At 37.4% G+C, this 72,089-nt stretch overlaps 1 protein-coding gene across 5 annotated transcripts; it reads right to left on the bottom strand.

Annotated features, from left to right (window-relative positions):
• Nucleotides 1–20,044: 20,044 nt before the first annotated feature.
• Nucleotides 20,045–63,791, bottom strand: GPBP1 (GC-rich promoter binding protein 1; the record flags this gene model as incomplete). 5 transcript variants are annotated; one of them, XM_080704841.1, is made up of 11 exons in its annotated part: nucleotides 20,045–20,203; nucleotides 22,916–23,018; nucleotides 30,597–30,784; nucleotides 31,508–31,675; nucleotides 35,173–35,310; nucleotides 36,528–36,712; nucleotides 43,309–43,368; nucleotides 44,354–44,420; nucleotides 49,392–49,615; nucleotides 49,741–49,861; nucleotides 63,729–63,791. In XM_080704841.1, the coding sequence occupies 11 exons, from the start codon at nucleotides 63,789–63,791 to the stop codon at nucleotides 20,045–20,047; spliced, it is 1,476 nt and encodes a 491-aa protein (XP_080560967.1). The 5 variants fall into 5 exon arrangements, with proteins under 5 accessions (XP_080560967.1, XP_080560968.1, XP_080560969.1 ...); XM_080704842.1 differs by lacking the exon at nucleotides 43,309–43,368; XM_080704843.1 differs by lacking the exon at nucleotides 43,309–43,368 and having other exon boundaries at nucleotides 31,508–31,630.
• Between the last annotated feature and the right edge of the window lie 8,298 nt (nucleotides 63,792–72,089).

Below are 72,089 nucleotides of genomic sequence, written 5' to 3'. Positions count from 1 at the left end.
TTCGCTCTTCCTCTCATTGTGAAACAAACCACAGAAAAGTAGATTGAATATATATATATATATATATATATATATATATATATATATATATATTCATTTTGGGCATCCTTTAATAAAAATTAATTTTTAGAAATGCAAAAAGTAAGTTGGGTGTGGTGATGCACACTTGTAATCTTAGTACTTGGTAGGCTGAGACAGAAGGATTGCAGGTTTGCAGCCAGTCTCAACTATTTAGTGAGGACATTTGCAACTGAGTGAGACCCTGTTTCAAAATAAAGAATAAAAATAGGGCTGGGGGGGTGTAGCTTGGGAAAAAAATGTCTCTGAGTTCAATCACTAGTAGCACACACACAAAAAAAAAATGCCAAAAGTACCTATTCAAAGAGAAGTATTTGAGAATTTGTTTGTTTTGAAAATAAGCAAATTTTCAAGTATGGAGAATATGCCCAGTTACACAGAGAATCCAAGGCTTATCTTTCCTGGATTCAGTAGATGTTTCTTGAGGCAGGATCACATTTTTATTATTTTTATTATTTGTTTCTTTATTTATTTTTGTGGTACTAGGGATTGAATCCAAGGGCATTCTACCTCTGGGGTATACCCCAGATTTTTTTTTTAATAGGGTTTCACCTTAATTCTTGAGGGCCTTGCTAAGTGGCTATGTCTGGCCTTGAGTCTGGAATCCTCCTGTCTCAGCCTCCCAAGTATTGGGATTACAGGACTGTACCACTGTGCCCAGTTAGGGCCATATTCTTATATCTTGGGTCTCCTTGTTCATAAGCACTACATTTTTATAGTAATTGCTCAAAATTTAATTACTTCATTTTAATATGAATTACTTTGGACAGGGAAGAAAGTATACTCTTACTTATAAAAGAGAAAAAGTACTATCTTCACCCTGAAGCACTAAGTCAGGACTGAGAGGGCACAAGAAAACCCTGAAGGGTCAGTGTCTCCACTATACAGAGGAGGGTCAAGCTTGTCAAAGCCACATGAGTGACCCAACCCAGGGCCTCCAGTGGGGCTCCTGGCCCCACTCCATGCACACAGGGCAAGGCAATGTGTGGATAAGGCCATGTATTTCCCCTGGCAGAAATAGAGTCTTCTTGATGAGGCTGAGACACCAGCCATCCAATGGAAGTAGGAGTACTTGGCACTTATGCCCTTGCTGGGTTGTTGGCCTGGCATGGATATGAAAGACTCACCTCTGAGTAGGACACTTCTATGAAAAGAATGGCATGATTCAGGACTCCCAATCCAGATCAGTCAACTCAGAAGACTTGTCAACATGAACCTATCATGGAAGATATTTCATACCTGGTTGGGCACCAAGGAACACATAGGAAGCAGAAATCAGATATGAACCAAGCATGTGAAAAACAAGTCTGCTTTAGCACAAACCTTCACCAGCATCAGAAAGGCACAGTGGAAACACACCCCGCAGCAAGGATAGGGCCAGGGCCTTCTTACGAAGAGCTCCAGAGTTCTTGCACGAGGGAAGCCCTGTGTCTGTGGGAATGACTTCTAGGTCAATGTGGGCCTTCTTCAACACCAGATCACTCCCACGGGATGGAGCCACACAGTGTGAGGAGGCCTTTCAGCCTGGAAAACACCACTGTTTGTGTGGTACTAGGGGGGAAACCGAGAGGCTTTCTACCTCTGGGCTATACTCCCAGACCCATTTTATATTTTATTTGGAAACAGGGTCTCACTAAGTAGCTGAGGCTAGCTTCAAACCTGCGAGATCCTCCTGTCTCCGCCTCCCAAGCGCGGGGATTACAAGCGTGCGCCACCACGCCCATTAAATGTAAATCTTAAGACTATAAACTTTTAGAAGAAAACCTGGGTCATGCCGGGCATGGTGGTGCACGCTTGTAATCCCCGCGCTTGGGAGGCGGAGACAGGAGGATCGCGCTGGTTCGAAGCCAGCCTTGCTGGCTTAAGAGACCCTGTTAAAAAAAAAAAAAAACAAACAGGTCTGGGAGTGTAGCCCAGAGGTAGAAGGGCTTCCAGAAAGAAAGAAAGAAAACCTAAAACCTGGGTCATAACACTTCACAACATTGAAATTGGCAGTAATTTATTGGATATGATTTCAAAGGTACAGGCAACAAAAGAATAAACAAACTTCCTAAAAAATCAAAAAATATTGTACATCCAAAGACAATGTAAACAGAGTTAAAAGTTACTGATAGAATGGGATAAAATATTTCCAAATGCTATATCTGAAGGTATATTAATATTCCAAATAGAGATCCTAAAAATTAGCAACAATAAAAGCAAACAATACAGTTTCAAAATACAATTTAGAAATAGGTAAAAGACTGAAATAACTAATGAATCTCCAAAGATTTTAACCTATAAACACATGAATATATTCTTCTTTGCTTAGTTGTCTGCTTGATAGAAAATCTTGTTTCTCTGGTTCTGGTGTGTATTACCTATTTCTTCTTTGTAGTTAATCTCTCCGAGTATTTTCTCTAGTGCTGGTTTTGAAGACATAAATTCCTTCAGTTTCTGTTTGTCATGGAAGCTTTTTATTTCCCCATCTAATTTGATAGAAAGTTTTGCTGGGTAGGAAATTTTTGGCTGGAAGTTGTTTTCTTTCAGAGTTTGGAATATGTTATTCCAAGCCCTTCTGGCTTTCATAACTTGGTTTGGGAAGTAAGGAGTGATTCTAATTGGTTTGCCTCTGAATGTCACTTGGCCTTTTGTTTTTGTTGCCATTAAGGTTCTCTCCTTGGCTTCCACATTAGTCATTTTGACAATTATGTGGCATGAGGATCCTCTTCTCTGATCCTGTCTAAAGGGAATTCTATAAGTTTCCTGGACCTGTGTATCAACCTCTTGCTCTATGTTTGGAACATTTTCTGCTATTATTTCTTTGAAGAGATTATTGATCCCTTTGGTTTCACCTTCTTTTCCCTCCTCTATTCTGATTATTCTTAGGCTAACTCTCTTAAAATTGGCCCATATTTCTTCAATGTCAGATTCCTGCTGTCTGATTTTTTTTCTAAGTTAGAAATTATGCATTCATTTTTGGAGTAATCATCTTCTAAGAGCGAGATTCTATTCTCCATGTAGTCTACTCAATTGTTTATACTTTGAATTGAGGCCTTTACCTCAATGATTGCTTCCTTTATTTCTTTTAGACTCTCTCTAAATTCTTTTTGAAAGTCCTGTATTATTTCTACAGTTATATTCCTGATTTGATCTTCTGGAGATCCCTGAATTTCTGTGTTATCAGGTTCTGATGATATGGGGTTGAGGGCATTCATTGCTCTATTGTTGTTCCTCTTTCCCATGATTTCAGAATTTTGTGCCTTCCCTGGGTCACAAAGACTTCACTTAGGGTGTTCTGTATCTTGAGTCTGTTGTAATCTCAGCTACCACTACTCCTTTACTGGGTTATATCGCAAAGTCTCATACCCAGGGAGTTAATTGAGGCTGCATAAGACCATGGGGGTGCCGGGCTGGGCGTTTTCCCACAGGGAGCTGTGACTAGGGTGTGGTATCTCTGCCACTGCTACTCCTTCACTGGGTTGAACTGCAAAATATCCAACCCAAGGAGATTATCAAAGCTGTGCAAGTCCCTGGGAGTGCAGTACAGAGATTTCTCCTTTAGAGGGCCACAGTTTCACTCACTGTTATTGTGCACACAGATCTGGATCTGTGGCCGGGCGTGGTGAACTCGCTGTTGCTGCTGGCAATATGGCGCCTCTGCCACACCCTCGGCCGTGAGGCTGGCATATATCTTTTCTGGTTTTGAGTTCCGTTCTGAGTCCCTGGAAGGCGTGATGAGCTTGGCCACTGGGAGTTTTAGGCATTCTTTGCGCTGAAAGAACTGCTGAATTACACCCGAATGATCTGCAGCTGCTCACTTCAGCTCCTTGTTTACCTTTCCTCTCTGGAGCCTGGTGCTGTGACAGAAGATGGCGCCAGCACGGCTTCGCTGCTGCATTGCAGGCTTCATTTCTCACCTCTGCTCGTTCTTCTGGTCTTTTTTTTCTCTGTCCCTTGTGTTTACATTTTTTATTTCTCTGCTGATGGTGTTTTCTGGCTATGTAAAGCGCTGATTTTGAGGTAACAGAGATCCAGTTTTAGCAGGACTCGTAAACGCTGCTTTTCTTGGTTGCCATCTTACCTGAAGTCCCAGGTCTAAACTTCTGAGAATATTTCTAAGGCTCTGATTGGGTGTCCTACTTGTTCCCCTCTTTTGAGAATTTTTTAATACACTTAAATGAGAAAGTTTCAACTTCTAAGGCTACTTTTAGCCAGAGCCACGAGGGCAGCATAAAAGGTTGAATTTATTTCTTCCAGCCATTGAGGCTTTTATCATTTACTGGGCCAAATTTCTGACAGCAGTCCCAGTAGAGAATAGGAACTGCTAATGGCATTTTTTTTTCCTTAGCAATGCAAGTCACATTAGGCAGATACCCTGGGGTCAAAATCAAAAAACCAAAAGACTACCATAAATTTTACTAATAATGCCAATTCTAATTAACTCATGATACAAAATCTAGAGTCCAATTTTTTTACTTGAGATGTGATGCTCCTTGGTCTTTTGTTGTGTATGAGTCTATTAGTTTCTGGGTGCAGCTAGAACAGGGCAGGCTATTTCTTTCAGGATTAGCTTGTTTGGTTTTGCAGATTTACTGTAAGCAGTCTGGTGAGTCCTCTCCGAGGCAGTGGTCTCCAGAGCAGCTGGCTTAAGGCAATTGTGATGAATTCAAGCCTCAGTATTGTGGAGTTTTGCAGTTTTCTGCTTACTTTTTCCAACATCACTGAAGGGGGGATGTAGATGACTGCTTCAGCTTTTCTTTTTGTCTTCTGTCCTGATGATGTGACCCTAACTGCTTTGAGTTAGTAGGGGTGCTGTCAGAGTACTGCAATTTAGAGTTTCAGGGGATGAACGATGGAGGATGTAGAGGACTGTGGAAGAAGGAACTCTTTATATGGTGTTTCATTCTTATAATCATCTGGAGCTAGAAGGATGATAGAGTTTATCTCAGCTCAAAGTTACTTGTGATAGTTCAGTGACTATCTACACAAAAAACTGATAATACATACATACATACAATATCATACAATATCCCAGATATCATAAAATATCATACAATAACCCAGATATTTTTCCATAATGTTTTTCCACAACCCATTATCTTGTGCCATCAAACTGTTAGCATTTTAAATTGGAGGCCAGATATCCAACATATTTGCACAGAATGAGTCACTATATGAAATATTGCAAAAAGCACAAAACCTGAAAGAACCCAACCTTATTTTTTAACTTAGAATTTTCAGCAGTATTTTTAAGTTTTGTTAGATGCAGCATTTTTAACAGCTGCCATTGTAAAATGTACTTAAATTATCAAATTATCTTCCTTTTGGGAGGCTGATTTTAATCTTAGACCCACACTAAGCTTTCAGGTGTATAGGAACAGACTGGTTAGTTGAATTGACTAGGGTTTCATCTAATATCCATCTATACAGGTTGTGTGTGATTTTACCTAGTTAAATTGTGTGGATGATCATTAAAGGGCTTTATGGGTGCAAGTCTTTATTTTAGCCAAACACACTTATATTAGTTATACTTCCCTGTGGGTTTTTTAAGACCAAGTGGTTAGCCCTAATATGGGACAAGCAGATTTTTTTTTTTTTTTTTTTTTGTACAGGGAATTGAACCCAGGGGCATTCTACCTACAAGGTAAGCCCCTAACCCTATTTTTTATTCTTTATTTTTAAACAGGGTCTAAGTTGCCTCTGGCCTCACTAAGTAGCTGAGGCTAGCCACAAACCTGTGGTCCTCCTGTCTCAGCCTCTCAAGTACTAGGATTACAAGCAAGTGCCACCACACCTGGCTGGGCAAGCAGATTTTTATAAAGTTATTTTATTGTTGAGGTCAGTCAGGAATCCTCAGGGTTACTCTAAGAGGCTTTGTGAGGCTTGTTTTCTATTCATTGTGCCACCTGTCAGGATGGGTCATGTTCTTGCTGACCATTTGGCTCTTCTTGATGCCCTGTGGACACTTGCCTTTTCAATGATCCTCCAGGATGAGCGCTGGTGGCTCTAGGTCTCTGGGGTCTTCACAATCTCCCTACTCAGGGGGCGGGAGGAGGGGAGAATCTAGAGAGTATAAGTTCCATCATATTTCTTGGGTTCCACTGACATTGACCTTGGAGGGCCAGGGCCAAAATATTGGCTGTATTTGTCCTTAACCTTTTTCTTTCCTGATTGTTTTATAAACCTCAGTTGTTAAATACCCAAGACCTAAGTTTTTACCAGTTCCATATAATGAATAGGGGTCAATATTATAGTCTATCTATTTCTATTGAATAAGGACTATCAAAATATTGTTTAGATTACTCAGCTGGTAGCCATATGTCTGTAATGTTAACAGACAACAATTACAAAGGCCTGTATGGAAATACGGAAATATAAAACAAAACTATTAGGGACAAAACAAATCTAGTCTCTATAATAGTTTTGACAATATTGGATGATACAAATCTCCTATAAACTTGACTTGCATATATATATATATTATACATATGTATTATTATTAATTTTTTTGGTGGTACTGGGGTTCCTGGAAGCCCTTCTACCTTAGGGCTACACTCCCAGACCTATTTTATATTTTTACTTGGAAACAGGGTCTCTTAAAGCCAGTGCGGCTGGCTTCGAACCTGCACGATCCTCCTGTCTCTGCCTCCCAAGCGCGGGGATTACAAGTGTGCACCACCACGCCCGGCTATATTATACATATGTATTATTAATAACAATTTTTAATCAGAGTGACATGGTTTGGAATACCACATATTTGAGCACCTTTAATTGTCTTTGTTTAAAGATGGGCATAACAAAATATGGAACCTATTGGGGTCTGCTTAACTGCCTGACAGAACTGCCAATGAATTAGCTACATGTAGCGCCAAGCGCATTGACATCTGCACAACCGCCTGACAGAACTTCCGATGAATCAGCTACATGTAGCGTCTAGCACAGGTCTGCACAACCACCTGAACTTCCGATGACTGAATCTGCAACATGTAGAGCCAAACAGATATGGTGGGCGTAACTACTCTCCTTGCCCCCGCTAGCCCAATTTGGTAATGTTGAGCCTTATTGGCTCAAATAATGCTTCTGTGCTCGTGAACCCCTTGTGTATTGGATAATGATTGGCTGCAAGTTATGTGCTTTGCACATGCAAGGGTGACCTTTAGCTTGATAGGTTAGAATAGTTTCCTGTTGGAAATACCCCTTGCGGTTTTTTGCTTTAAATTGGGTTGCCTGAGAGAAATAAAAGAGATCCTGCTTGACTCAACTCCCGGCTAGTGTGTTTCTGTTCCGGCCGTCGGCACTCATTTTCCTTCTAGGCCCCACCGCTGACGGGCTGGACCCGTCAGGAACCAACCTAGATCTCCATTAACAGATGAATGGATTGCAAAGTTATGGGAAATACACACAACAGAATTCTATTCAGCTATAAAGAAAAATAAAATAATAGCATTTGCAAGAAGATGGAAGGAACTAGAGAACATTATGTTAAGTGAGATTAGTCAAGCACAGAAAGAGAAGGGAACATATGTTTTCTCTAATATGTCCAAGCTAGGGAGTAGTGGTAATACCAGAGGGATTCCAGATGATGGAGGGGAAATCTCAGCAAAGCTTGAACAGAAGGATAGGAGAGGAAGAAAGCTGAGGTTGTTCAATGGAGGAGCTACATACGAATATGTGTAATAGCATAAATACAACATGATTAACCTGGACACTCTCTATGGGGGGGAGGAAGGGGAGGGGGAAGGGCATGAAGAACAATGTAAATGTACACCACTCTCAATATATTCCACTTATAAAAATTAAATAAAAAATAAAGATGGGCATAAGATAAAGAATATATAAATATAAATTTAAAAGAACAATTTTGCAACCATTAAAAATCTTTGCTTAGAGGACACCAGCTTGATAAACTGTTTTCTTTCTTTCTTTCATTCTTTTTTTTGTGTGGTACTGGGGTTCTTGGAAACCCTTCTACCTCCGGGCTACACTCCCAGACCTAATTTTTTTATTTTTTTATTTGGAACAGGGTCTCTTAAGCCAGCAAGGCTGGCTCTGAACCAGCGAGATCCTCCTGTCTCCTCCCAAGCATGGGGATTACAAGCATGTGCTACCACGCCTGGCTGTTTTTTTAAGCTTTATATCTTGGAAGATACTTAGAAAACATACTTAATTCATAAATCAGTAATAATCAATACCACAGCTGTGTATATAATAACCTAATTCTTACTATGAAATTTAGAATTTACCATTTGGTAAGACAATTATAATACAGCTATTTCTAGGTTAACAGCATTTAAAAAGTCAAATAGTTCTAGACATTTTGTATGTTTAAACTGAACCTATATATATTTAACATTATAAACCTTTTTATAACATTTAGATAAAGCTCAGATACACAGGATATTTAGCCCTTGGATATATAGATTAGTAATTACAGATACATAGTATATCAAATATACTATAGCAATCTAGAATAATAATTGTTTCATCTGAATTATAAAGTTATGCATTTTTAACAGGTAGTAAAATACACAGACACTTCAACTCTGTTAACTCAATTTTCTTTTTTCTTTTTTTTGGTGGTAATGGGGTTCCTGGAAAACCCTTCTACCTGCAAGATAGACTTCCAGACCTATTTTCATAATTTTTTATTTGGAAACAGGGTCTCTTAAGCCTGAGCGATCCTCCTGTCTGTCTCCCAAGCGTGGGGATTCCAAGTGTGCGCCACCACACCCAGTGTCTCAATTTTCCTCTTAAATGAACTAGTCTTAAAAAAGTAAATACAAGAGATTATCTCAATAAAACATAAAATCTCCCTTTTTTCTTTGAAGGGTAGTTCTGTAGAACTTCACAAAGAACATCTCAATAACTTAAGAAAACCCAATTTTTTTTTTTTTTTTTTTTTTGTGGTACTGGGGTTCCTGGAAGCCGTTCTACCTTCGGGCTACACTCCTAGACCTATTTTATGTTTTTGAAACAGGGTCTCTTACGCCAGCGTGGCTGGCTTCGAACCTGCGTGATCCTCCTGTCTCTGCCTCCCAAGCACAGGGATGACAAGCGTGCGCCACCACACCCGGCAACCCAATTGTTTTAACATAGAAGAAATGCATTAAATGTAACTTTTAGGAAACTGTTTAAAATTTCTTTTAGTTTGAATTTGCCTTATCATATATCAAAAAAATTTTTTCAATCAGTGTCTATAATCTGCGCTGGCTATAAGCAAGTTATTAACATATTACAAAAGAACTCTATGATTTAACTGCAATTCTTTATTAGGCTTTTATTCATTAGGTTTTTCCTTTTATCCATTTGGGCTCTAGTGCTATGATATTTATTAGTATGGTCAGAATGGCTACATCTGATATTATTAAAACATTTTTAGGCCGGGCGTGGTGGCGCACACTTGTAATCCCCGCGCTTGGGAGGCAGAGACAGGAGGATCGCGCAGGTTCGAAGCCAGCCGCGCGCTGGCTTAGGAGACCCTGTTTCCAAATAAAAATGTAAAAATAGGTGTGGGAGTGTAGCCCGGAGATAGAAGGGCTTCCAGTACCACCAAAAAAAAAAAAAAAAAAAAAAAAAAAAACATTTTTAGGATGTTTAGGTAAAAGAATACATAGTTGTTTCCATCAAAGTAATGTATACAAAATTATACATTGATCTGAACCCTGATTTTAGCAACCTTTGTTGTCTTTTAATAAAATCCCCAAAACAAATCTATTCCACAATAGTTTTTGGTGTTGTTGTTTGTTTTTTGTTGGCTTTTTTGTTTGTTTGTTTGTTTTGTTTTTTTGGTGGTACTGGGGTTCTTGGAAACTCTTCTACCTCCGGGCTATACTCCCAGACCTATTTTATATATATTTTTAAATTTGGAAACAGGGTCTCTTAAGCCAGCGTGGCTGGCTCCGAACCAGCACGATCCTCCTGTCTCCGCCTCCCAAGTGCAGGGATTACAAGTGTGTGCTAAATTGTATATATATATAAAAAAATAGTTTTTTTTATATATACAATTTAGAAGCCCATTTGATTGACTAAAATGTTATTTTATTTTTGCAGTGCAGGGGTTGGAACCCAGGGGCATTCTACCTCCGAGCTATGCCCCAGCCCTATTTTTAGTTCTTTATTTTGAAACAGGGTTTTACTGAGTTGCAAAGGGCCTAAGTAGCTGAAGCTGTCTTCAAACCTGGATCCTCCTGTCTCAGCCTCCCAAGTATTGGGATTACAAGCATGCGCCACCACATCTGGCTTAAAATGTTATTTTAGATCTTAAGAAGCCACAAGCATTTTAAAGTATTAATTGCATTTTGTAGTTTATTAGGTTTTTCCTTTTATCCATTTGGGCTCTAGTGGTATGATATTTATTTATAAGTGTGGTCAGAATAGCTACATCTGATATTACTCCAGAAAATCGAGACATCAGATAAACATCATTGGTGTCTTAAAACATGTTTTGTTCTGCCACAGAGAAAACTTTTAAAAGCAATGAACATTGTAACCTTGACTGACCATTTAACTAGGGAAAAGGCATGTGCTCTTATCAGCATTCCCAAGACAAGGGGCTAGCAACTCATTTTAGACGGGTGGTATTATCTTGTTGTTTGTCAGTGTACTGGTTATATATACCCTTTGTTTCTACCTCTGCTGTATCAGCTACCCATTAACTGGTGGTGCTTTAAGACAATAACATTGAGTTTACATCTTGTATATCAAGGCCAGGTCATGAAGTAAAGTAGGGAAACAGGCCCTAATTATTGGGGCTATTATCTCTCAAAGCAGAGCATAAGGCTTTTGCTATCTCTTTTAGCCTTTATGATGTACCAGGCAGTTATTTGTGATCTTAGGGCTTGTGTGTGTGTGTGTGTGTGTGTGTGTGTGTGTGTGTTTAAAACATATATATTTTTAATTGCCTCTACAGTTTTACTATAGGTTAAATCAGAGCAAGATATAAGAAGGAAGTTTGAAGTACATCAGGCTGCTGTTCCAACCCCCCCCCCTTCCTTTTTTTCCACCTGCCTGAGTGCTTGAGCAGCACTCAGGCTCCGACAGCCCCCACATTTTCATTTGGTATCAATACTGGGGCAATATCCCAATACCAATACAGATTTTATATTTCCTTTCAATTTTATGAGTATTCACTCTATCACTGGTAATTTGTGGTACCATGTAAACAGATACATTATGCAAATATACAACCAACAACATCAATAGTTATAACAGAGAATTAACACTTGACCAGTTGCTGAGTATACATAGCAGGAAAACAAAATAAAAAAGATGGACCCAGAAAACCTCTAGCTAGAAAAAACAAAATAAATCAGATAAAACAAAAATGAATCAAGACAGAAGATATATGCACACCAACCCAGAGTTAATTTGTAAAAATACATTAGCTCAAAAGTGAAAACAGCTGTATTTTCTGAAATTTATTAAGCTAAATTTCACTGTGCATCCATATAGGTTCTTGCACATTAGAAAATAGAATTATCTTTTTACACGAAATATTTAAGCTTTAAGCATTTATCTACCCAGAGCACAAGTCAATTTGTTGTAGGAGAGTGCTCCTCACAGCCTAATCTCAAAGACAAAAAGAGAACAGATGTAGGATTGTAGGTCCTTTTTATTGGCAGCTAATGGCACAGGCCAGCAATGGCAATTTCCCACACACTGAGCCCAGAACAAAGATATACCATTCAACATTTTTGTACAGTTGATCACTTAAGTTTAAAGAAAGGAAGGAAAGGGAAGACATGAAATTTATTACACCTAGCAAAAGTGAGATACAAGAGAGCTTGTTACTCAAGGCCTTATCTTTCTCTTATCTGACAGTTGTACCCCCAGCTGGGCTGGTGCTTCCTTGTTTATTTTAGAGAGGACCCCCTGCTATATCCTGTCTTAGTTTACAAAAGAGAGGGACTGGCCCCATTGATTTGCAAGCACTTTCCCCTTTCAGCTTTCTATTTTCCCTTTCACTGATTGTCAGCTACCTGGCAGAAAGATTTCCCCTAAGCCTAATTTTCCCTAATGCTAAGTTTTTTAACTACTAATATTTCCATGGCTCCAACTGTTTTTTTTTTTTTTTTCTCATATCAAGTTTGCTAGCCAGCGGGATGTTCCATGTACCTCTTTTCTCATGTATTAAATTTGGGGTGATAGAGAGTGCTCCTTTTTTATTTTCCTCACCACACCAAGTAAGGCAAAGGTTTAAACCCATCTCCATGGTCAGAAACTGGCCAATAAGAGCTCTCTCAATTTTTAAAATCCAGGTGAATAAAGCAGCTCAGTTTTTTACTAGTGCCCTACACTGTCAGCTTTGGTTATAAGCTATTCATTTATATGTAAACTTGGCTGTTAGGAATAGCATTTGATTGTGGCTTGATTTGGGGGTCCTCCTACCTGATTTCCCTCTTGTGGTTGTATCTGTAGTGAACCCATATAAAACTGCCTCCCATAAGGTTAACTAACACTGCCCAAAAGGGAGCAGGTTTTGTTTTGTTTTGTTTTTACTTTTAACTGTGAACATTCTCCTCCTTTACCCTCCTGCCTGACCAGGCAAGCCCCAGAATGCAGAGGTAATACAATAAATTACCCAAATACAAGATAAACAACTGACCCGGGGAAAAGGTAGAGAGAAAGCACTGTTACCATGGAAACCTGATATGGGAACCTTACTCCAAAAGCTCAAAGACTGAGTCTTGAGCTTTCCTTTTGAACTCCCATTACCTCCTCAAGGGGTGGAAGAGGCAATGTTCTGTCTTCGGCACATTTTACATTCACACAGGTGCTGCCATTTTAACAGGCAATGCAGTCACACACATCCATCACCCACTCACCTGAACCAATTACTGAACTAAATTCCAGTTTTATGTCCCTTCCTATGGACACTACTTGAGAAATTTTTTGCAAGGAGAGGGACGAGTCTCCTCTCCCTTTACCCAGAACAGAGTCCTGGAGCACCTTACCTGATTCAGACGTCTGCAAATGGATATAATGATCTGTTTCTTTTCTGGCCTAAAAATTCGGCAGTTGCGTTCTAGTCAACCAACGTTGGGAGAAGCCTCCCATAGGGAGGCAAAAAGGGCCTCCAGTGTGTTCAGTGAGTCAGCATCTACTATGGGAAAGGTGGACTCCCCAGGCGACACTGACCAAAGGAAGCAAAGTGCCCTGGATCCTGTTCCAGGCCCAGGGTAGCTGCTCCTGACTGGCTCGCCAGAATGTTGCATGACACTCAGGTCTCCCCTTCTTCAGTTTCCTCGATTCCAGAGACAGGTTTATCTTCTTACTGGTAAATGGCTGTTGATAAACTCATAGAACTGAGCCTCAAAGGGTTCACATTATTCCTACACCTTTGGTCTTTCACTTTGGGAAGGGCCCTTCCTGCTACCTTGTTTTGGATGAGTTGAGAGCCCATATCGTTGGTACTTCTGACATGGCTCCATTGACTAGGAAGGTGCCCTGTCTCTCTTGGGTTTCAGGTGCGAATGCATTTATTTTCCTCCATCATGAATGTTTCACTCATCTCTTCCCCTGAAAGAATTTCAGTAGTGTCCTCTTCATTGTGCCTGGTTCTGTTAACCTGTAGACTGGGCCAAATATTAACTTCACCACCTACTGCTTTCTGCTGAGTTATCTGTCTCACCTTACTTTTGAAGAAGAAAAAGTTCTGTCCTTTTCAAAACTGCCTGTTTTACAAGTTTTCTCATTTTCAGTAGTTTATTTATATTGCATTGACAAATTTGTTCTTTTACTGTGATTTGGAAGACAGTATTTTCATCTCTTGTAGATACATTAAGTGGTGAGCCTGGCACGTGGTGCATGCTTGTAATCCCAGTACTTGGGAAGCTGAGATGCAGCAACTTAGGGAGACTAATTATACATTTTAAAAAATCAAGCTGGGGATGTCCCTGGGTTCAATCCCCAGCATCTCCCCCCCAAAAAATTTAAGTGGAGACAGGTACAGTGACACATTCTTGTTGTGTCAGCTATTTGGGAGGCGGAAGCAAGAGAAGGATCACTTAAGCCCATGAGTTCAAGGCCAGCCTGAGCAAGATCCTTTCTCAAAATAATAGTGTTTTATAAGACTGAAAAGGTGTAAAGATCAAATGCCACAATCCAACTTTTCACTTTGGTTTCCAAAGGCCTGTTTTAAGATTTGAAACAAAGCCAGTCATGGTGGCACATGCCTGTAATGCCAGTACTTGTGAGGTTGAGATGGGAGGATCACAGAGGACAGCCTTGGCAGCAGTAGTGAGGCTCTCAGTAACCTAGGAAGGCCATTTTAAAGCATAAATAAATAAATAAGTAAATAAGTAAATAAATACAATTTAAGGCTTTAGGTTGTTTGGAGGTAGAACACCCCTGGTTCCAATCACCAGTACCACAAAAAACCAAAAACAAATAAAAAAAGTTAGCCAAGACTAGTGACATACACTTGTAATTCCAATACTTGGGAGGCCGAGATGGGAGGATTCCATGTCTGTGGCCAGCCTAAGTATCTTAGTGAGACAGCAACACAGCAAAAGCCTGTTTCAAAATAAAAAAATAGAATAAGGATATAGGTTAGAGGTAGGATACCCTTGGGTTCAATCCTCAGTACCAAAAAAAAAAAAAGTCTTAGAACAATTTAAAAGAAAATTACTTACCCCTGCCAGCCAGTTTTATTGGAACTTAAAATACACCCATGTATTGTCTGTAGCTACTTTGGAGATTTAATAGCAGTTGAGTAGTTACAATAGAGATTACATGGTCTTAAGTAGTCTCTCGGCCTTTACACAGTTGGCTAACACTCAAAAGTAATCACACCAAGTGTGGAGGTGCACATTCAATTAAGCCGAAACAGGTGGCAAACAGGTTTGAAGCCAGCCTCAGCAGGGTTGAGGGTTGGGGCTGTAGCTGAAAGGTTTAATGCCCCCAGTTTAATGCCCAGTACCATCACCACCACCAAAAAGAAAGAAAAAATAACCCTGGAGACACCTTGATAGATGGCATGACACCCATCTGTCTGGGAATAGAGTTCCTTATACTCACTTCTTAGTACCCAGATTTTATCTACTCTGACAAAGGCTCACTTTAATAATTCAAATACACACACACACACACACACACACACACACACACACACACACACTGGGATTGAACCCGGGGGCATGCTACTTCTGAGCCACACCCCCCAGCCCATTTTATTCTTTATTTTGAAATAGGGTCTAAGTTGCAAAGGGCCTAAGTAGCTGAGACAGGCCGTGAACCTGTGAGCCTCCTGTCTCAGCCTCCCAAGTACTGAGATGACAAGCATGCACCACCACGCATAGCTTCAACAAAATATTTTTAAAGCTAAACACAGAGAATAAAATACTAACTCCAAACAAAATACCTCCATTTCATACATCAACTTCCTATAGAGATTGGACCTTAGTGTAATACTGAAGGGAAATTACACCTTGGGTTAATTAAATTGCTAGGTTTCTCTTCTCTCTAGCCAATGAGGAAAAACCATTAACAACATGGCATTAAGGCTGGGCATAGTGGCACATGCTTGTAATCCTAGTACTTGGGAGGCTGAAACAGGAATATGCAGGTTTGTGGCCAGCCTGTTACTTAGTGAGACCCTGTTTCAAAAATAAATAACAAAAAGGGGTGGGGGTATAGCTTGGAAGGAGAATGCCCCTGGGTTCAATCCCTAGTACCTTAAAAAAAAAAAAATGAAGCATTAAGACTATGATAAAACAATATGCCCTACAAAGAAAGGGATGCATAAATAGTTGGGGGTATAGGTGTACCTCAGAGGTAGAATGCCCCTGGGCTCAATCCCCAGTACCAAAAAAGGCATTAAGGCAATGACAAAATACACTCAAGAAAGGCACTCTGATATATCCTAGTTGTAACCTCTTACATACAATCTCATTTTCTCAAGATATGTCACTAGACCTAGTGAGTTTAAGGTTATCAAGTGCCCATTAAAAATGGGTAACTGAAGACAAGCAATGATTATTCCCTTCTTGTCAAAGCTCTCAAGCCCATAATCTTTCAGCATTCAAGAAAATGACAGAAGACCTTGAGAGAAATGAAGTGGAAGTAGCCAGTCAAACCAATCTTAACTTATTATAATTCTTACCTGATTTCCACATACAAAAAAAGCGATTTGACTAATGAAAGCAATTGTTTTTAAAGACTTGAAATCACAGAAACCCCTTCATGTAGAGTTCACAAAAATACAACTTTCCGTTAAAGTTCAAGGATTTCATTTCAGAAAACTAGTAAATTTCATCTTAAGGAATAAAATGATCAAGCTTAGTTCATAACTAAGCATTGATGCCAAATAATACAGAGATCAAATTAACTAAGTTTCAATTCACTGAGAACTCAAATGGATGTTCCACACCATTTAGAATACCTAAGACTAATTTTTAAGTGGATACTATATGCTATAGGAGTTCTTACTGAAAAGTATTAGTAGTAAAATGATAGCTACTATTGTTTGTCAATACATTAGAACCATCAAGGGACTTTAAAATATTCTATAAAGCCCAAGCCACTCCCTGATTAATAAAAACAATCTCTGGGAGAGGTAACACAATCATCACTATTTTTGTAAGCTTCCCAGTAATAGCAATATATAAAGTTCTAGAATGATTACTCTATGTGCTCTATTTACAAGTTAAGGACACTGCTTCATTGAACATACTATAATAGTATCCTAACAGACCTAATAATTTGATAGTTACCCTCACTGTTTCAGATTATGTTCCTAAAAAAGCTCTTAAGAATAGGTGAAGTTAAAGGATAAATTTCAGCAAGTGGTTAACTTGCACAAGCTTTGTCTCATAGATAAAACAAAATCAACTTTACAAAACCTTTACATGGGGTAATTACTGACACAGTCCTAAATCTTAAACTATAAATTTTATATTAAAATAATCAGTGTTCTACTTGGAGTTCCATCATTATTGTTCTATGCTAGTATTTGGCCTTGCCTAAGAAAATGCAGCACCAAAAAATAACAATCCAGGCCTCTCTATACGGCACTGAAGACTTTTACGGATTTTGCTATTGCTTGAAATCTCTGTCCATCCCTTCCTCCAAAGTCAGGAAACCTAAACTGCCCAAATGAAAAAGTCACAAAATGCAGCCCTTGTGATTTCTTAAACTTAAAAGCTTTAACAATACACCAATTTCACGTAAACCAGAATAAAAAACCTCATAGAAAAATTTCACGTGTCTTTTTCAGTTTCATTTCCTTAAGCCTAGTATATTTAAAAAAAAACTTTTATAACTTAAGATTATAGAACAGCAAGTAAAATCTGATGTCAGATTAGGAATTTTTTTTATCAAAGAATTTAACATATTCCTAAATAAACTTGAGTATTTATATAACCATATTCGAATTCTAATAAAGGCAGATACAAACACTGGCAAAAGGACTAAAAGTATTTGTTTAGAAACCAGGTCTTTCAACATATTAATAAAAATCTGATGTTATTAAATCAATGTGATTAATTTTGGGTAAAAACTTCTATGTTTATTTCAATTTAAATAGAAATACTTATGGAAATTAAGATTTTTCTAATCCTTACCTTAATACTAAACAAATAAGGTACATTTTTATACTTTAAATCACTACCATAAAAATTTTGCTCATTAATTACAATTTATACCAAAAAGGGAGGAGTAAGAAGTGAGAGGAAGGCTTTACAAAGAAGGGAACACAAACAAAATTTTAAAATATTAATGTTCACTATGTTGGTTATGATGATTTTATGGGTCAAAACAACAAACCTTATGCTTTACATGTTTAAGCCAACTTATACCTCAACAAGTTATTAAAAAAAAAACACAAAACACAAAAAAACTCTGCTACCAAAAAAAAAAAACCTTCAAAAGAGTTTGAAGCAGTAAAAAATTACTTTTTCTTAAGACCACTATGGCCTAATTCCAAGCAATTCTATACTAGATCTACAATTTAACAAGTTTCTGTACTTTTGGGGTCCCATCCCAAAAATATGGTCCAAACTATTTAGTCAGCTATCCATTATTTAGACAGCAAAGTAAAATTATTCAAATTTAAACACTCTTTAAATTACACATGGATGTCTCTACTCTGTTGGTAACTTTAAATTTGTTAATGCTGTCACTTTCTTACGTAGAATAATTATACCACTGCACTTCACCATATTTGTAAACAATAAACCCCCAAACATTCCATATCACAATGCATGAAAGCACAATAAACATTACTCAACTGCTGGTAAATGGGAATTAAGTTAAAAAAACAACAACAATATAAAGAAGAAAATATCAGGGAACAAAAACTACAATCTTTTCTGAAATTAGAAAATACACAGTAAGGCAGATTTTAAACATAAATCATTTTTCTCAGGTCCCTTCTAGTTTTAGCAAACATAGCTTGCATCTGATAGATTTCATTACCTATTAACCAAACAGTGCAATCTAATAGTCCCAAAGATATCCAATGCAACACTGTCAGCTTTGTCAAATATGCTATAGGTTCTCTTGTGGCTAATGCTATATTTAATTTTAGCTGACTCAACTGAATTGTGGCAAATTACATAATAAAAGCCAAATCTCACACATTTAATACTTCAACCACTAACATTCTCGTAAGTTTTACTGGGGTGTGTTGTTTCTATTTTAATTTCCCCATTACGACCAGTCTCAACGTGAATAAACACAGCTTCTTGTACAAGAAGTTAGGGCAAGGTATTGTGTTAGTGTTGTATAGACTTTTAAGAAAACACAATTTCAAAAAATAAAAACTTGGGATTAAATCAATCTGACACAAAACCTCAAACAGTTTTTGCTCTAAGATTATGCTCTTTACAATTAGAACATATGTATACACAGGGTGGGATGGAGGAAGCTCAAAAGTTAATGAGAACAAAGCCAGAAAAATACAAATACAATTATACAGAGCTAAAATACTCTTCCATGTAGCAGTTAAACAGAAATGATTCTAAAATCAATGTGCAAATAAAAATAGCCAACATTCATTCAATAAACTTATGCATTTGATAATGAAAAGACTTAGCCTTCTTTTTCTATCCTCGAAAAGTAATCACCATCTTTAATAAGAAAAATATAACTTTGTTTTAAGAAGTGAATAAAGCATGTAATGTTTGGAGATCAATACTTTGAACACTACAAAGAACAACAATATTCTGAAAATCCAGTTTATTTTCCATGTTGTGGACAGATCCAGTCAGTGTGATCAGTTTTTCTGCATGTGTAATAATTTATCAAAATAAGTTTTCCCACAAGACTCTTTTCCATCAACTGAAAATCTTCATCTGACAACACACCCAAATCTTGAAAATCATCTCTTAAAATTTGGAAGAAAATGTGGCAAGTCTCTCCTGTAACATTTACTGTACTACCAATGGCTAAAGAGCATTTTGTTTTAAAAGGTGACTAGTACAACAGTTGAGTTCAGGAAATTAATGTTTTAGTGCACTTTGCTCCAGTTTTAGCCAACATGCTACATTTTCCTTTTTGCTTTTTTTTTGTTGTTGTTTTGAGGGGGGAAGTGGGGTGGGGAGGCGCACAAAGTGGACGTGAAGATTTCCACTGTACGAAAAAGATGACTCTGCAAGCAAAACAGTGTAAGCTGCCTTTTTTCTTAAGACCTGAACATTTTAAGACAGAAGCTTTGCAAAACATTACACAATTTTTTATTATTAAATGAGAAAATCTCATTTGTTACATCGTCACATTGCTAGTCAGAGAAATGCTGCAGTGATGAAGAAAGTCAATGTTGGATCAACCAAAGTCCTCATTTCTACAACATTCATTTACAAAGAAATAATGTTCAACACAGCCCAACACAACATTCTTGGTTTTCTTCATATTGAAGTCCCCCCAAAAAATCATCTTCTAATGGGGTATTTGACTACATAAATTATAGTTCTTCATTTTTACAATTCACCCCAAACTGCATGAGAGATGTATCACACTAAAACGTCTATAGCTGTTAGGAAATCCTTCACACATCGTCGTCATCTGATGTGTCACTGCTACTTGTCTCTGTGTCATCATTCTCAATAGTGGGTTTGAAAGTGCTGTTTTTCCAGGGTCCAAACTTGAAGTCACAGATCAGGCCATTTTTCAAAATACCATTTTTTCTCAGACCATTCTTCTGTAACTAAGAGGTTAAAGAAAAAAATCTATTAAAAGCACTATACTAAAGTATAGCCACATAAATATGAAATTTTAATTATATTTTACCCTAAAAATTCCAGAAAATAAGCTATTTTAGATGGTTTCAAGTAACTGATATAACTGAACTACAGAAATATTCTCTACAAAAATTAATCAGTTTCTTTTGGAGAACAAATAACATGTATCTACCAAACTACTACAAGTGTAATGTGTAGAGCATAGAAGAAAAAGTATAGATTTTGGACCCAGATAGAATAGATGTGAATAATTCTGTCACATTTGCTAAGGTATTAAGTCATTTCAAATTTTAATTTCCTTTGTGAATTAGCATGTAATCAGCAACCATTAAGCTATAGCTATTATTTTTGTTATTATGACCTAAATCAACATAGCCCACAATCTGCTTTCATATTCTATAGCTGAAAATAAAATAAAATATACTAATTAACAAAGAGTCCTTTTAACCATAGAAATTAAGATATTGAAAAAAATAATTCTCTATTCCTGAAAACAAAAAATCAGAACCAAAGGGTAAGTTGGTAGTAAATAAGAATGGAGTCAAAGATCAGGTGGTTAACTCAAATTAGAAATGAAAATATAAAACCAAATCCAGCTTAAATAATTGATACTAGGGGCATTCTAACTCTGAGCTACACCCTCGGTCCTTTTTATTTTTTGTTTTCAAACAGGGTCTTGCTAAGTTATTGAGAGTCTATGTTTCTGAGGCTGTCCTTGAACTTATAATCAATCCTCGTGTTTCAGTCTCCTAAGTACTATGACTACAGGTATGTATCATGCCTTGTTTTAAATAAATTAGTATCTGAAACTTTCTAATGGGTGTCATATTGACAAGGGGGGAGGTCTTTGTCATGAAGATTATAAACAATTTGGAGAAAGTTCAACCCCAGAGGAGCATCCACCACTGCTAATATGTATACATACGATAGCAAGTCTAGGGTCTTGGTGTTTAGTTCTCTTTCCATTTTTACTTTTTATTTTATATAGCAGATATTCTTTACTACCTTGCTTTACTTCTAAAATTCATTAATGCCTTCCCTCCCTTTACTTTGAACAAATGACCTCACCATCTTTATTGAGAAAATAAAATCTACACAACCACTGTCAATATTGTCAGCCACCATGATGCTTAGAAAATACATCTCGTCCCTCTTACAAAGGTACACATTTACACATTCTTCATAACCAAAGTTCCATATCCTTGCTTCACATATAAATCAGTGAATGCCACCTTATCTTGCCATACCTTGGAATCAGTTGTGGAGAAATTTGATTAAAACCAAATCTAAATCTGCATTCCTCAATTTTCCTAAATGTCTAGATGACCCCCAACATCTAACTTACGTTCTTTAAAGCCTTAAATAAGCTCCTTCCTCTGTATTACCATTTTTGAGACTATTACTACTTTACATGCTGAAATTTCAAACTCCTATTCTATTTCAAGACTCTTATTCTTGTCCAGACCACTTTACCATCATTTCCCTGGTATAGGCCCTCATTTATTACTCCTCTGATTACTGCAATATATTCCGTAACAAAACCGCCAAAGAAATAATCCCCTTCATGTTCCTTCCATGATATTCAAAGTTCTTCATAATCTAATCCCAATATATATCTATCTTCTTCAACAAGTTTTTTTTTTTTTTTTTTAAACAGTGCTGTGATGGAACTCAGGGGCATTCTGCCTCCAACATACATCCTCAGCCCTATTTTTTTATTCTTTATTTTGAAACAAAGTCTTACTAAGTTGCAGTAGGCCTCACTAAGCAGCTGAGGCTGTCCAAGAACTGCAATCCTCCTGTCTCAGACTCTCCAAGTACTGGGATTACAAGTGTGTGTCACCAGACCCAGCTTCAGTAAGTTTTCCTTGAGTTTAATGGCACAGGCTATGAAATAAACCCACTTGGGCTCAAATTCCAGTTCTACTGTTCATAAACTGTGCTGGTGCCAGGTGTGGCAGCCCATGTTTGTAATCCCAGTATATTTAAGAGGCTAAGACAAGAAGATCCCAAGTTTGAGACCAGCCTCAGCAACTGAGTAACACCCTCAGGAATTTAACAAGACTCTTTCAAAATGCAAAACAAAATCTGGGTGTGATGGCGCATGCTTATAATCCCAGTACTTGGAAGGCCAAGACAGGAGGATCACAGGGTCAAAGCCAGCCTCAGCTACTTAGTGAGGCCCTCCACAACTTAGTAAGACGATCAACTCTGCATGACCAGAATCATTAAAAAAATTTTTATGATGGATTTGGAAGAACATCTTATTCTTGATGCTCTTCTAAATATTTCCTAATACTCCTTTTCCAAAATAAAAAAACTATGGAGACATATTAACAAGGTATTTTAGAACATAAAATACTCTTGTGTGAGAAAAAGGATCAAAGGCAAAGTTACTTAGAAACTATAAAGAGTTCCCACACATGTCAAAACAAGTGACCACCAAGGGTTTGTGGGGAGTTGGAAAATGACAAATCACACATATTGTTCATACTAATTCCAAACTGTATTGTGCACTCACTCAATAGATTAAAAAAAGTCATCACTGCAGATCTGCTTTAAACAAAAGCAATTCTGACCTAGAAAGCATTAACATATTTCTTAATACTGACTTAAAATTATGTTATTGTAATTAAAGAGCCAATAAAAGTGAATTTGAATTATTCAGGTTTTCTTACCTGTTCACTAATAACTTGGAATTCTCTCATTTCATCCTCAGTTAAAGGTGCACATGTTTCATCATTTTCACTATCTTCCTGCCAGCCCATCTCCTTTAACAATCTGAAAAGGAAAGATATTGAGTTTAATTTTAAGCTTCATCTAAGTAAAAAAATCCCACCTATATTACCTACAAGAAAATATGATCCATTATACAAAGTTCTTAAGATAGAAAGAACTTCGGAATTTATGCTTTGAATACCTTTCCAAATATCACTGCAATCTAATAGATTTTTAACATCTCTAATTAGCCTTCCTAAAAGATTAGGATAGCTTGCCCTATCCTGCACTTTATTTTATTTTATTTTTTTGGTGGTACTGAGGATGGAACCCAGGGGCCTTCTACCTCCAGGCTACACTCCCAGACCTATTTTATATTTTATTTGGAAACAGAGTCTCTTAAGCCAGAAAAAGCTGGCTTCGAACCTGCGCGATCCTCCTGTCTCAGCCTCCCAAGCGCAGGGATTACAAGCGTGCACCACCACGCCCGGCTTTATCCTACACTTTATAATGTATTCTTCTACTGATAGCACCTTTTAGGTGTATACCAATCATCCTCAACACATAATTCAATTTTAAAAAGGCATTATATTCTACAGTAACAGAAAAATGATTTCTAAAGTGTTCTCAACCAGGATCTAAGTAAGTAAAATGACTACTTTATATCCAAATTTTCCACCGTAAGGCAAACACAGTTAAAAAAAAAAAAAAAAAAAGAATGACAGATGACAGAAAACTATAACCATTTTTCTCTAGTTGGATAAAATATAAATACTGTAGCAGTATCTACTGCATTTGACTCAATGACTTCAAAGTTTCTGCATCCTTTACGGCCTATTCTCTCATACTGGTCTGATGAGTTTGTTGGTTTTTAAAAGTGTGTGTGTGGGGGGCATATTTTGTTCTTGTTTGGGTGTGTGTATAATGGGAGTTGGGTGCTGAGGATTTAACTCAGGGAAATTCTACCTCTGAGCTACACACACCCTAAGCATTTTTAATCTGGAAACAGGGTCTCACTACATTGCCGAGAGCCTAAGTTGCTGAGGCTGGCTTTGAAACTATGATCCTCCTGTTTCAGCTACCCAAGTACTGGGATTACAGGCATTTATCATACCTGGCTAAAATTACATTCCCTAAGTATTTCTGTTAATTCTACGTGTATCTATTCATCTTTCGACTTGTGTCTGTCATGAGTTAGCTATGTATAGATTTTTATAACTTTTATCAAAGTCTGAATAAAATTTAAAATGCTATCTATACATCACAAAGAATCAAAGCCACATAAGTAAACAACTTGCCTAGTCTTTATTCTTTACATTAGAAATGGCCTCTTTTGGGAATGGCATTTCCACTCACTTTTATCATTCAATGCCATATAATGTAGAATAATAGAAGATATAGAGCTAGACCACTAATACATTTTTTTTGGACCCATTCCTTTAATTGTTTTAACTTTTCCCTTTTTTTCTTTCTTTCTTTTTTTTTTTTTTTTTGTGGCAGTGGGGATGGAACCCAGGGCATTCTACCTCCAAGCTATACCCCTTGCCCTAATTTTTATTCTTTATCTTGAAACAGGGTCTCACTGACTTGTCAAGAGCCTCACTAAGTAGATGAGGTTGTCTGTGAACTGCAATCCTCCTGTCTCAGCCTCCCAAATGCTGGAATTACAAGTGTGTGCCACCATGCCCGGCTTGTTTTACTTTTCAAAACTGAATGTTAAATGAATAATGTAGATATAAAACATTATATTAGCCGGGTGTAGTAGTGCACGTTTGTAATCCCTGCACTTGGGAGGCAGAGACAGGAAGATCGCACAGGTTCAAAGCCAGCCTCGCTGGCTTAGGAGACCCTGCTTCCAAATAAAATATAAAACCTCCAAATAAAATATAAAATAGGTCTGGAAGTGTAGCCGGAGGTAGAAGAGTTCCATCCCTAGTACCACCAAATAAATAAATAAACAAACAAACAAACAAACCATATTAAGTATTATAAAAAGAAACATAACAAAAGGCAAGTACTTGACTAAGGTATTGTAGCTCAATGGTAGATCTTGTGCTTAGCATGTACATGATCAGCATGTACAAAGCCTTGAGTTCAATCTACTAAAATAAAAAAAGTTGTGTGGATATTCCTAACTTTCCCGAAAAACATATATGCCAGATTACTTAATATGTTGATTTAATATTTAAACAAAAGCATATTTTGAAAACTGTATCACTGACATGTTATACATAGACAGGTAAGATGTGCAAAGTTTACTTATGAAAATATGAAGCCACAGAAAAAAATATTTCATTTGAACAGAGAGATAAGACTTGAAATGTAAAAGAAAATGTGACTTTGCCAACTTAGGTTAAAAACACACACACACACACACACACATATAAAATCTTTAGAACACTTATATTCTACTTTATATATTCTACTTTAGTAGTCAGGAAAACTCTAAGAATTTAAATGAAGGCAGGCATTGAGCACACCTTTAATTTCAGTTACTTGGGACGCTGAAGGAGGAGGATGGCAGATTTGCAGCCATCCTTAGCAACTTACTGAAACAGGCTGAGATTGTAGCTCAGAGGTAGAATGGTAGAATACCCTGTGATTCAATCCCCCGTATGGGAGGTAGGAAGGGTCTTAAAGTGGTTTATATTACTAGCACCTTTACTTCCTCTAGATCCTTTCTAACATGTGCAACATTTACACAAAACTACTCCTCTATTTGAAATCTTAACCATGTGATTTTATTCTACACATGGCTCATAAAAAGAGTTCTTATTGTCTTCACCTTTATCTCCACACTAGAAAATGGCATTTCTATAATTTAATAAACCTTACTTTATAACAAAATTAGTATTGTCTAGAAAAAAACTAAATATGAAAGAAAAATATCCACTGTTGTAAATGGCTAAAATAATCGATATAAGGTCTCCAAAAGTAGTAGACATGTATGTAAAAAATAATCAGGTAGTCAACACTGATAATATTTCTATTATGCAGGATGGGAGTGCCCCCCCTTCCAGGTTACTCTAATTTAGGATGTTCTCTGCTTGCTTCATCCATCTCCCTCCCTCCCTCCCTCCCTCCCTCCCTCCCTCCCTCCCTCCCTCCCTCCCTCTTTCTTTCTCTCTCTCTCTCTCTCTCTCTCTCTTTCTTTCTTTCTTTCTTTCTTTCTTTCTTTCTTTCTTTCTTTCTTTCTTTCTTTCTTTCTTTCTTTCTACTGGGGGTGGAACCCAGAGGCTTTCTACTTCCGGGCTATACTCCCAGACCCATTTTATAAACACGGTCTTCTCACTAAGTTGCTGAGAGCCTAAGTAGCTGAGGCTGGCTTCAAACCTGTGTGATCCTCCTGTCTCAGCCTCCCAAGTGCTGGGATTACAAGCGTGCGCCACCACACCCGGCCTGCTTCATTTTCTTAGTTCCAAAATCTCATTTTCTCCTGTTAGCAGCCATAGAAAACCAAACTGTCTCAAAAGGGAACTAAAGTCTCCCTTCTCCAAGTCTTTATAAATGAAAGAAACCACCCACATGCTTCCTGCTTTACAGATCAAAAATAAGATAGTGTAGCTATCATAAGTTTTAAAGAATATTTTCTAAGCAGTGTGGGCCCAATTTTTTTGCTGTTAAGTACTGAAGAGAAATATGAAGACAAATAAAAGGTGACTTAGGGTGGCTAGGGATATCACTTAGTGGTAAAGAATTGCTTAGCATGTTCAACGCCCTGCCTGGGTTCGAGTCCCAACAATATCACTAATATCTCCCCCCATAATTACTGAAGCATCAACTACCTTATTAGTCTTAATAAACTGATTCTACAGGTAAAGGATTTATTTTTTATTGCTTATGCTAAAAGAGAACTCATTTATACTGTCAATAGAATACCTGATTTATTTATATACTTTGTTTTCTATACATAGTTGTCTATTCTTAGTTGTCTGACTAGAGATATATAAATGACTAGTTAAAATACAAATTAAAGCCAGAAGTGGTGGCGCACGCACACTTATAATCCCCGCGCTTGGGAGGCAGAACGCAAGGAGGATCTAGCTGGTTCAAAGCCAGCCTTGCTGGCTTAAGAGACCTGGTTTCCAAATAAAAATATAAAAAGGTCTGGGAGTATAGCCCGGAGGTAGAAGGGTTTCCAGGAACCCCAGTACCACAAAAAAAAAAAGAACATTTTTTAGTAATATGGCAGTGACAAAGTTTGTCATTTGACCAATTTCACTTCCATTAATATACTATATACACACTTAAGCAAATAAATATACAAGATATAAATATAAGAATGTTCATAACAATGTGATTTATAATAGCAGAGACTCTAATAGAGAAACAGTGGCACAAATTATATCTATACTCTGAAATAGTGGCTTCCATGGGGAAAGACTTAAGATAATGCATTACAATGATGGAAAATCTTATAATTTCTAATGATGTTAATCTTCTTAAAGAGAATTAATGTTTACTATTATTTTCTATATGGTTTTATATTATAGCCATGACAGTTTACAGGTCAGAACTTATAAACCATATTATGTGATATACATCTACAACTCGAGGAACAAAAAATAGTGTTATTTATTCATCCATTCATATTAAATATACAATAAAAATATAGTTTGTCTGAACAGGCAAATTTATAGATATTACCTGATTAAGTTAACTCTAAATTAGTCGAGCTAAGTCAGCTCTCATAAAATTAATTTTATTTATCATTGCCCAATACATTATTTTAGGCAGGGCTGGGGATGTAACTCTGTGGTAGCACATTTACTTAGCCTAACAGATATTAGGCCTGGACTTCAATTCCTAGCACCATCAAAAGAAAAAAAGAAAAAAATTGGGCAAAAGTTAAGCACACAATAGGAAAACTACAAAAATAAAACAAATGCTTATATTTTCATACACATAGCTACTTTATTAGAAACTTTTAAGAATAACATCTATTAAATGGGTTTTCTGGTATGAGAAATGTAGAATGCCAGAAACTTGGGGGCAGGGGGTTATAGGTCAATGTTAGAAGATATGCTATAGTATTCACAAGGCCCTGGATTCACAGGAGGGGAGGAGAGAAAAAATAGAAAATAAAATTATTCCCTCAAAATGAATATTTTTATAAAGTTGGTATAAAAACACTGCAACTTTTAAATAACTCATTCAGTGAACAAATTTAAGCACAGAACCATCTTTAGTACTAGATACAGCAAATGAACAAAATTTTGGTCATCGTAAAACATTTTTAATAAAAATAATGGCAAAAATTATAAGAAGATTTTACAAAAGGTATTACACAGTAGGTATAACCTACTTCCTCACTGTCCTAGAAAGAAATGAGGCAACAGGAAAATGGGGGGGGGGGAGGGAGCAACCATATTCTGCATAGTATCACTTCACACTAAGCCTGGTTCTAGAGTATGTATTTTTAAGAGTAACAATTTGGTCACCGAACGTGGTGGCACACACCTATTACCCCAGTACTTAGGAGGCTGAGAGACAGCCTCAGCAAGTAGTGAGACTCTCTTATCAACCAATTAAGACCATGTTTCCAAATAAAATCAGGCTAGGGGTGTAGCTTAAAGGTAGAATGCCTCCGAGTTCAATCCCCAGTGAAACACACACACACACACACACACACACACACACACACACACACGTACCACTGATAATGTGAAAATACAACTCAGAGAATGAAAGAAGATAATCTGCAAATCACATATATGAGGCTTATACACGAAATGTGTAAAGAATTCATAGTACTTAATAAAGATGCAATTTAAAAATGGGCAAATAATTTGAATAGGTTGTTTCTCCCAAAGATGACACATAAAGAGCCCATTAAAAGATGTCCAATACAGGGGCTGGTTGTGGTACCGGGTACATGCTTGTAATCCCAGCATTCGGGAGGTAGAGAACAGATGATCGGGATTTGCAAACACCCCCAGCTACTTAGTGAGCCCCTTCACAACTCAGTGAGACCCTGTTTCAAAAAATATAAAGAATAAGCCGGGCGTGGTGGTGCACGCTTGTAATCCCCACGCTTGGGAGGCGGAGACAGAAGGATCGCCCAAGTTCAAAGCCAGCCTCAGCTGGCTTAAGACACCCTGTTTCCAAATAAAATATAAAATAGGTCTGGGAGTGTAGCCCGGAGGTAGAAGGCCCCCCTGGGTTCCATCCCCAGTACCACCAAGGAAGGAAGGAAGGGAAAAGGGAAAGGGAGGAAGGGAGGGAGGGAGGGGGAGGGAAAGGAAAGAAAAGAGAAAGAAAGAAAAAAAAGAAAGAAAGAAAAAAGGAAAAGAAACATTATAAACCACAAAGATAGAATGGCTATAATAAAAAACAGATGCTATCAAGCCAGGTGTGGTGGCGCATGCTTGTAACCCCAGTATTTGGGATGCTGAGACAGGAAGATCACGGTTTGCGGCCAGCCTCAGCTACTTAGTCAGGCTCTTCCCAACTCAGTGAGACCCTGTTTCAAAATAAAGAATAAAAAATAAGGCTTGGGGTGTAACTTGGAGGTAGAAAGCCCCTGGGTTCCATCCCCAGTACCACACACACACACAAAATTTCATTAAGGAAATACATATTATAGATCATAAGACAGAATGGCTATCATCAAAATCAGATAGTATCAAGGCAGGTGTGGTGGCACATGCTTGTAATCCCAGCATTTGGAGACCAGAGGACTGTGGTTTGCAGACAGCCTCAGCTACGTAGTGAAGCTCTCTGCAACTTAGTGAGACCCTGTTTCAAAATAAATAATAGCTTGGAGGTCGAATGTCCCTGGGTTCCACCCCCAGCACCACAAAACAAAAACAAAAAAAAGATGGTATCAAGTGCTGGTAAGAACATGGAGAAACTGGAACCATGAATATTGCTAATGAGGATATAAAATGATAAACAAAGTTACCTTATGATAATCCTAGGTAACTACCCAAGAGAAATAAAAGAATGTTCACACAATAACTTATACATGAATACTCATAGCAGCATATTCTATATCAGTAAAAAACGGAAATAGATATTCCTTAATGAACAAAAAGTGGTACAGCCATACCATACAGTACACTAATAAGCAATAAAAAAGGAACAAAATATTGACACATGCTAAAACACAAATGAACCTTGAAAATAATATGCTTAGTCAAAGAAGATAGACACAAAGACCATGTATTTGATTATACTTTACATCAAAAATTGTTCATCTGTTCACTATATAGAAGGAACATAAACTATATCTCAATAAATCCATTACAAAATAAATTAATGACTAGGGCTATATAGCTCAGTGATAGAGTGTTTTCCTAGTATGTATGATATCTTGGGATCAATCCCCTGCCATCACAAAAAATCAGTTAATCATGCAAGAAAAAAAATATCATTTTTTTTTTTTCTTTTGGTGGTACTGGGGAGTGAACCCAGGGGCTCTCTACCTCCAAACTACACCTCCAGTCCGATTTTATTTTTATTTTTGAAATAGGGTCTTACTAGGTTGATGTGAGTCTCACTACTTGCTGAGGCTGTCTTCAAACCTGCGATCCTCCTATCTCAGTCTCCCAAGTACTGGGATTACAGATGTGTGCCACCACACTTGGCTTCAAAATCTTAAATATATAAAATACCAGAGAAAAAAGTGAAAATACTAACCTGTGTTCTGCCTCAAGCGAACTGGAAAGAACATCAGTTTGTGGGAAGGTTGAAGACCGAATGATCTGTTGGGAAATCACTGAGGCATTGCCATTCTCTTGTGGAATTTCATTTTCATCAAAGTTTCTGTTTATATCCCTTTCTTGGTGAGCACTATTGCTGTTATGCAAATTAAATGAGTCGTCATCCTAATTTTTAGGGTGTAAAAAAAAAAAGAATAAGATTTTTCAAGAATATAGTTACTAAAAACTAACAGATCTTGGAATAGGCTCCCACTGAGAATATAGTACAATTATTAAATTTAGAAGCCATTCTCTTAAGAATGAAAAACTAAGATGGAAATATACTCAAAACTGCCTAGCCCAAGGCATTCATATCAACAAAGGGTAAAATCAAAAGAATGAGGATAAACATAGAGAAAAAGAAAAACAACCTAAACAGGAATTTAGAACTAAATCCATTATTTATTCACATGGTTAGCTAGGCCTTCTTTTCAGGAAGATGAAAATTTGCTTAGAATTTTTTCCAAGGTCCTAAATATTTACCCCAGTCTGTCTGTCTGTCTGTCTGTCTGTCTTTCTTTCTTTCTTTCTTTCTTTCTTTCTTTCTTCCTTCCTTTCTTTCTTTCTTTTTTTTTTGGGGGGGGGAGTGGTGGTACTGGGGATGGAACCCAGAGGCTTTTCTACCTCCGGGCTATACTCCCAGACCTATTTTCTATTTTATTTGGAAACAGGGTCTCACTAAATTGCTGAGAGCCTCACTAAGTAGCTGAGGCTGGATTCAAACCTGTGCAATCCTCCTGTCTCAGCCTCCCAAGCTCTGGGATTACAAGCGTGTGCCACCACGCCCGGCACCCCAGTATTTCAATGACATATAAATGTCCAATCAAGTACTCTTGCAAATTCAATTACCTTCTCTGAGCCGGCATGGCTTTCATCTTCATGTTCTTCTTCTACTCTGTCCCTTTTTAATGCTTTCAAAAATTCACTCTTCTTATCAGTGCGCATTCTTGTCAGTTTGGTTAGACGAGGCTGCTGATTAAGTTTGTCAACAGGTGAGGAGGAATTTGAACGATTACACTAAGAAGAAATTCAGAAATACTGATAAGTAACCAGAGAATTAATGCCAATATAGAATCTACAACTACAACTTTTGTTGGGGGGAAGATGCTAAGGATTGAGCCCAAGAGTATCTTTGAGCTATACTCCCAGTCTTATTTTATTTTTTACTTTGAAACAGGGTCTAAGTTATGAAGGGCCTCACTAAAAGTTACTGAGGCTGGCCTCCCACCTGTGTCCCTCTTGTCTCAACCTCCCAAGTACTGGGATTAAAGAGATATGCCACCACACCTGGCTACCATAACTTATTTTATCTTGATTAACAATACAAAATTGACTATAAAGTCTATTTTTATCCTTTTATGTTTTTCTTTCCTGCTGAATCAACAAAATTTTTTTTTTTCTTATTCCAAAGAAAATAAAAGTCTGAGCCGAAGTGGTGGCACATGTTTGTAATCCCAGTACTTGGGATGCTGAGACAGAAAGATTGCAGGGTCAAAGCCAGCCTCAACTACTTAGGCCCTGTGCAACTTAGTGAGACCCTGTTTACAAATAAAGAATAAAAAATAGGGCTGAGGATGTAGACAGGAAAAAAAAAAAAAAAAGGAAATGCAGGTCTGATAGTACTAAGAATTATAACACTAAAATTGGAGAGTGCGCTGATTAGGTAGGGGTGGTGAATGCCTCTGATCTCAGTACTTGGGAGGCTGAAACAGGACACTGAAATAGGAGGATAATAGGGTCCAGGCAAGCCTCAGCAACTTAGTGAAACTGTTTCAATATAAGAAATAAAAAGTGTCAGGTGTGGTGCCCCCCCCCCAGCTTGAAATCCCAGCATTTGGAAGGCTCAGACAGGAAGATCTTGTTTTGCAGACAGCCTCAGTTACTACTTAGTGAGGCCCTTTGCAACCCAGTAAGACCCTGTTTCAAAATAAAGAATAAAAAACAGGGCTGGAGGTATAGCTGGAAGGTAGAATGCCCCAGGGTTCCATCAGTAGTACCACAAAACAAAAACAGCCGAGCATGGTTGCTCATGTTTGTAATCCTAGTACTTGGGAGGCTGAGATAGGAGTACCCCAATTTCGAGGACAACCTCAGCAAGTAGCAAAACTCTCATTAACTTAGCAAAGCAAAATTCTGTTTCAAAATAAAAATAAAACGACTGGGGGTATAGCTTGGAAGTAGAATGCCCCTTGCGCTCATCCCCAGTAGCACCAAAAAACAAAAAACAAAAAACTTGGTCAAAAGAAGTCAAAAGAAAATCATACTTGAGCTAAAAGACACTCACTTTCAGTACAATAATAATATATACCTTTCCCTCTTTCTCTTTTATTCTGCCTCATTATTAACACTTTAAAATACTCACCATTGGGCTGGGCATGGTAGCACATGCTTGTAATCCCAGTGCTTGGGAGGCCGAGACAGGAGGATCATATAGGTTTGAAGCCGGCCTCAGCTTAGTGAGGCTCTTAGTGACTTAGTGAGACCCTGTTTCCAAATAAATCATAAAATAGGGCTCGGGGTATAGCCCGGAGGTAGAAAGCCCCTGGGTTCCACCCCCCCTTCTGTACACCCTCCCCACACCCATCATTGCAAAAATAAGATTAAATAACACAAATTCTTGTTATTAGTTAAGGTTCAATCCTACAACATAACACAAGCATCAAATAAAATCTCAATTTTCCTAAAAGTTAGTCTAAAAAAAAAAAAACAAACACATTCTGTTGATGATGGTTATAAGGGAGCTTCACGATACTATTTTCTCTACTATTAAGGTTTGGAAATTTCACTTAAAGTTTTATTTAAATAAAATAAGTTGTTATTATTATTATTATTATTATTATTATTATTGTTATTATTTTTATTATTTGTACTGGAAATGGAACCACAAGGGATTCTACCTCTGAGCTACACCCTCCCACCCCTATTTTTTTATTCTTTATTTAGAAACAGGGTCTCACTTAGTGGCAAAGGGCCTAAGTAGTTGAGGCTGTCCTTGAACCATGATCCTCTTGTCTCAGCCTCCGAAATGCCTGGGATTATAAGTGTGCACCACCATATCTGGCAGAGTTTTATTATTATTATTTTTTCTTTTTGGTACTGGGAGTAAACCCAGAGGCATTAAGCCTCCAAGTTACATATATAAAATCAACCTAATTTTATTTATTTGGAAACAGGGTCTCACTAAATTGCGGAGAACTTTGTTAAGTTGCCAAGGCTAGCTTCAAACCTAGGACCCTCTGTCTCAGCCTCCCAAGTACTGAGATGACAAGTGTGTACCACCACATCCAGTTTCACTTAAAGTTATAAACTTTCCTTTTTTCTCAGAGTACACATTGTGAAGGGTCCAAGAATTGCCCACCAACCCAAATATCGAAGGACTCACAAGAGATGTAAGAATGCAAGCGAGGTTTATTGTCCCAGCTAGCCAGGGGTCGAGACCAAGACACTATGGCCGAGGTTCGACCCCTCCCCACTCCACGCTCTGAATTTTATAACCCTAGGAGGGAGTGGTTACACATGAGGGAGTGGTTACACAAGTCAGAGCCCGCCAACCTTAGAATACAACCAATCAGATACAAGGACAAACAAGTACAACCAATAATTTTAAAACATGCATCCACACACGGCAGAGCCTGCCCTGCCTTTCCCACCCACCTTGGCTGGGCCAGGCTTATCTCTGCACTGAAGAACAGATTATCTCTGCACTGGAGAGCAGATTAGCCTGGCCTTGTTTGCTGATCTAGCTCAGAGATATGGGGATGGGGTCCCATTTACAAAGACCTTGGCCGGCAAGCTGGAGATTAGAGGCTTTGACCTTGTGGGTCCCCTACCCTTGTCCTTGGATGGATCTTGATTTTATTTCCAATCCTACCCTACTTCTATCTTAACTATATTTTAATACCTTATTTCTAATCCTAATATGGGAGAAGACTTCTCTAGTTAACTTCTCATATAGGGGGGGAAAGCACTTCTTCCAGACTGCTTTCCAACACCCCTACAATTGGTAGGAATTAGAGAAAGTAGCTGAATATGTTTATATTTTATTAACTATTAAATTATCATGATTTACCAGGTAGGCAGTGGCTACTTGGGAGGCTAAGGCAGGAAGATCACATGAGTCCAGAAATCCCAGACCAGCATGGAGAACACAGTGAAACCTCATCTCAAAAACAGAAAAAAAAAAAGAAGGGCATAGTTGCACATTTCTATGATATAGCAGTACTTGAAAAAATACTGAGAGCAGTACTTGAAAAAAAGGCTTAGATCGGAGGGTCATAGGTTCAAGGCTAGCTTCTGATATTTAGCAAGCTCCTCAGAAACTTCCTGAGATCCTTTTTCAAAGGCAAAAAGTAAGGAAAAAGGGCTGGGAAGCACAGAAAGATGTAGCTCCAAGGCAAAGTGCCTCTAAGTTCAATCTCCAGTAACACACACACACACACACACACACACACACACACACACACACACACACTCAAATTATTTTATATCCCCACAGGATAACTCTAATGTCATACCTCTTTCACTGAAGTTGCTGATGGACTGAAATTCTTGGCAGTTGACTTAAAAGTATTAAAGTTGCCAACACCGTATGTAGACTCATGAGGAAAAGTCCCAACTTTATTTTCTTTAGTTTGGCTTTTCCATTGTGAAGACTAGAAAAAACAAACGTAATGGTTATCAAAACAGATTATAGAATATGGGGCGGGGGGAGTGAACACAATAAAGATGACTATATTTGGCTCATCAAGTCAATTATTTTGGTATCACTTTGCATTAGTCCTACATGGTTCCCCTGTCTCTTTTTTTTTTTTTTTTTTTTTGCGGGTCTGGGGATGTAACCCAGGGGCATTCTACCGCTGAGCTACACCCGCTGCCCTATTTTTTATTCTTTATTTTGAAACCGGGTCTCACTGAGTTGCAGAGGGCCTAAGTAACTGAGGCTGTCCTTGAACTGTGACACTCCGGTCTCAGCCTTCCCAAAGCTGGGATTACAGGCATGCGCCACGCCCCGCTAGGCTAGTCTCTTCCTCTTCTTACAAATTAAATCAAAGTGCAACTAAGTATGGTGAGGCAAACTGAAGGCTCACAGGTTCATGGTCAACTCAGCAATTTAGTGAGCCCCTCCCAACTTAGTAAGACCCTGTTTCAAAAGAAAAAATATGTCTGTAATGTAGCTCAGAGACAGAATGCCTCTGAGTCCAACAATACCTAGTACCACACAAAAAAAAGATAAAAAAATCTAAGCTCAATATTCAGATAAAAACTTCTAACTAAATCATTGTTTTTTCAAAACCTTATATACCCAAAAAGCAGGGTTTTTTGCCTGATTAAAAAAACACACACGAGCTTTTGCCAGGCATGGTGGCACACGCTTTTAATCCCCGCGCTAGGGAGCTAGGGAGGCGGAAACAGGAGGATCTTAAGAAACCCTGTTTCCAAATAAAAATATAAAAATGGGTCTGGGAGTGTAGCCCGGAGGTAGAAGAAACCAGGAACCCCACCAGTACCACCAAAACCAAAACAAACCCCCCCCAAAAAAAACAAAAAACAAACAAAAAAACCAAAACAAAACAACAACAACAAAACGATCTTTAAAACCTTAAAACGGAATCCCAAGTAAATATACATGCGTGTATATACATATAAAATGATTAAACAAATATAATTCAAGTGCATTTAGAACAACAAAACTACTACGACAATACACACAAACAGAATTAAAATTAAAAGCACAAGGTAGCATTTCTTTCCACCTAGATGTTAGCACCCCATAAAAACTTCATACTTTAGTATTAAAATTTTAACACTTTCTCCCAAAGTCAATGAATTGATAACTTAAAACTTGAATCTGTAACAACTTAGAACTTACTTTTGTAGGTGGAGCAGCAGGTTTAGGGACTAAGCCTTTATAAACACTCGGACCAGTTCCATTCTTAACTGGCTGTGACTGAAGATTTCCCACTACAGGGAATCCAGATAGTTGTAAATCTTTTGTATTACCTTTCTTAATGACCAGCATCCTTGGAGCTCTAGATTTAGGATTCGGAGGATATTCTGCATAAATAAAGCACAAACAAGAGTTACACACAGTTTCAATTTTTAGAATAAAAAAAAATCCACCTAGAAATAGTATATTTCAAACCCTGATTATATTTTTAAAATAATAATAATAGCAGCTGCTTTCTGGATAAAATAAGTAAGCTAAATAAGTACAAACTGTATTCCAGCTTAAGAAATAAAACTAAAACAATCTCACAAAATAGCAAGAATTGATTAATGTAAAAATATAGGCGAGTTCAGTCAGAAATAACTGAAAAAGTTCTAACATTTTTCATTATTTATTAAAATGCAAATCTCATCTGAATAATTCTTAGCACTTGAAACATAAAATACATTTCTATTTCCCCCTCATTCATTTTAAATAGAATCAAATTTTCCAATTCCTTTCACTCCACTTATCAAGCTATTATAAAAAAGCAAGCACCTACAATGTTTATCTTATTAACTAGTAAAACTTACTAAACGTTTTATTTTCATAGTATCAACTCATCACATGAGAGCAGGGCAAGCAACTTAGAACTTGATAAACACAGGCTTTTTGCAAGACTATTGCACATGCTAAAAATATGAAACACGGTTCCTAGAGTTTAGTCAATGTGCATGTGTAATCAAACAGGTTTTACACATACATATTCACAATTATTGAAGTGAAGTTTGTCATCCCTTACAAATATCTTGAAAGCATCTGTTTCACACTTAGAAAGTTTAGAATAATTAACTCAAAGAGAAATTCTAGAAAATCTAAACTAAAATTAGTTTTATACATTAAATAAGATATTCTATGAATTGGAGATCTGGGTAAAGATTTAAAAGTGCTACCCCAACCCAAAACTATACCAAACTTCTTACTGGATCATTTCAACAAAGCTATATAAGGACTCCAAAGAGGAACCTGAAGGATTCCCAAGTTCTTCGGTAGCATCAAAGTCTCCAAAAGATAACACTGGTGTGATGTTTCACTTATTCTCAAATAAGTGAGTAAGGGCTCAGAACTGAGAAAAGGTTCCTTTTTCCAAAAATGAAACACCTGTTCTACTACAGCAAACATTTCAACTTCAGATTTTAGAATTAAATAAATAAGTCCAATATAAAGAGCTAAAACACATCTTCAGACGAGTAAGAACATAGAAAAGTCAACAATATAGCTTTTCTGAGAATACTACACAAGTCAACAAAACAAAGTAAGAATAAAGATATCTAAGAGAGAACAATGAGGAACACTAGAAACTATACTAAACAAGAGAAAACGAGGAATACTAGAAACTATACTAAACAATAGAAATTTTTCAATGTTTACTTTTTATACACAGATGAAAATAGCATGAATTAGCAATGAAGAGAAAATCTAAGCTTAGAACTTATGATCTAAATTAAATAAAACACAGAACTCTGAGGAATGGATGATGCTTAGGAAATACAAAATGTAATGAGTTTACATTAGTCTCATCTCAGAAGAATCCAGGTGTTGGAAGTGTGCGGGGAGTGTTAATGGGGGGTCTTATTAGTACACCACAATTAAAGAAGTTGAAATAGGACTGATGAAGACTTCTAGTTCAATGTGACTAGCACACAATTTATCTTCCTTCCCTTACAGCTTCTTAAAGTTACTATAATGGGAAAGAAAGCCAAATAGGAGTGGGGACATCAGCAAGGGAATGATATCAATACACATTTCAGGATGGAGACATAAATGAAAAATCTTAGGTTGAGAATGTACACAATGGTTGAGAATGTACACAAAGGAATTTAACAGCTGGGAATTCATCTAATCTGCCCTGCAAAATCCCAGAAATCGAGGCTTGGAAATATCAAGCTATAGCAGAGGGCAGAAAAAGAAACTTTTTCAGACAAAACCAATTACCAACAAAGAGCCTAAAGAAAATGACCCCACATGGAAGTCTGAAAATACAAGAATAAAGTGTTTCATATATGTATATGTATGTATGTATGTATGTATGTATGTATATGTATATATATATATATATATATAATCACTAATTAAAAGTAAGAGGCAGAAAAAAAGATGGTGTGTAGAACAAGCAGGCATATAATGTCTTTAAGCCTCAAATAATTTCTGACTACAAACTTCACCTTTCCTAAAACTGGATTCCTTGGAGCAAGAAATATTCTGGCTGTTTCTTCAATCAGGTCCTCAGTGCAAAGAATGATGAAATGTCCTATAAAGAAGAAAGGTGAAGCCTAAGAAATCACTCACAGAAGAGCAGGTAGCAGCAAAGTGAGAGATGATAAAGGTACCCAAAGAAAGATGATAGGGATCAAGAGAGGAGAGAAGAGAAACAGAAATAGTGCTGTTGTGCGTTCTTAGCATTCATATTTACATTTATTTATTTTTATTTTTGGTGGTACTGGGGGTCAAACCCATGGCTCTACTGGAGTATATCCCCAGTCCAGCATTCATATTTAAATACCATTGCACAGAGGTTAAGAAAATGTGCTTTTTCTACTTAATTTATGAGTATCTGAATACTAGTTACAACCTTACTAGTGGTACAACTCTGTACAATACTTAAATTTTTCGCCTATAAAATGATAGTCTCAGAATACTGCAAGATTTTATATTTAAATTAAAAAACAAAATTAAAAAAACAAAGACATATATTCTCTTAATAATTCAAATTAAAGAAGTCCTTTTTCAGGATTTTTAGTTTTAACATGAGTAAAGAAAATGAGAAAAACTCTGAGAAACTATTAAAGAACAATCTATAGCCTATCTAACTATTCAGAATAAACTATATAAATTTGCCCATTTAAGAAAATGTTAATAAAAATTGCCTATATATGATGAAATGGATAATAGGCAAAATTTAATTTGTATCACTTGTATTCATTTTATTTCATATTTTATATCTACTCATAGATTATCTTTATAAACTATCCTGAAACAAACGTCAGTTGGGGGTGGGGGTAACTGGAGACTGAGCCTAGGATTGTTCTACCACTGAGCTACATACCCAGCCCTTTTTATATGTTATTTTCAGCCAGGGTCTCACTAAGTTGTCCAGAATGATCTCAAACTTGAATCTTCCTGCCTCAGTCTCTTGAGCAGTTACATACCATCACACTTGGCAGTATTTAAGCTTTTAGATTCAAAGTTATTCAAAGTCTTTGTCAACTGATAAGCTTAATGAAGACCCAAAATGTTTATTCTTTTAGAGACACTTTATATATTACTGAAAGATCTTAATACCTAATATAAACGAATTAGAAAATAAATGACTACAGTGACTCCCTTCTGCAACTGCACATACATATTATAAAAAACTCATGTAAGCAAGTATTCTCAAAGTTTGAAAAACTTGATGGTAAAATGAGTTTTGGGTTTTCATATCATTATTTCCTTCTATGATCATGAAATAACTGTCATCTGGCAATAGGTGACTTTTAACTAGCACTTTGTCATGTTATTCATACTCTCTCTGAATGTAAGAATTAGTTTTCTTCCTTTTTTTTTTTTTGGTGGTACGGGGGTTCCTGGAAGCCCTTCTACCTCCGGGCTACACTCCTACACTCCCAGACCTATTTTTTATATATTCTGATTTGGAAACAGGGTCTCTTAAGCCAGCATGGCTGGCTTCGAACCCACGCGATCCTCCTGTCTCCGCCTCCCAAACACGGGGATTACAAGTGTGCACCACCAAGCCCGGCAGTTTTTTCTTTTCTTCTTCTTCTTCTTTTTTTTTGTGGTACTGGGGTTCCTGGAAGCCATTCTACCTCCGGGCTACACTCCCAGACCTATTTTATACTTTGGAAACAGGGTCTTTTAAGCCAGCGCCCGGGTATTGCAAACGTGTGCCACCAGGCCCGGTTCTAGTTTTTTCTTTAAAGTCAACAGTGGAGAGGAAATGGTCCTATTCTTCAGAAGACAAATTAAAATCCTGTTACATATAATAAGTAAACTGGTCACCTGAACTGACATCTCAATTCTTCAAAATTCTGTCTTTCTTTATATTCTTCTTATACATACATACAGTTTCTGATTCAATCACTACATTAAATGCATCTTTACTCTGCTACCCAGAAATTTCATTTCTGCCTTTTAATAAATCCACGACTAGAATCTCCTTCCACTGACCAGACTTAAAAAAATAATTAGCTGGTGTTTATTATAAATATTCCTAACCTGATAAAGGTTTAGATCAGAAGACAATTTCACTTTAATAGTATTTTTTTCTCATTTCTGTAACCATCCTCATCTCACAAATGAGGAAATTAAGTTATCTGCTCCAAATCTTATTACTAATAAGTAAAAGATCTATAATTAGGGCCTAGATCTAGCTGATCCAAAAATCAGTGTTCTTAACTACTTACATTACTAGAGAAAAATGAAAACTAAGATATTCCTAAGACATATTAAAAAAATGTTTACCATACTAATTAAAAATACTACACTGCATGGTGTAGATAAGAAGTTTTAAGTGGGAACTTACCAAGTTAAGTCATGGTCATTATCTCATTAATGTCAGTTACTACTTTTTTTGGTAGTGGGGATTCAACCCAGAGTCATTCTATCTCAGAGCTACACCCACAGCTCCCTCCCTCCTTTTTAGCTTTGTTTGTTTTACAAGAGTCTCACTCAGTTGCTAAGAATATATCTAAGTTGTTGAGGGTGGTTGTGATCCTCCTGTCTCAGTGTGCACCATGTCTAGCTGTGAACATCAACTTTAATATAGAAAAAAACTGTGTGAGATTATTTTTTAAAGACTGATGCTATATGAACTTTGATGATTTTGAATTTATTGATTTTATAAGTCTGTTTTGATATATAGTACTTTAAGAGTTATAATCAAGGGAGTTTCACTAACTGTTGGCAGTAACTGATTAAGGCATTTTTTTCCTTTAATAAGATTCCCAACAGTACTCATAAAATTTATTTGTATTATCTACTCACATGCTATATTTTCTTTTTTGACTTCTGAACATGCATTCTATCTTTTTTTCTTTTAATTTTAACTGTTTTCATATAAGACACAGAAAGCAGAGTCATTTCAATATATAAACAAAATGATCCATCAGCAAAATGCTGTCAGAAATTATTCCCTTTCTTTAGGACAACCTGACTGGTTTTCATCAAGATCTAACTCATTTAATGTGATTATATCACAAAATAGCTATATTCTTCTGGCTAGTATCACTGAAAATCTTTAGAAAACAACACATCTGTATATTGTGATTTGAAAGGTAGATGAAAGAAAATAAACTTTTATGCTTTTATGTAGGTAGTACATCAAATACAAGCAAAATCAATAAAGCTCATTGAATTACCAAGGAATATACACAAATATAAATGCTGAATTAAAACAAGAGAATGTTCATTACTAAGTTAATTACAAGTGACTAAAATTTTTCATCAATTAATATCTTAAGCACTAAATGTGAAGTAAGCTCTGCCATGATAGGCTGCTGATTTTTATGGGTCACATAAAACACCCAATAGGACTTATAAAAACTCTTACATCAACATCCACTAAGTGCATCTCAAACTGCAAACACATACTTAAACACACATCACTCTTTCTCTCTCCTTCTCACTCCCCAAACAATCAAATGACACAATCATTTAAATTTTTTTCAGGGACACAGTGAAGTATTTTAAATTCCTCTTTTAGTCTCAAAATATTAAGATCATGGAGATATGTTATTTAATATCCACTGATGTTTGTTATGTACCAAACAGCTGTGACTCTGGTTAAGACAAAAACAGAAGTCACAAGTATAAGCTGCATGAAGGCATTTCCAATAAAGCCAAGATAAGTTCTAACAAACTCAACATTAATTTTATTTTAAATGGCTTGCTTTCCCTCAAGGTATTTTTTAAATCGGGATACTATGTTTAGAATCTGTCAATTTTTGCGTTACAAAATCGTAGTTCCAGGAACAAACTGTTTTTTCTTTTTACACATATTAATATTTTGTTAGTAAATTTTTACTTACCTGAAAGGAAGTAGCACTAGAAAAGGTCTACTGAAGTCTTTCCTAAAATTCTCTCCTCTTCCTCAGGATCATAGCTATTCTAAATGTTACAAAGAGGAGAAGAGTACTTGGGAACCCAGGGCGGGAAGTGAGAGAGGAATAGTGAAGTGTGATACAATGAAAGTTTCATTGTATTCCTATGGGAAGTACTGGGAATTTAACAATTAACCATGCCACAATTAACCATTATTCTTTTCTTTTTTTAATACAAACACATTTCTTAGTTTACCTAAACACATAAAGAGCCCGCCTTCCATTTAAACATCTTTTCAATTAGTACTCAAAGTCTTTAGATCAACCCTGAAACAGTAGAACCAAAATCTTTTATTAATACATCTTAGTCTCATTATTTTCAAAAATGTCTGTCTTTAAATCGTCTCTAAGATTAAGTCAACCAAGGAATAGAATCAATAGTATCTATAAGTAATTTTATATGACAACTGTTCACTGACATTCTTGATTTTTTAAATTTACTGGCATTCTAGTAAAATCCAAATTATTTCTAATTTCTTAGAAATTCTATTTAACACCTTCCAGGTGGCTCTATATTCTTATGCAATCAGCTGTTCCCAGAAAAACTGAATAATAAGGAAACATACCTAAGAGAGGAGCTTGGGAGATTTTTTTGGTTGGGTATGTGTGTGTCTGGGCGTGTAGGCCTGAGGAGAGTGGTAGAAATACTAATTTGCAATACAGAAAAAACAATGCCATTCACATGGTTCTAACAAAAGTGTCTGACCACCCCCACCCCCAACCTCAAAAAACCCTTAAGAGGGAGATTAAAAGAAAACAAAATAATTCCCCAGAGTTTCAACCCATAAATACAATTAAGAACAGCACAGGAAGTGGCAAAGTTTAAAATAATGCCTTTATTATTTGGACTAGTATGCTATCACAAGCCACAATCCTTTTATTTAGTAAGTTTTTTGTTTTCAATTGAGAATTCAAATGAACATGTGCATAAGATGCAAGTTGATAAATCACTTTGAATTTGTATCAATTAATTAAATTTAGTTTTCAGATGTCAAATCTTATAAAAATTTTATATAAAAGTTTCCATTATTTTAAACTTCACTAGATTTTTTAAAACTATCTAATTTTTACTATATGAATGCGGTTTACTCTCTTGTAAGATGCTATCAAATTAAAGAAACGGGTGTTATTACTAGAAACTCACTAGGCTTTGAAAAATCAAAAAGGCAAATAATTTCAAATATAAACTAGCTCCACAGATAAATTAATAATTATTTTAACACTCTACAAATAACCATTTCATAGGTAAAAATATTAATTTCATGTCACAGTATGACCAGAAGTACTGATCTTTCCAGTTAACCAAGTTTTGAACTATAAAAAACTAAATATTTAAACTAAGTTTTTTGTTTTCTTTCACTATAAGGCTGCTCTCAAAATAACATTAGCTTAACCATCATTTCCTAAAACTTCAATCAAACTGAGTATACTTACTGGTACCTACATGTAAAAACCAACTATTTCAAATCAAACTCTTCTATCTCAAATCTCTCTTTTGGCACCTCAAAAAGATACTTTTAAAAAAAGTTGTATTATAGGCTTTTTATTTTTAAAAGGACCTACAAATATCAATAATTTGTACCCCTTAAAAATGTATCAGAAAACACTTACCCCACACACCTGCAGCTAAAGATTTATTCTGATTTGGTTCTCTCTCATATTCAGGATTTAATGATGGCTGGAAGAGAATTGGAATTTAAAATTCTTAAAGCATTTAAATGTCTGGTATTTGAAACATAAATACTTTTAAAAAACAATTTCACAACTATACATCCTGTAACTTAGGAACACGATATAATCAACTCTACTATTATTGACTACGTATGGATAAGCCTTATTTTCATAAGCCTACTCTGCTAACCATTAGAATGCTCATATCTAAACTTGCTGCTACTTGAGGAAAAAAAAAAAAAGAGTATCTTTATCCTTATCTATGACTGTCCGAGAAAGAGTGAATGAAAAATAAAAAGCAGGAACTGGTAATGTGACTCAGTGATGGAAGAGAGCTGGCCTTATAAAACATGAAGCCCTGAGTTTGATCCCCAGCACCACAATAAGGGGGGGGGAGATAAAAATAAAAATATATAGTGTAGCTGTGCATGCCTGTGGTCCAAGAGTTCACAGCCAACCCAGAAAACATGGTAACAAATTAAAGAAAATGTGGTCGCTGTGTCAGCCTGAGATATAATCACTCCATAACAATAAAACTGAGATTACAAAAGAGGAAAATTAGACCATTTCCAAATTCAATTAGGTTTACAATCACTGTATTACTTTAGTTAATATACACATTCTCAAAACAAAGTACAAATTTTTTATTTCAACAAGTGATGCTCAAGATTACTAAAAAGAAAAGAGAACATAGAATGGGCACTCTAAAGCTAGAAATTTACTCTCTAGAATCCTAAACTTCCAGTACTGTTACCACATATGTCTCATTTCATCTAGCAACACAGCCTACCTTATTTAAATACTTAATACATACTGAATAAAATGAAGCCAAATAAACATTTTAATCATCCATAAAAGTGATTACTAGCATTGAAGTGACATTACTATAAAGTCCTAAGAGTATATATAAAAACAGCATGCTTCATAAATACAATTTAAGATTTTACTGGTGAATATATATTTTCCTTCCTTCCTTCCTTCCTTCCTTCCTTCCTTCCTTTCCTTCCTTCCTTCCTTCCTTCCTTCCTGTGGTACTGGGGTTCCTGGAAGCCCTTCTACCTCCAGGCTACACTCCCAGACCTATTTTTACATTTGTATTTGGAAACAGGGTCTCCTAAGCCAGTGCAGGCGGCTGGCTTCGAACCTGCACGATCCTCCTGTCTCTGCCTCCCAAGTGCGGGGATTACAAGCGTGCGCCACCATGCCCGGCTGCATTTCTTAATTATATTATTAAATATAGTATCAGAAATTATATTGTATCTATATTTTTTAAGTCTAGGATTATCATCCATAACTACCATCTTGAGGCTAGGAGTGAGGAATAACAATAACAACCACTAGTTTTTATTTATTAAGTGCTTACTATGTGTTTTAAGTGATTCATCTGTACTTCTCATTTAACACTCACAACATTATAGCAATATTCTTCCCAGTTTGATAATAGAAATTCAATTTTATAGTGACTATCAGTAGAAAAATCAAGACTACTCCAATGGAAAAGGGTAGACATTCAACATTAGCTAATAATAATAGGACTTAAGAATAATCATTTGCCAGGCGTGCTGGCCCACACTTGTAATCCCAGCATTTGGGAAGGCTGAGACAGGAGAAAAGGAGAATCAGGCAAGTTCGAAGCCAGCCATAGCTGGCTTAAGAGACCCTGTTTCCAAATAAAATATAAAATAGGTCTGGGAGTGTAGCCCAGAGGTAGAAGGCCCCTGGGTTCCATCCCCAGCACCACACACACACAAAAAAAGAATAATCTTTTATTCTTTCTCTCACTGCATCTGTCCTAAATCAAATTTACCAGATTTTTCTCATTACTTACACCCTCCATCTAAACTGCTTCCAAGCGATATCCCAAAACCACTGTCTTCTTTATCTCAGCTAGCTCAAGCCATCCATTTTCTCAGCTACTCTCTGTGCTTTTTTAAAAAATTAATCTTCCTTCCACTGCTATATCCCATTCAAGAAAGATCTAAACAAATATAATAGCTTTTTAAAAATTAAAATCCCTTACAGTAGCTCTTCTCTTTTGTTCTCCAACCCCCTTTTCGAGGGGTGTTGGTAGGGATTAAACCTAGGGCCTCACACATGCTAAGCACATGCTTGACAACTGAGTTACATCCCCTAGCCCCTCTCCTGGTTAACAAAGCTTGTTCCTTTTCTTATTCAAGTAAGCCTCAGATTAAATGCCATTTCCCTGGAAGTCCCTCCTGCCTTCCCAAACCAACATAGCCCTCCAGTTAATTCCTGTTTAAATTCCCTAGAAAATATGTTACTTTTACTTTTTATGTTTTGAAAACTTCCAATAAAACAGAACTCAATGAGCCCAGGTTATATTTTTATATAGTCTATGGGCCAAGAATAGCAACTTATACAGCCATTCGAATATATAATGAATGAAAACTAGAAATACATTAAAAATATAGAGTACAAAATCTCTCTCCCTATAGTAGACAAGACTTAAATTATCAGCAATGAGTCAGGTGTGGTGGTGCACACTTGTAAACCCCAGTCTTCAGGAGGCTGAGACAGTAGGATCACAGTTCATGCCCAGCCTCAGCTACTTAGTGAGGTCCTTTGCAACTCAGTGAGACCCTGTTGCAAAATAAAAAAGAAAATAGGGATGGGGGTGTAGCTCAGAGGTAGAATGCCCCTGGATTCCACTCTAGTACGGCCAAAAAAAAAAGAAAAAAAAAAATCCGTATTGAATCACAAGAACTTGATAATCAGGATTGGATTACAGACTAGATTTTTTTTTCTTCTGTAACCTGAAAAGCATACTGGTTACATAGATAAACCACATTGTAAGATGTAAAAATAAAATTATGAAAACTTATTTAGTGTATACTTATTATCAATAGTGGAGTTAACATTCTTAGTTTCATGTGGCTTAGAATAACAATTAGTTTTCCCTCCATGACCACAAGAGAACTTATCTATTTAGTATTGAGGATTGAATCCAGGGGTGTTATACTTCTGAGCTACACACTCCAGCCGGCCCTTCCTCCCTTCCTTTCTGTGGTACTGGGGATGGAACCCAGGGGGCATTCTAGCCCCAAGCTACACCCCTGCTCCTATTTTTTTATTCTTTTTTTTTTTTTTTTGGTGGTACTGGGGTTCCTGGAAACCTTTCTACCTCCGGGCTATACTCCCAGACCTATTTTTTTTAGTATATTTTTTTATTTGGAAACAGGGTCTCTTAAACCAGCGAGGCCGGCTTCGAACCTGTGCAATCCTCCTGTCTCCGCCTCCCAAGCGCAGGGATTACAAATTGCACCACCACGCCCAGCACAGTTTTCTTTGAAACAGGGTCTCACTGAGTTGCAAAGGGCCTCACTTAAGTAGCTGAGGCTGTGAGAGAACCCTGATCCTCAGGTCTCCACTTCCTGAATGCTGGGATTACAACAAGTGTGCGCCACCATGCCTGGCTTCCAGACCTTTAATTTGAAATAAGGTCTCACTAGGTTGCTGAGGCTGGCCTTAAACCTGCAATCCTCTTGTCTCAGCCTCCCAAGGACTAGGACTACAGACATGCGTCACCACACTATTGTATCACTATTTGAATTCACAAAAACTTTTGAATTTAAAAAATAGCTGTAAAAAAAGAGTTAGCGCAAGATTAGCTTAAGTCATATATAAATAATCAAGTGTTATTTAAAAGCCACAATCTAGAGCTAAGGATGTAGCTCAATGGTAGATTGCTTTAAGCTTGATTCCCAAGCACTACAAAAATAAGTGGACATGTAGTTGTTAGAAATAAAAAACAAAACCGGTCTTGGTGGCACATGCTTATAATCCCAGCATTTGGGAGGCGGAGACAGGAGGATCGCAGTTCACAGACTGCCTCAGCCCCTACTTAGGCCTTCTGCAACTTACTGAGACCTTGATTCTAAATAAGAATAAAAAAATAGGGCTGGGGGTGTAGCTAGGAGGTAGAATGCTCCTGGGTTCCATCCCCAGTACCACAAAAAAATTTTAAGAATTAAAAAAAAAAAAAAAAAAGCTGGGAGTGGTGACACATGCTTGTAATCCCAACATTTGGGAGGCTGAGACAGAAGGATCATGCAAAGCCAGCCTCAGCTATTTAGTGAAGCTCTCAGCAGCTTAGTGAGAACCAGTTTCCAATAAAATATAAAGTAGGTCTGGAATGTAGCCCATAGGTAGAAAGCCCCTGGATTCCATTCCCAGTATCCCCCCCCCACAAAAAAAAACAAATAAAATGTACTAGAGTAAGGCACTAAACTCAGCTGCCAGTTCTAAGAAAATTTCTTCAATTTTCTACAAGGAATAAAACTTGACACAAATATACCACTTTGGGGTGAGGTAACGGGGATGAAACCCAGAGGCATTTTACTTACAAGTGAAAACCCCAGTCCATTTTATCTTATATTTTGAAATAGGGTCTCACTAAGTTGCTGAAGCTGTCCTCAAACCTACAATCCTATCTCAGCCTAAAAACTGAAATTATGGGTGTGCGCCACCATGATTAGCCCAGAAGTTTTTAAAAGCCACATGAAAATGAGGAAGTGGGTTGGGCGGGGGGTTAAGGAAAATAATCCCTTACAAAATGTGAAGCTTAAAAAAATAACTGGTCAAGCTGGGCATGGTGGCACACGCTTGTAATCCCTGCACTTGGGAGCTGAGACAGGAGGATCGCACAGGTTCAAAGCCAGCTTCAGCTACTTAGTGAGGCTCTCGGCAACTTAGTGAGACCCTGTTTCCAAATAAAGTATAAAATAGGTCTGGGAGTATAGCCCGGAGGTAGAAAAAGCCCCTAGGTTCCACTCCCAGACACACACACACACACACACACACACACACACACACACACACACACACACACACAAACTGGTCAAATATCTGTTGAATGTGATACAGAAAATGACCTTCACTAATAAAAGCTCCTAAAGAGTGCACTGAAGCTCAAATTGCACTGGTAGAAACATCTGTATTAAAGTTATTGGAGACTTACAAAATCTTCAGCCTCAAACTGTTTGCGTTCTCTTTTATCTTCTTTCCTTCCGGTCTCACTGTCAGGTATGTTGTTTTCATGTAGTCCTTGGCTTTTTCCAGAGTGGAAAATACTGCTACGAGAACGAGAATTTCCACCATGATAGCCCCCTCGATGATTTATGTTTTCAGTACCAGTTCTGCCATGAGCACGCCATCCATTTTTTTCTTTCCTTCCAAAATTACCTTTGATAACAATAAAGCAATATAAATTCAAAGGTGGTTATACTCAAAACACTAAATAGCAATCTAACATCCTTAAAAGAGGAGGAAGAAAATTACCCTTAAACTCAATCCTTAGCAAATTTTACCTCCATTAGGACGTCCAATACCCTCAAAGCCATCTGAAGAGTTGTGTCTTCGACGATTCACATCATAACGATTTTCTGTCCATGAAAAATTTTCGGAATGTTTCTCAAAATTCAATGATGACTGAAACAAATTACAAATACAGAGGTTTATATACTTTAAAAACCTAAATATAACTTAAGAAGTTAGTTGACTTATTTCCAAAAAAAATTTTTTTGGGGGAGTACTGAGGATTAAACCCAGAGGGCATTATAGAGAAAGAACAGAGAGAGAGAAAGAGAGAGAGAGAGAGAGAGAGAGAGAGAGAGAGAGAGAGAGAGAGAGTGTGTGTGTGTGTGTGTGTGTGTGTGTGTGTGTGTGTGTGTGTGTTTAGCTGGAGATTGAACCCAGGGGCATTCTATCTCTGAACCACACCCCAGCACTATTTTTAATTTTGAAACAAGGCCTCATTATGTTGCTAAAGATCTCACTAAGCTGAGACTGGCCTTGAACCTGTGATCCTCTTGCCTTCTAAATACTGGAATTAAAGGTATGCATCATTATGCCCATCAATTTCCAAGAATTTTAAGAGGTTAAGAAGATTTAGTCATTATTTTCAAGGTATTTAATAACAGGTAATTCTAAATATAAATGAGATGGACTCCACTATTGGCCCCTTTTCTTCTATCTTACTGAAACAAGCACATGTGTATGTGTCTAGGGATTGAATCCAGAGAGAATTCTACTTCTGAGCTACAACCAGTACACTCAGCTTTATTTATTAATTCACTTATTTATGTTTTGAACGGGATCTAACTAGTTTACTGGAATAAAATTGCTGGGGCTGTCCTCAACTCTGATCATCCTGTCTCAGCCTCCCAAGTACTGGGATTATAGCCATGCATCATCACGCCTAGTATAAGCATACGTTTCTGAAAACTCAAGAAATACATCTAATTTTCCAAAAAAAGAAATCAAGTTAAAATATGACACAATTCTCTAATAACAAAGTGTAATGTTCTATATCACACATTTTTGTTTATAAACATTTTAATTATAGTTCAAGGTTTTTCTACATCAGAAAACATGTCATGTGAAATTCAATTTTAACATTCCCTCAATTATTTTCTAGAATCCTTCTCCTAACCAAATTAACAACAACAACAAAAAATGTCAGAAGAAGGAAAGAACCAAGGCATAGGGCATGGTGGTACACACCTGTAATCCCAGTACTTGAAAGGCCGAAACAGGAGGATCATGGGTTCTAGGCCAGCATCAGAAACTTAGCAAGGTTCTCAGCAAATTAGTGAGACCCTGTTTCCAAATTTAAAAAAAAAAAAAAAAATAGGGCTAGGGGTGTAGATAAGAGGAATAAGGCCCCTGATTTCAATCCCAGCACCATAAAAAAAAAAAAAAAAAGACAACACTCGTTTATTGCTGGTAGAAATATAAAGATAAAGCTTGTCTACAAAACTGAAGAGCTACCCAGTTGCCAAACCCTTTAAATGATCAACATTTATTCAACTTAGAAACAGCCTACCTATACAAATATAATTTTAATATTTTTATTAAGTTACAGAGCAGAGGAGCTAATTGGGTGACTATCACATTTACTTAAATATCAACTGGGTAATAATACCCAGTTGATACTATGAAATAGTTCTCAAGGTGCCTTTTCTCCTTTCTCTTCTTTTCCTATACCTACTCTGAACTGGTACTTGTATTAAAGAATCTGAGCTAAGTACCAGAAATTTTAAATGACAGAAACACTGTTCTATTAGTATAGTTATAGACAATCCTTGAAATCTGACTGTGCCCTTATTAGAAAATCATAATCTGGGAATATTTCAGTATATAATCCAAGCCATTCTTTTATGAACTATATGTGTAATATAACACATTGAACCCAGGTGTGTAAGTGCATCCTTGCCCTTCTTTTTAATCTTTTATTTTGAGACAGGGTCTTGGCTAAGTTGCCCAAACTAAGCTTCAACTTGGAATCCTCCTGCCTCAGGCTTGGGAGTAGCTGAGATTACAGGCATAAACCATGGGAACTGGCAATCTAACACTACTAATTGAATAAATTTACTTTTACCTGCAAAAGTGAAGATATCATATAAAGGGTAACAAACTTTATGCTACTGATGTGTTAAGTCCATGATAAACTAGTTTGGAAAAGCTATCCATCCACTTTATTTCTCCCAGAACTGGCAATCTAACACTACTAATTGAGTAAGTTTACTTTTATCGGTAAAAGTGAAGAGATTGTAAAAGGAGTAATGGACTTTATGCTACTAATGACGTGCTACGTCCTTGATAAACTAGTTTGGAAAAGCACCCATCCACTTTAATTTTCTCAGTCATAAAGTCTTCTAATACCATTATCACCCAACTTCAATTTTTTTTTTTTTGGTAGTACTGGGAATTGAACCAGGAGCATTGTACCTCTGAGCAACAACCCCAGCCCTAATTTGTATTCCTTATTTTGAAACAGAATCTAAGTTGCAGGGGACCTCACTAAGTAGCTGAGGTTGGCCTGTGATCCTGTCTCAGCCTTCCACATACTGAGATTGCAAGTGTGCACCACCACGCCTGGCTCACGGCCCTATCTGTTAATTCTTTATTTTGAAATAGGGTCTAAGTTGTGGCAGGCCTCACTAAGTAGATAAGGCTGACCACAAACTTGGAATTCTCCTGTAGCAGCCTCCCAAGTACTGGGATTATAGGTGTGCACACCACCATGCTCAGCCACCCAACTTCACTTTAACAGAGCAACAGTAAATACTAATATTCCTCCAAACTAGAAGAACACATGGATTTACATAGAAATATCACAAGACTGAATGATAAAGAATTAAAGTAAAACTTGTAATCCCAGCATTTGGGGAGGATTGCAGTTCACGGACTGCCTCAGCTACTTAGTGAAGCCCTTTGCAACTGAGTGAGACCCTATATCAAAATAAAGAATAAAATAAATAGGGCTGAAGGTGTAGCTCAGAGGAAGAATGCACCTGGGTTCCAACCCCAGTACCTCCAAAATTAAATAAATAAATAAAGTAAGGAAATATTATCTTCCCACCTTTGGGGGGGTTATTAAACCCAGAAATATTTTTATTTTTAAACAGGGTCTCACTAAGTTGTAGTGGACTTTGCTAAGTTGCTACAGCTGCTGCAAACCTATGATCCTATCTCAGCCTCCCAAGTACTAGGATTACAGATGTGCACCATACCACATCCGACTCTCCTCATTGACAGAATAAAGGTGTAAAGAAGAAGGAAAAAAATTCGCTTAGGAGAAATGACACTGACAACTATACTAGATTCGTCATCCCTACCCATATTTTGAAATCAGATATATTCTTGTATTCATGTGAACACGGCCAGCACTTAACTATTCTAATATATCTAATGCCACCACCAGTAGCTCCTAAATCTGCATTTAAACACTCAGACCGGCACGACCCTATTTCATGCCGACTGGTGAAAATTCCTATGTTAGCCAGGCATTATGGTAAACACCTATAATCCCAATACTTAGGAGGCTGAGACAGAAGGATCACAGGTTCCAGGCCAGCCTCAGCAACTTAGCAAGATCCTGTTTCAAAATAAAAAATACTAAAGGCTGGGGGTATAGCTAGTAGGTAGAATGGGCTGGGTTTGATCCTCGATACTAAATGAATACTATCCCAAAGTAAGTTTACCCCCGCTCCCCGGCCATCTCTCAAACTAGAGTAACATGTGCCCCTTTTGAGTGGTGTGTTTGTACACAGGAGCGAATGAGCTACAGAATCTTTCTCTCTGGACAATAAGGATTGCCTTTTGACCTATTGTTCCTACTAACTGTACACATTAGCACAAAAAGGTCAGTTTAAACTCCTTTAAAGTAACTTTAATGGTTAATTCAATGACCTCAGATCACAATTTGCTTGTGTGTGGGGTTGGGGTGGGAGGGAATCACCTACTGCTGACCTCCCCCAGAAGTTTTTCACAGTTGGCTGTATGCATCCTGGCCTCCCCTTGCTGCTTGGGATATTGGCAGTAGTCTTAATGGAATGTTGTATAAGACAAATCAAATGGATTCAGTGCTAGTATCTGTCAGTCAATTAGAGTTCCTGACAGAGTGGAACGTCATGTGAAAAATCAAGTTCAGGCAAGATTAGGGCTGATAGACTGATTAAAATAGGAAATCTAACATGAAGCATCCCTGCACAGTCATCTTTTTTTTTTTTTTTTTTAAAGGTACTGGGGATGGAACCCAGGGGCATTCTTCCTCCAAGCTACAACCCCAGCCCTATTTTAGTTTATATTTTTTGAAACAGGGTCTCACCAAGTTGCGAAGATAAAGTTGAGGCTATCTGTGAACCATGATAATCTGGTCTGAGCCTCCCGAATGCTGGGATTACAAGAATGCTGGGATTACAAGCGTGCGCCCCCACGCCCAGCCCCTGCACAATCTTTCATATGCCAAAAATGCAAAGCCTTGACCCCTCTTTGTGTGGGCTATTTATAGGGTTATATCTAAAGCAAGCAACACTGAGGGACAGGGTAACATCATCCTCTCTAGAACAAAGAACAGGCTAACTACACATGTGCTTATTTCCTAAACTCAGTGCAAAAGCATCCAGGGGTCTCTCCTTGTTAAACCTCAAAGTATTAGGAAACATGAAGAACCAGTACATTATGTTTATACTGAATACTGTATCATAAGTAATAAACATCTCCAATCCAAGAGCCTCATATCTTCTGACAAAAATCCCTGAAACTCTAACACTAGCTTAATTTACAATATAAATTCCTAGACCCTTCAAAGATTCTTGATATAGTCAGCAGAAAATGAGTAATAGGACTGAAAATAAGAGAATTAGCGATTGAGAATATAACTGCCCCCATACAAAACCCAACAAATGCTACAAAATATATAATCAAGGTTGCTAGATACATGAGCACAAGATACAGTTCACCCACAACAAAGTCTTACTAGTAACTTTTTTTTTTTTTTTTTTTGCTCTGTACTAGGGATGGAACCCAGGGGCATTCTACCTCTGAGCTACACCCCCAACCTTATTTTTTATTCTTTATTTTAAAACAAGGTCTAAGTTGTGAAGGACCTCACTAAGTAGCTGAGGCTGGCCACAACCTCTACCCTCTTATCTCAGCCTCCCAAGTACTAGGATTAGAAACATGCACTTCCACTACCACCCAATCCTGAGTAAGGTAACTTTTTAAAACAATAGAGCTAGGTGCAGTAGAACACACTGCAATCCCAGAATTTAGGAGGCTGAGACAGGAGGATCACAGGATCACCACCAGCCTCAGAAACTTAATCCTTAGCAAATAAACATTTAAAATAGCAAGCTAAACCAGGGCGTGGTGGTACATGCTTGTAATCCCTGCGCTTGGGAGGCTGAGACAGGAGTATCCCTCAGCTACTTAGTGAGGCTCTCAGCAACTTAGTGAGACCCTGTTTCCAAATAAAATATAAAATAGGTCTGGTAGTATAGCCCGGAGGTAGAAAGCCTCTGGGTTCCACCCCCAGTATTAAAAAAAAAAAATAGCAAGCTAGGTGTGGTGGCACATACCTGTAATGCTAGTACTTGGGAGGCTGAGACAAGAGAATCCCAGGTTCAAGGACAGCCTTGACAATGTAGTGAGACTCTCAACAACCTAGTGAGACCATTTCAAAACAAAAAATAAAAAAGGACTAGGGGCGTAGCTTGGCAAGAAGTCCTGTGAAGTCCTAAAATACAGCCACTGAATATATAAAAGCTATAACAGAAAAGCCTTTGTAATATAAAGACATTAAAGATGACATATATATATATATATATATTATGTGTCTGTGTATGTTTCTTGAAAGCAGTAGTAAAAGAAACATAGCTCAAAAGAAAAAATACACAAAGAATGGGAACAGGTAATTCACAAAAATGCAAACCCAATATACAAGAAACAGTGAAACAGTATTTCATAAAAACATAGCAAAAATAATTGTGATAATCTGACAAAGTTTTGGCAAGAGGAGTATAAATAATCACATATAAAAGGAACTTGGCAATGTCTAATCAAGCCCCAACAATTTCACTTCTAACTACAACTTAGAGCCTCTCTGTTCAAAGAAGACTGGTCTACAAGCACACAAAGTTAATTGGAATCTAGGGCCCTGGGGCTAGGGCTGTAGCTCAGGGGGTGGAAGGTAGCATTTTCAATCCCCAGCACCACCAAAGAAACAACAAAATCTTATTAGACACTAGGGGCCCCACATAATGAATCCGAATTTGCATTTTAACAAAACTTTCAGGTTATTTTCATATCTATTACAGTTTGGGAAGCAGCCTAGTGTTATGGCACATGCTTGTAATCCCAGTACTTGGGAGGCTCTACAGAAGGATTGCAGGTTCAGTGTTGGGCTCAGCAACTCTAGCAAAGCCATCAGCAACTTAGTGAGAACCTGTTTCAAAATAAAAAGCTGGATGTAGTGATACATACCTGTAATCCCAGGATTTAAGAGACAGAGACAGGAAGATCACAGGTTCACAATCAGCTTCAGCAACCTCATTACGTCCTCCACAACTTAGTGAGTACCTGTTTCAAAATAAGCTAAAGCAGCACTGGGAGTAATTCCTCTGGGTTTAATCCCCAGTACTACAAATAATTAGTAAATTTAGATAGACAGGCAGACAAGCTAGGATGCCAGGAGTATATACATGTAATTCCAGTACTTGGGAGGCTGAGACAAAAGGATAACAGGTTTGAGGACAGCCTCAGCAAATAATGAGACTCTCATCAACCTAGTTAGACCCTGTTTCAAAATAAAAATAAATAGGCTCAAAGGTAAAATGTCCTTGGGTTCAATCTTAATTAACACACACACACACACACACACACACACACACACACACACACACACACGGGCTATAGATGTGTAGTCCAGAGGTACACCTCCCCTGGATTCAATCTCCTATTAACACCAAGAAAAAAAAGTTTAAGAAGCAGTAGACTAAAAAAATCTTATACAAGCCAGGTATGGTTGCATACACTTGTAATCCCAGCATTTAGGAGGCTGAGACTAGAGGATTTTGGTTCGCAGACAGCATCAGCTACTTAGTGAGTTCCTTTGCAACTCAGTGAGACTCTGTTTCAAAATACAAAATAAAAAATAGGGCTGGGGGTGTAGATCAAACGTAGAATGTCCCTGGGTTCCATCCCAGTACCCCCCCACAAAAAAACAGAACAAAAAGTTGTATACATATATACAAGCATTGTAAGAATACGTAATGCAGTACATTATAACATTTTTAAACCTAAATAGAAAAAAATGTGGTATATAACACAAAATAGAGTACTATAAAAAGTTCAAAATTTTAATTAATTCTATAGATATTAAGATGGAAAAAACTAAAGCTATAATAATTAATGCTGGGCGTGGTGGCACACGCTTGTAATCCCCATGCTTGGGTGGCGGGGACAGTAGGGATTATTGTAGTTTTAGGGGTAGATGAAGGAACTAAGAAGCATCTAAAAGGAAATTCTGTAACTATCCTAATGTTAGCCCTACAATTAATGTTTCTTTTCAAGCTGCAGACCATGACCCAATAATGAAAGATGAAATCAACTGGTCACAATTTACACTGTAACAGAATAAAAAAGATCATAAAAGAAAAAAATTAGCTTATCAAAGATAGATAAAACTTGAGGGGAGAGTTTTACTGGGGACTGAACCCTGAAGCATTCTACCTAAGGTATACTCCCAGGCATTTTTATTTTTAAACAAGGTCTCCCTAAGTTGCTGCGGCAGGCCTTAAATTTCTGACCCTCCTGCCTCAGCTTCCTAAATACTAGGATTACAGGGATATGCCAGCAGCCTGATTTAGATGAAACATTTTAGTTTTACCTATATGAGTACAAACAAAAATACTAAGTACAGGGTGGTGGCACATGCTTGTAATTCCAGTACTTGGGAGGCTGACACAGGAGGATCACAGGTTCACAGCCAGCCTCAGCAACTTAATAAGGCCATCTGCCACTTAGTGGGATCCTGTTTCCAGATAAAAAATAAAATTGGACTAGAGGTATAGCTTAGAGGTAGAACACCCCTCGGGTTCCATCCTCAGCACCAAAAACAAACAAACAAAAAATAATTCTGCAATGCAGTCACAGTTAATAGCCCCAAAGCCACTGTCCCCTAAGCCAGATGTAGAGTCACATGCAATTTAACATTTTACCACATGAGGGGGCTAAAATTATACAAATCTCAGAAAAATACAGAAGTTCCTTATTTTATTCTTGGACATATTGAGGGCTAAACCCAGGTGTTCTATCTCTTGAGTTACACACCAACAGGGGCTCACTAAGTTTCTGAGGACCTCCCTAAACTGCTGAGGCTAGCCTCAAACCGATCCTTCTGTCTCGGCCTCCCAAGTACTGGGATTTTATCACATCTGCCTCAAAAGTGCAGGTCTGAACATTTTTATCCTTAATTCTAGTCTTTATGTCACCTTTCCAAACCAAAAAATGAATGCCTACCATTATTCTGAAATAAGAACATGCAATAGTCATTAGTATCAGTTCCACCTATTCAGGAAGAGGGAGAAATAATACATGCAAGAAAAAAATCTCTGGCAGGGAACAAGTAGTTAATTACAAAGAGGAATCCATCAAACAGGAATCCATGACTAGTGATTCTAAACGATCAAAGGATAAGGCCAGAGAAGGTATAATAAAATATTACTAAGAAGCACATGCGTAGCCAGGCATGGTGGAACATGCATGTAACCCCAGTATTTGGGAGGCTGAGACAGGAGGATCTCAGGTTCCCAGCCAGCCTCAGCAACTCAGTGAGGCTCTCAGCACTTTTTAGTGAGACTGTTTCCAAATAAAAAATAAAGTAGGGCTAAGGGTGTAGCTCAGAGGTAAAGGCCCCTGGGTTTCATCTCCAGTACTGAGAGAGAGAGAGAAGAGAGAGAGAGAGAGAGAGAGAGAGAGAGAGAGAGAGAGAGAGAGAGAGAGAACGAACCACTTTCTAGAAGTAATGTTCAATTAGAATTTAGATTTTAGGCAGTCGCAAAATCTCAAGATCAAAATCATCATCATCTTCATGAAGGCCTATGCCAATCAAGACAGTGAGTTCTAGAAATCACTAAAGTTTTCTCTATACATTAACAATTAGTCTTAAATCTTAAACTTAGGTTAATATTTCAATGAAGACAAATCATTTACAAGTATTTTAAAAATAATTTTCAACATAATCTTCCAGATTCTAATAATTTTTTGTGATGTGCATATATTAGCCATGAGACCCTTAAAAAATTACAATAAGCCATATATTTGTTTCAGAGAAAATGACAGAGGAAATAAAGAGGGAAACAAGGAACCCATATGCATACAGGCTATAAAAGTATATAAAAGAGCAGTGGGGGGGGGGGGTGAGCAAATTCCAGAGACCTAAACATGAAGGAAAAATGGGTAGAGAATCAACAGAAAATAAAAATTTCAATTCCTAACAACTTCAAGTCCCTTTTTAGTCTGTGAAATGGAATGAAATGAAGTCTGTAAAATGGAAGTTTTAATCATTTTACAGAATTTGAAACCTAGTCCTATGGCGAGGGGGGGGGGACAGAATAGCAGATGCATCCTGGATTCTAGTAGGAGCTCTTGATAATTGGCTGTGTGAAAACAGGCAAATCAGTTAACCTTCCAAAGACCCCTATAAAAAGTAAGACAAAAAAGCTGGACATGGTGGCACATACCTGCAATCCCAAGTAATTGGAAGGCTGAGACATGAGGATCGCAGGTTCACAGCCAGCCCCAGAAATTCTGCAAGGACCTCAGCAACTTATTGAGATTCTGTTTCAAAATAAAAAATAAAATAGGGATGGAAGTGTAGCACAGAAGAAAGCCCCTGGGTTCAATTCCTACTACTGCCCCTTCCAAAAAACAATGAATTTAGACGATCACTAAAGATCCATCTTCAAACTTTATAATTCCATTCTCTAGAAAAACTGTCACCTCAATACATCATACTATGAACCAAATTTATTACCAAATGACAAATCATTTTGGAGGAACAAATTTCGAGACTCTAAATAAATAAAATATGACCGAGGGTATATCTCAGAGATAGAATGTTCCTGGGTTCACCCTCAGTACCTCAGAATTTGAAAAAAGCTATTTTTACTAAGTTGTTTTATAAGAACTTCTCATATAGCTAAAGAAACTAAATAAATGCCTCTATGTGGTGGAACTTAATACCCTAGAGCAAATGATGAAGACGCTCTTCAAGAAACAAAGCAGAAGACAGCTATTTTTAACCAATTCCAAAGTCTCAAATTCCTATGAAAAAGTTCTCTACATTTTATTGTTTGTTTATTTCTTGTGGTACTAGGGATTGAATGCAGGGGCATTCTACCACTGAACTCCACCCTAGTCCATTTTTTAAATTTTGAAACAGGGTCTCCCTAGGTTGCTGAGGGCATAAGTTGCTGGGGCTGGCCTGAATCTGCAATCCTGTCTCAGCCTCCCAAGTACTTGGACTACAGACACCCACCTGTATATCCAGCTTACATTTTCTTTTTCTTTTATTATTTATTATTTTTATTTATTTTTTTTGGTGGTACTGGGGTGGAACCCGCGGGTTTTTCTACCTCCAGGCTATCCTCCCAGACCTATTTTATACTTTATTTGGAAACAGGGTCTCACTAAGTTGCTGAGAGCCTCATTAAGTAGCTGAGGCTGGCTTTGAGCCTGTGCAATCCTCTTGTCTCAGCATCCAAACCACTGTGATTACAAGCGTGCGCCACCACGCCCGGCCTAGCTTACATTTTCTATACTATCATCTCTAAAATTGAGATTGCTTCTTTAAGATATATGCACAATCTAACAATATTTTCCTTTCTTCCTTAATGGAACATATAAGAGGGCATCTTACAATCATTTATCTCGGATCAGATAAAATATGGTACCCCGGAATAATTTTAAGTATAGATCATTGTAGCAAACAAATTATTAGAACTGGTCTCTGCTTTGATATTATGTGGCAAAATATGTCCCTGCATCCCGATCAGAGCTCCTAAAACCTCTAGAAACTCCTGAGTGCTTTTCATTATGGGCTCCATTAGTAACTCCTAAATTGATGTTAATGAGGTTAATTAGGATGGAGAACCTAGACAGTCCAAGATGCTATGAAAGTCAACCCTCAATACTTCACTCTGCATACATCTGTATCCTTTATGATAAATAGGCAAAGCTTCCCTGAGTTATGTGAGCCATCGTACCAAATTAACTGAATCCAAGGAGGGGGGGTCACAGGAATCCTGGATTATATCTGGATGGTAATAAGTACAGGTAGCCTGAACTCACCTTTGGTATCTGTTCTGTGGGCTGTCCTATATGACTGAACTCTAAACCTAAAGGAAAAGATAATCTCGGAATTGAATTGAATTGAAGGATGCCTAAGTTTCCACTGGAAAACTGCCTGGTATATGAGAGAAAACTCATCTGGTCACAGAAATGTTTTATAATGACAGTTAAAAGGAAAAAAGTTTTGTTTTGTTTTTGTTTTCCTTTTTGTACAAGTCAAAAAAAGAAAAGCTAAAATTAGTATTTATGTGCTATGTAAGAAATTAATAATTACTTATGAAAAAGATAAGAATTTACTTTTCTGGAAAGGATTGAATTCTTAATTATATGAGTTCCTTCTCTAATTTCATTATTTAGAAGAAAATATTTAGAACACTACATCTAATGTCCACTCATAGTTGTCATATGTAAGCACACCTGACAATACTAAGAAGTCTATTAAAAGTTACATTGCCAGGTACTGTGAGGCTGAGACAGAAGGATCACACAAGTCTGAAGCCAGCCTCTGCTATTTAGTGAGGCTCTCAGCAACTCAGTGAGACTGTTTCCAGATAAAATATAAAATAGGTCAGGGGTATAGCACAGAGGTGGAAGGCCCCTGGGTTTCATCCCCAGTACCACCCAAAAAAGTTAATGTTTTCTCTCCTTACAAAATATATGCACATGTATGTGTATATATATGAGCAAATATATTTTAAAAAACTAAATTTTGAGTAGGCTCTTTTCTTCATTTGCTATGTACCTTTAGGACAACTCTAGAAACTCTAAATGTTTGTTTTTAATATTTTTCACCAATTGTGCTCACTTAGAACTATTAAAACACAAGAACTACAAGCATCTGTGGCATCTGAACCACACCTTACTACCACTCCCATCTATTCCATTTGGCTGAAAACAAAGCTCCCTTCCCTTTGGGTGCCTAAATAAGGAGTACAACTCACTGAAAGGGCAGGATGCCAGTGTTGAGTTCTAATGCCCTCCAACTACAATTGAAGAATCAAGAAATCAAAGGCACCTTTTTCTGCCCATCCTGACTCAAAGGATGCTCTTTCCAGGTTCTAGCAGCCTAACAGATTCTGACCATGGTAAGAACCATGCTTCAAAGGAACTAACTTTATTTGAAATACAAATGAGAAAGTTTAAGCCTAAGGGTGCCCTGGAAAACAGGAAGATTTTAGTGATATACAAAAACAAGAGGCTGCCCAGGTGTGGTGGTCCACACCTGTAATCCCAGCCAGTACTTGGAAGATCATAGGATCAAGGCCAGCCTCAGCAACTTGGCAAGAACCTTGTTTGAAAAAAAAAAATAGGACTGGGATATAACTCAGATGTAGAACACCCAAGTTCAATCACTGGCATCACAAAACAAACACAAACAAGAGAAGCTAGTAGCTACTCTCAAGGAAGAGCAACAAGCTAAACTAAAAGGCTAGCTAGTGCAGAGAGAACCAGAGAAAGAGAAGACTAAGAACAGCGCTACTAAGGTTAGAACAAAACCTCAAAGATCATCCCTTACCTATTTAAACTGGATCAGAATAAGTAGCATTTTATGCTCTAGGGTATGATTAAAAATATAGCAAAGCTGGGCATGGTGGCTCATGCTTGTAATCCCAGCATTTGGGAGGCAGAGACAGGAGGATCATGGTTCGTGGATAGCCTAAGCTACTTAAGTGAGGCCCACTGAAACTTAGTGAGACCCTGTTTCAAAATAAAGAATAAAAAATTAGGGCAAGGGGTGTAGCTCAGAGGTCAAATGCCCCTGGGTTCCATCCCCAGACCCCCCCCCCTACACAAATATATATATATATATATACACACATCAACCAATTAGCAATATAATGGAGCATAACAAATCAAAGTGATATCTAATAAGGGATCAGGCAAAAATATAAAGAGAGGACTAATAAAACCATCTTTATCCCAGAGTGATTATGCCCACTCCCTATACTCTGGAATTCAATCATTTCACTTTCCTTCTGTGGAGCAAGGAGGTCAAAATTTAAGTGAATTTACCAAGAACTAGAAACAATTCTAAGTCACCACATTCACAGAATTTTGTTCAAATTAGGTAGATGCATGGCAAAGCACTTTGCAAACTGTAAAGCATATCATGTATGCTGGGTACCATTACTACTACAGGGCAATTGATACAAGGTTAAAAAAAAAAAAAACACTAAAGAAAAGGATAAGATGCATAAGTAATGTTCAGTTCAAAGTACCTGACTGGTATGAATTAACAATGTATAGAAACCCAAATACTACAAAAGACAACCTTGAAGGAAATAGTTAAGTATGTTGATGGTATACCCAAAACAAGGCTTTTAACTAATAAAATCAATAAATGAGATAATTTGCTGAGTAATATAAATGTAATTCTCTGCACAGAAATTAAGTCTTTATCCTTTTTGTTGTGCTGGGAATCCAACCCAGGGCCTCACACTAGCTAAGCAAGCTAGGTTCTGAGCCACACCCCCAGCCCAAGCCTTTACAATCCAGTTACATCTGTGTACAATGAGAGAAGAAAGAGGTAGAGAGAGGTAGAGGTAGAGAGAGAGAGAGAGAGAGAGAGAGAAAGAGAAAGAGAGAAAGAGAGAGGGAGAGAGAGAGAGAAGGGGAGAAGGAGAGAGAGGGAGAGGGAGAGATATGCAGGAAAGAGTACCTTTGTTGATGATGGTGGAGTAGGAAAATTAAGCCAGGCTGGAGCAAAGTCATGCTGCGCCATTTAGGTCCAGTCTCTCCAACTCAGTGAAACAAGGCTTCAACACCTCATGGCAAGTCCCTGTCATATAAAAATGGAAGGGATTAGACCTGTAGCTCCTGGCCAAAATCATCTGATACTAAACCTCTATACCTCCTTTAAAGTACAATGATTCTATTACTGTGATATTTCATTTATAATTGTTAAATAGTAATTATAGGAAGCCATTGTTTTGGACTAAGCTCCTGCTCTAAGTCCTAATAACACACCACACTAAAAATCAAAATGGAGTCAACTTTTACTAAAGTTCGACATCACAAAACTATAACTAAAAGTTGTTATCCGGGCTTTAGAGTAAAAGAAGAGAGTGGTTAAAAGCCAAATTTCCCAAATAGACCATTATGAGCAAAATAATGAAGCTCCCTATGCTTTAATCCCCATCCAAAAAAAAAAAAAAAAGTAACCCAATGTCCCAATGTTAACCAATTTTCTACTGATAACTATGAAATAAATAATCTTTTTCTTCTTTGTTTGAAACATATTTATAAAGCCAACATTGCTCAGCCCATTAGAGCATTTATTCTACTTTAAAGAATGAGATATTAGCCAGGCAAGCCTAAAATCCCAGTACCTGGGAGGCTGAAACAAGATTTTAACAGGTTTGAGGCCAATGTGTGGTAACTTAGAGACCCCTTTTTAAAATAAAAAGTACAAAAGGCTGGGTGTATAGCTCAGAGAAAGAAAACCCCATGTTCAATGTCCAGCATCATGAAAGAAAAATGTTGCTATAGACATGATTGTATGAAATGATTTTATATCTGAAGAGAAAAGCCAAATCAAAGACCAAAATAGAAAAGGTGAAATTATAACTCTTAGAAGAAAACATACAGATAAAGCTTCATGATCCTGGCTTTGACAATTTCTTGGGGAAAAAATATAAACTGGACTTTGTGAAAAATTAAAACTTCTGATCCAGACATGGTGGCACATGCTTATAGTATCTCTACTGGTTTGAGGCCAGCCCTGGCAACTTAGTGGAAATTTGTTTCAAAAAAAATTGGGAGCCTGGCATGGTAGCACATGCCTATTACCCCAGTCAGTCCTTGGGAAGTTGAGCAGTAAGGGAAGGTGAGGCCTGCCTCACAACTTACTGTGACACTGTTTCCAAAGACAAAACAAAAAAGGGCTGGGGATGTGGCTCAGACAGAGGTAAAAATGTCTCTGGGTTCAACCTCCAGTGGGATTGAAGCTCAAAGGTAGAATGCCCTGAGTTCAATACCTAGTACCACACAGAAGAAATTTAAAAAAAAAAGGAAAAAAAATAGGGCTGGTGATGTAGCTCAGAGATTAAAGAAAGAAAAAGAAACCTAGATTTAATCCTCAATGCCAAATACCTTTGGGTTTATTATTTAATCCCAAAGTATAATGCCTTATATAGTTTTAATTGGGCAAAAAAATGAAACTGCCTTTTCAAGGACTAATACAGAATAGTAACAGAAGTTATCAGTTTCTCCCTGAGAAGGAGGGAGGAAAGTAGAAAGAGAAAGGCAAGCAGGCAGGCAAAAAAGGGGAACAATTACTTTGTTAAGAATTTGAAGAAGGAAGCAGGGCATGGTGGCACAGGCTTGTAATCCCAGCGCTTGGGAGGCAGAGACAGGAGGATCACACAGGTTGGAAGTCAGCCGCACTGGTTTAAGACACCCTGTTTCCAAATAAAAAGTATAAAATAGGTGTGGGAGTGTAGCCCAGAGGTAGAAGGGCTTCCAGGAACTCCAGTACCACCAAAAATAATAATAATAATAATAATAATAATAATAATAATAATAATAATAAATAAATAAATTTGAAGGAACATTGTTTTAAATAGGCCTCTTAAAATAGTTACTGGGAGCCAGGCATGGTGGACCACGCCCATAATCCTAGTACTTGGGAGACTGAGACTGTAGTTTGAGAACAGCCTCAGCAAGTAGTGAAACCCTGTTTCAAAATAAAAACAAAAAATAAAAACGGGCATGATGGCTCACATTTGTAATCCTAGTACTTGGGAGGCTAAGACAGGAGGATGGCAGGTTAGAGGACAGCCTCAGCAAGTCATGAGACTCATCAACCTAGCAAGACCCTCTTTCCAAATAAGAAATAAAATCGGGATGAGGTGTAGTTTGAAGGAAGAATGCCTCTGGGTTCCATTTCCAGTACCACAAAATAAGTAAGTGAATAAATAAATAAATAAATAAATAAATAAATAAATAAAAATGAAAAGTAGGCCTGAGAGTATACCTTGGAGAAAGAATGTATCGGGGCTCAATCCCCAGTACCACAAAAATAAAATAACTACTTGGAGCTTCCTTTCTAAATTTTTTAAATATTCTGTAGTGAATATATCTGAAACTAATAGATCTAAAACCCTCACTATATGAGGCCAGTTTAACAAATAGGCCAAGCAAACACTACTTACATATTCTAGGTCTATCTAAATTCAAGCAGAGAAAATCCTTTGGAGACAGTACAAAGAGGACCTTGAACAGCACACAGAAGGATGAGAAACCATAACTTAATTCAGCAGATAAGAAAAGTTCTTAAAAGTTTCAAAGCTATGTTTACATGCATGAAAATGTGCTTTTAGAAAGTAAATCTGGTACCATTATATAAAATGAATAAGGGAGAGGGAGAAAAGTCATCCTTAAATTCTTATCTCAAGCCTGGTGTGGTGGTATAGGCCTGTAATCCCAGTACCTGGGAGGTTTAGACAGGAGAATCACAGGTTCAAGATCTGCCTCAGCAACTAAGGAAGACTATCTCAGCAATTTTTGCCAGACCCTGTTTCAAAAATAAAACACATAAATGAAATGGGCTAGAGGTGTAGCTCAAAGGTAAAATGCCCTTGGGTTCAATTCCCAGCACCATGCACATAAAAAATGACTGAAGTCCAAATCATAATTTATATCAAACTCAAATGCAATATCAAGACACAAGGTTTTTGCCTTACAGTTGCCTACTACTTAAGAAAACAAATATTTTAAGCATAAAAATATTTCTTTACTTAATGGATAAAGTCCAAATGTGAAGCAGCAAACATAAGGAATAACAAGAGTCAAATAATTACTTACCAATACTTATAAAAAACTATAGGAGCCAGGTGCCACGGTACAGACCTGTAATCCTGGCAACTCAGGAGGCAAATGAAGAAATATCAAAAATTTCAAAGCCAGTCAAGCCTCCAGACCCCAGCCTGTAATCCTAATACCTGGAAGGCTGAGATAGAAGGATCACAGGTTCAAGGCCAGACCCAGCCACTTAGCTATACCCAGTTTCAAAATAGAAAATATGAAAAAAAAGGGGGGGGCAGAAGATACAGCTCAGAAGTGGAACATTCAGTTTCAATTCCCAGCATCATTAAAAAAGTTCAAGATCAATCTAAGCAACTTAGCCAGACCTTGTCTCAAAATAAAATTTAAAAACATAAGTGGGAATGTAGCACAGATGTAAAGCACCTACATAGCATGTGAAAGACCCTGGTTTAAATCCCCAGAGTCAGACACACACACACACACACACACACACACACACACACACACACACTCTCTCTCTCTCTCTCTCTCTCTCTCTCTCTCTCTCTCTCTTATTTGATCTAGGAATATAGCTCAATGACAGAATATCTGGCCTAGCATGATCAAGGCTTTGGATTCAATTCTCAGCAAGGGGGGGGGGATTACTCAAATCATCAACATCAGTAGTACATCCCTATAATCCCCATACTTGGGAGGCTGATTTGGGAGGAGGGGATAACAGGTTCCAGAGCAGGTTGGAGGCCAGCTTGCTAAATTAGCAAGAAGAACCCAGGAGCATTCTACCTCTGAGCTACACTCCCAGCCGTATTTTTTATTCTTTATTTTGATACAGGGTCTCACTGAGTTGCAAAGGGCCTCACTAAGTATCTGAGGCTGTCCATGAACCGGGATCCTCCTGTCTCAGGCTCCCAAATGCTGGGATTACAAGTGTGTGCCACCACACCTGGCTGCAAGACTCTATTTCAAAATAAGAAATAAAAAGGGCTGGAGGTATAGCTCAGAGGTAGAACATTCCCAGACTCAATCCTTAGTACCACAAAATAATCAGAGCAAATGGATCAAAGATTTAAAGGAGAAAAATAAAAGCAAAATCAATAGGAAAAAAGTAGAGAAAAATTTTATATCAAAACAGGGAAGCCAAGCAGGGTGGTACATGCCTTTAATCCCAGTACTGGGAAGGTTAAAACAGGAGGATCACAGGTTGAAGTATGCTTCAGAAGTGATTAAAAAAAACCTCAATATTCAGATATTTATAAATATGCACACAAAAAAACTTCCTATATGAGAAAATTTCAGTAAATCCAAGCCAAAGGGAATAACATAACACAGGGAAATATTTTTACTGCGTGTGTGTATGTGTGTGTGTGTTGGGGGGTATGGTACATGGGATAGAATCCAGAAAAATTTCACCTCAGAGCTATATCCCCAGCCCTATTTTATTTAATACTTTGAAATACCCCTATTTAACTTAATACTTTGCTAAGTTGCTGAGGCTGGCTGTGAACCACCCAAGTATTGAATTTAAAAACATGCACCACCATATCCAGCTGGGGAAAATACTAGTCACATCTGAAATATATAAAGGGCTACCATTCATACTTAAAAAGAACGGAAGAGGAAAATGTGAAATGGATATAAACAAAGTTCACAGAAAACGATCTTATACATAGAAAATTTTCATTCTCTAAAAGAAAAAGGCAGGTGGGGCATGGTAGTACACGCTTGTAATCCCAGTACTTGAGAGGCTGAGACAGGAGGATCACAGGTTCCCCACCAGCCTTAGCTACTTAGTGAGACCCTGTTTCAAAATAAAGAATAAAAAATAGGACGGGGGCGGGGGATATATATAGCTTGGAGAATGCCTGAATCCAATCCCCAGTTCCAAAAAAAAAAAAAAAAAACAAAGCCACAACGCAAAGGAAAACCTCTACCATTAGTGCTAGAAATGTAAGCTGACGTACCTCTAATGACTTTTGCATATCATTCCAAATTACACTCAGAAGTTCATTTATAGGCCGGGCATGGTGGCATATGTTTGTTAATCCCAGTACTTGCAAGGCTGAGACAGGATGTTCCCAGGTTCAAGGAAAGCCTGAGTAAGTAGTGAAACTCTCAAACTCTCATCAACTTAACAAGACCCTATTTCAATATAAAAAATAGAGCTGGGATGTAGCTGAGAGGTAGAAGGCCCCTGGGTCTAATCCTTACTGTCACACACACACACACACAAAAAATCAATGATAGGAATTTACCCTATATCTAATTTATAAGAATATTCATATTCATACTAGTGTTCATAAAAGCCAAAAGAAAGGCCACTCTACAGCCAATAAAAACAATGAGGTAGGGATGTAGATCAGATGGCTAGCAATTCTCCAAGATACTTAAGTGAAAAAGGCTACAGAACAGCTAAGCATCGTTCTATTCTTTGTATTAGAAAGAAATATATATGTATATACACCCATAAAGCTCTCTAAAAAATTATTCATAAGAAGCCGGGTGTGGTGGCGCATACTTGTAATCCCAGAGCTTGGGAGGCTGAGAAAGGAGAATCACACAGGTTCAAAGCCAGCCTCAGCTACTCAGTGAGGCTCTCAGCAACTTAATGAGACCCTGTTTCCAAAAAAAGTATAAAATGGGTCTGGGAATATAGTCCAGAGGTAGAAAAGCCTCTGGGTTCCACCCCCGGTGCCACCAAAAAAAAAAATTATTTGTAAGAAACAATGGTTTCCTCTGAGGGAAAAAAATTAAAGGCTGTGAGAGGTAACTTTCCCCTCAAATCTTTTGCACTTTTAGTAATTTGTACTGTGTGCATAAATTCAAAGTAATTGTAAAGCTTTTTATGGTATGATTCAATTTAATCTCCTAATCCTTAAACTCACATAACCCATATTTCTCAGAAGCTTTAATTAGCTTTAAGAACACTGAATAAGTTTCAACAAATGAATTTTTTTAATGGGCCTAACCTGTGAGGCTGAGAAAGGAGGATCAAAGGCTCAAGAACAGCTTTAGCAATTAATTGAGCCACTCAGCAACCTAGTAAGACACTTTCCAAATAAGAAAAAAAAAAAAAAGCTGAGAGTGGTAGTACATGCTTGTAATCCCAGCATTTGGGAGGCTGAGATAAGAGGATCATGGTTAGTGAACAGCCTCAGCTACTTAGTAGGGCCTTTTGCAACTCAGTGAGACCCAGTTTCAAAGAATAAAAAACAGGGTTGGAAGTACAGCTCAGGGGTAGAATGTCCCTTGGACTCCATCCCCAGTACTAAAAAAAAAAAAAAAAAAAAAAAGTATGAAATAAAACCGGTCTTGGGGTGTAGCTCAAAGGTAGAATGTCCCTGGGTTTAATCACAAGTATCAAAAACATTAAATAATGAGCCTAACCCTATGAACAATTCAGTCCAACTGGTTCACAGAGACAGAATCCTTGATATGAAATGACATCTGATGATACTGTAGGAGCCTCAAATTTATAATCTTCCTAGGACTTTAGTAAGCAAGCCTCTTGCTTGTAAGAAATCTAACAAAAAGTTTTTTCTTACTCAAAATTTTAAAAAAGCAGGGCACGGGTGGCACGCACTTGTAATCTTAGTACTTGGGAGGCTAAGACAGGAAGATTACAGGTTCAAGGACAGCCTCAGCTACTTAGAGAGGCCTCCCTTGGCAACTTAGTGAGAATCCATTTTAAAATAAAGAATACAAATAGGGCTAGAGGTATAGCTCAGAGGTAGAATGCCCCTGAGTTCAATCCCCAGTACCACAAAACATAAAATAAAAAAAAATTAAAACAAGATCACACAGACATTTTATACTACCAAAAAATTCAAGCTCTGTGGACATAACTCTGCATTAGCTTCCTCTCCTGTTTTCCTCAAATACACACACTATTTAGAGCCAGGCATGGTGGCACACACATATAACTCCAGCACTTAGAGGATGAGACAAGCGGAGTGCAAGTTCAAGACCAGCCTCAGCAACTTAGTAAGACCCTTGCTTCAAAATAAAAATAAAAAGGGCTGGGGGTCCAATCACCATTACCACCAACCACCACACAAAAAAGACACTATTTAGCATAAATGAAGTGTCGTGACCTTAATTTCTGAAAGTGAATTGGAAATTTTGTTTACCCACATATTTTAAGGCCATTTCTTAAAACCTAAAAAGAGAATTGTGTTTTATTTTAAATGAAGAGGGCAATTCCATGATGTTGAATTCCTCTGATGCAACACATCAATATGGGGGTGGGAGGTTAAAAGCTATGGTCACAGTAAAGAAGTCTTTATCAGGTAGTCCTTTTACAAAGAAACAAATCCAAAGCCAGTCTTGAATTTAGAAAACAGACTAGAAGTTAATGCAACAATTTAAGTCTAAGCAAATAAAACAGCTTATAAATAATTTGGCAATAAAATAACCCCTTAACAAATTCACTTAGTCCTTAAACAGTTAAATAGTGTCTCTATAATAAAAATATCAACTACATATACCTAATGCAAAAAACTATCTAAAATGTCAATAATTTATTTTTATACTGGGGATTGAACCCAGAGGCATTCTATTTCCTAAATATACCTCAGCCCTTTTTTGTATTTTGTTTTGAAACAGGTTCTCACTAGGCTGCTGAGTGTCTAACTAAGTGGCTGAGGCTGTCCTCGAACCTGTGATCCTTTGGTCTCAGCCTTTCAAGTACTGGTATTACAGGTATTCTCCATCACACTTAGTTTTAAGATGTCAATATTTTTTTTATTCTGCAAATAACTGCACTGAGAACAATAAACAATGAGACAAGTCCCTGGCTCACAGAGATTATGTGATAAAGATGAGCAACCAGAAAATAAACAAGGTAATTATAAATTATGGTATGAAAAAAAACCAAATCAGATATTACAGAATAAGAATCAAAAGATACAGAAAGAGGGTCATCGACTTTACAGATAATTAAAAGTCTATGCGAACTAAAATTGTGACGGTGTATACCTATAGTCCCAACTACTTGAAAGGCTATTGCAGAAGATCCCTTGAGCCCAGGAACAGACCAGCCAGGGCAACACAGCAAGAGCCCAGTTTCAACAACAAATAAAAACAACCAAAAAAGGGAAAATATTAAAAACTGAGTTAACAGGGGAAAAAAATAGAAAATTCAGAAAATGCCCTATATGTTCAAGAAATAGAAAGGCCATAGGCCAATAAACCAATAAAGATGATAAGCAGCAGTACAGAAAAAGTGAGGGTGCCGGGCTTGGTGGCACATGCCTGT

Source organism: Muscardinus avellanarius (assembly GCF_963383645.1).
Source record: "Muscardinus avellanarius genome assembly, chromosome: 1".
Taxonomy (NCBI): Eukaryota; Metazoa; Chordata; class Mammalia; order Rodentia; family Gliridae; genus Muscardinus; species Muscardinus avellanarius.
This window is presented reverse-complemented; position numbering and strand designations above follow the sequence as displayed.